Consider the following 72,089-nt stretch of genomic DNA (forward strand, 5'->3'; position numbering starts at 1 on the left):
ACCCCGAATCCCCAAAACGCCGAAATTCCAAATCTCCGAAACTCCAAAACTCCAAAAATTTGAAACTCTGAAAATTCGAAACTCCAAAACTCCAGAACACCAAAACTCCAAAACTGCAAAACTCCAAAACTCCGAAACTCTGAAACTCCAAAACTCAAAAATTCGGACACTCCACAACCCTGAATCTCCAAAACTCTGAAACTCCGAAACTCCGAAACTCCGAAACTCCTAAACTCCAAAACTCCAAAACTACAAAATTCCGAAACTCCAAGATTCCGAATCTCGAAAACGCCAAAAGTCCAATTCTCCAAAACTCCAAAAATCCTAAACTCTGAAAATTCGCAACTCCAAAACTCCAAAACTCCAAAACTGCAATACTCCAAAACTCCGAAACTCCGAAACTCCAAAACTCCAAAACTCCAAAAATCCGAAACTCTGAAAATTCGAAACTCCAAAACTCCAAAACTGCAATTCTCCAAAACTCCGAAACTCCGAAACTCCAATACTCAAAAATGCCGAAACTCCACAACACTGAACCTCCAAAACTCTGAAACTCCAAAACTCCGAAACTCCGAAACTCCAAAACTCCAAAACTCCAAAAGTCCAAAAATCCAAAAACTCAAAAACTCCAAAACTCCAAAGCTCCAAAACTCCAACACTCCAAAACTGTGACACTCCAAAACTACAAAACTACAAAATTCCGAAACTCCAAGATTCCGAATCTCAAAAACGCCAAAACTCCAAATCTCCGAAACTCCAAAACTCCAAAAATCCGAAACTCTGAAAATTCGAAACTCCAAAACTCCAAAATTCCAAAACTGCAATACTCCAAAACTCCGAAACTCCGAAACTCCAAAACTCAAAAATTCCGAAACTCCACAACCCTGAACCTCCAAAACTCTGAAACTCCAAAACTCCGAAACTCCGAAACTCCAAAACTCCAAAACTCCAAAAGTGCAAAAATCCAAAACTCCAAAACTCAAAAACTCCAAAACTCCAAAGCTCCAAAACTCCAACACTCCAAAACTCCGACACTCCAAAACTACAAAACTACAAAATTCCGAAACTCCAAGATTACGAATCTCCAAAACGCCAAAACTCCAAATCTCTGAAACTCCAAAACTCCAAAAATCCCAAACTCTGAAAATTCGAAACTCCAAAACTCCAAAACTCCAAAACTTTGAAACTCCAAAACACAAAAATTCCGAAACTCCACAACCCTGAACCTCGAAAACTCTGAAACTCCAAAACTCCGAAACTCCGAAACTCCAAAACTCCAAAAATCCGAAACTGAAAATTCGAAACTCCAAAAGTTCCAAAACTGCAATTCTCCAAAACTCCGAAACTCCGAAACTCCAATACTCAAAAATTCCGAAATTCCACAACCCTGAACCTCCAAAACTCTGAAACTCCAAAACTCCGAAACTCCGAGACTCCAAAACTCCAAAACTCCAAAACTCCAAAAGTGCAAAAATCCAAAACTCAAAAACTCATATACTCCAAAACTCCAAAGCTCCAACACTCCAAAACTCTGACACTCCAAAACTACAAAACTACAAAATTCCGAAACTCCAAGATTCCGAATCTCCAAAATGCCAAAACTCCAAATCTCTGAAACTCCAAAACTCCAAAACTCCAAAACTGCAATACTCCAAACCTCCGAAACTCCGAAACTCCAAAACTAAAAAATTCCGAAACTCCACAACCCTGAACCTCGAAAACTCTGAAACTCCAAAACTCCGAAACTCCGAAACTCCAAAACCCCAAAAATCCGAAACTCTGAAAATTCGAAACTCCAAAACTGCAATTCTCCAAAACTCCGAAACTCCGAAACTCCGAAACTCCAATACTCAAAAATTCCGAAACTCCACAACCCTGAACCTTCAAAACTCTGAAACTCCAAAACTCCGAAACTCCGAAACTCCAAAACTCCAAAATGCCAAAAGTGCAAAAATCCAAAACTCAAAAACTCAAAAACTCCAAAACTCCAAAGCTCCAAAACTCCAACACTCCAAAACTCTGACACTCCAAAACTACAACAATACAAAATTCCGAAACTCCAAGATTCCGAATCTCCAAAACGCCAAAACTCCAAGTCTCCGAAACTCCAAAACTCCAAAAATCCGAAACTCTGAAAATTCGAAACTCCAAAACTCCAAAATTCCAAAACTGCAATACTCCAAAACTCCGAAACTCCAAAACTCAAAAATTCCGAAACTCCAGAACCCTGAACCTCCAAAACTCTGAAACTCCAAAACTCCGAAACTCCGAAACTCCACAACTCCAAAACTCCAAATGTGCAAAAATCCAAAACTCAAAAACTCATAAACTCCAAAACTCCAAAGCTCCAACACTCCAAAACTCTGACACTCCAAAACTACAAAACTACAAAATTCCGAAACTCCAAGATTCCGAATCTCCACAACGCCAAAACTCCAAAACTCCAAAACTGCAATACTCCAAAAATCCGAAACTCCGAAACTCCAAATCTCAAAAATTCCGAAACTCCACAACCCTGAACCTCCAAAACTCTGAAACTCCAAAACTCCAAAAGTGCAAAAATCCAAAACTCCAAAACTCAAGAACTCCAAAACTCCAAAGCTCCAAAACTCCAACACTCCAAAACTCCGACACTCGAAAACTACAAAACAACAAAATTCCGAAACTCCAAGATTCCGAATCTCCAAAACGCCAAAACTCCAAATCTCCAAAACTCCAAAACTCCAAAACTCCGAAACTCCGAAACTCCAAAACTCAAAAATTCCGAAACTCCACAACCCTGAACCTCGAAAACTCTGAAACTCCAAAACTCCGAAACTCCAAAACTCCAAAAATCCGAAAGTCTGAAAATTCGAAACTCCAAAACTCCAAAACTGCAATTCTCCAAAACTCCGAAACTCCGAAACTCCAATACTCAAAAATTCCGAAACTCCACAACCCTGAACCTCAAAAACTCTGAAACTCCAAAACTCCAAAAGTGCAAAAATCCAAAACTCAAAAACTCAAAAACTCCAAAGCTCCAAAACTCCAACACTCCGAAACTCCAAGACCCCGAATCTCCAAAAGGCCAAAACTCCAAATCTCCGAAACTCCAAAACTCCAAACCTCCGAAACTCCGAAACTCCAAAACTAAAAAATTCCGAAACTCCACAACCCTGAACCTCCAAAACTCTGAAACTCCAAACCTCCAAAAGTGCAAAAATCCAAAACTCAAAAACTCAAAAACACAAAAACTCCAAAAATCCAAAAATCCAAAACTCAAAAATCCAAAACTTAAAAACTCCAAACTCCAACACTCCGAAACTCCGACACTCCAAAACCACAAAACTACAAAATTCCGAAACTCCAAGGCCCCGAATCCCCAAAACGCCGAAATTCCAAATCTCCGAAACTCCAAAACTCCAAAAATTTGAAACTCTGAAAATTCGAAACTCCAAAACTCCAGAACACCAAAACTCCAAAACTGCAAAACTCCAAAACTCCGAAACTCCGAAACTCCAAAACTCAAAAATTCGGACACTCCACAACCCTGAATCTCCAAAACTCTGAAACTCCAAAACTCCGAAACTCCGAAACTCCTAAACTCCAAAACTCCAAAACTACAAAATTCCGAAACTCCAAGATTCCGAATCTCGAAAACGCCAAAAGTCCAATTCTCCAAAACTCCAAAAATCCTAAACTCTGAAAATTCGCAACTCCAAAACTCCAAAACTCCAAAACTGCAATACTCCAAAACTCCGAAACTCCGAAACTCCAAAACTCCAAAACTCCAAAAATCCGAAACTCTGAAAATTCGAAACTCCAAAACTCCAAAACTGCAATTCTCCAAAACTCCGAAACTCCGAAACTCCAATACTCAAAAATGCCGAAACTCCACAACACTGAACCTCCAAAACTCTGAAACTCCAAAACTCCGAAACTCCGAAACTCCAAAACTCCAAAACTCCAAAAGTCCAAAAATCCAAAAACTCAAAAACTCCAAAACTCCAAAGCTCCAAAACTCCAACACTCCAAAACTGTGACACTCCAAAACTACAAAACTACAAAATTCCGAAACTCCAAGATTCCGAATCTCAAAAACGCCAAAACTCCAAATCTCCGAAACTCCAAAACTCCAAAAATCCGAAACTCTGAAAATTCGAAACTCCAAAACTCCAAAATTCCAAAACTGCAATACTCCAAAACTCCGAAACTCCGAAACTCCAAAACTCAAAAATTCCGAAACTCCACAACCCTGAACCTCCAAAACTCTGAAACTCCAAAACTCCGAAACTCCGAAACTCCAAAACTCCAAAACTCCAAAAGTGCAAAAATCCAAAACTCCAAAACTCAAAAACTCCAAAACTCCAAAGCTCCAAAACTCCAACACTCCAAAACTCCGACACTCCAAAACTACAAAACTACAAAATTCCGAAACTCCAAGATTACGAATCTCCAAAACGCCAAAACTCCAAATCTCTGAAACTCCAAAACTCCAAAAATCCCAAACTCTGAAAATTCGAAACTCCAAAACTCCAAAACTCCAAAACTTTGAAACTCCAAAACACAAAAATTCCGAAACTCCACAACCCTGAACCTCGAAAACTCTGAAACTCCAAAACTCCGAAACTCCGAAACTCCAAAACTCCAAAAATCCGAAACTGAAAATTCGAAACTCCAAAAGTTCCAAAACTGCAATTCTCCAAAACTCCGAAACTCCGAAACTCCAATACTCAAAAATTCCGAAATTCCACAACCCTGAACCTCCAAAACTCTGAAACTCCAAAACTCCGAAACTCCGAGACTCCAAAACTCCAAAACTCCAAAACTCCAAAAGTGCAAAAATCCAAAACTCAAAAACTCATAAACTCCAAAACTCCAAAGCTCCAACACTCCAAAACTCTGACACTCCAAAACTACAAAACTACAAAATTCCGAAACTCCAAGATTCCGAATCTCCAAAATGCCAAAACTCCAAATCTCTGAAACTCCAAAACTCCAAAACTCCAAAACTGCAATACTCCAAACCTCCGAAACTCCGAAACTCCAAAACTAAAAAATTCCGAAACTCCACAACCCTGAACCTCCAAAACTCTGAAACTCCAAAACTACAAAACTACAAAATTCCGAAACTCCAAGATTCCGAATCTCCAAAACGCCAAAACTCCGAAACTCCAAAACTCCAAAAATCCGAAACTCTGGAAATTCGAAACTCCAAAACTCCAAAACTCCGAAACTCCGAAACTCCAAAACTCAAAAATTCCGAAACTCCACAACCCTGAACCTCGAAAACTCTGAAACTCCAAAACTCCGAAACTCCGAAACTCCAAAACCCCAAAAATCCGAAACTCTGAAAATTCGAAACTCCAAAACTGCAATTCTCCAAAACTCCGAAACTCCGAAACTCCAATACTCAAAAATTCCGAAACTCCACAACCCTGAACCTTCAAAACTCTGAAACTCCAAAACTCCGAAACTCCGAAACTCCAAAACTCCAAAATGCCAAAAGTGCAAAAATCCAAAACTCAAAAACTCAAAAACTCCAAAACTCCAAAGCTCCAAAACTCCAACACTCCAAAACTCTGACACTCCAAAACTACAACAATACAAAATTCCGAAACTCCAAGATTCCGAATCTCCAAAACGCCAAAACTCCAAGTCTCAGAAACTCCAAAACTCCAAAAATCCGAAACTCTGAAAATTCGAAACTCCAAAACTCCAAAATTCCAAAACTGCAATACTCCAAAACTTCGAAACTCCAAAACTCAAAAATTCCGAAACTCCACAACCCTGAACCTCCAAAACTCTGAAACTCCAAAACTCCGAAACTCCGAAACTCCACAACTCCAAAACTCCAAATGTGCAAAAATCCAAAACTCAAAAACTCATAAACTCCAAAACTCCAAAGCTCCAACACTCCAAAACTCTGACACTCCAAAACTACAAAACTACAAAATTCCGAAACTCCAAGATTCCGAATCTCCAAAACGCCAAAACTCCAAAACTCCAAAACTGCAATACTCCAAAACTCCGAAACTCCGAAACTCCAAATCTCAAAAATTCCGAAACTCCACAACCCTGAACCTCCAAAACTCTGAAACTCCAAAACTCCAAAAGTGCAAAAATCCAAAACTCCAAAACTCAAGAACTCCAAAACTCCAAAGCTCCAAAACTCCAACACTCCAAAACTCCGACACTCGAAAACTACAAAACAACAAAATTCTGAAACTCCAAGATTCCGAATCTCCAAAACGCCAAAACTCCAAATCTCCAAAACTCCAAAACTCCAAAACTCCGAAACTCCGAAACTCCAAAACTCAAAAATTCCGAAACTCCACAACCCTGAACCTCGAAAACTCTGAAACTCCAAAACTCCGAAACTCCAAAACTCCAAAAATCCGAAAGTCTGAAAATTCGAAACTCCAAAACTCCAAAACTGCAATTCTCCAAAACTCCGAAACTCCGAAACTCCGAAACTCCAATACTCAAAAATTCCGAAACTCCACAACCCTGAACCTCCAAAACTCTGAAACTCCAAAACTCCAAAACTCCAAAAGTGCAAAAATCCAAAACTCAAAAACTCAAAAACTCCAAAGCTCCAAAACTCCAACACTCCGAAACTCCAAGACCCCGAATCTCCAAAAGGCCAAAACTCCAAATCTCCGAAACTCCAAAACTCCAAACCTCCGAAACTCCGAAACTCCAAAACTAAAAAATTCCGAAACTCCACAACCCTGAACCTCCAAAACTCTGAAACTCCAAACCTCCAAAAGTGCAAAAATCCAAAACTCAAAAACTCAAAAACACAAAAACTCCAAAAATCCAAAACTCAAAAATCCAAAACTTAAAAACTCCAAACTCCAACACTCCGAAACTCCGACACTCCAAAACCACAAAACTACAAAATTCCGAAACTCCAAGACCCCGAATCCCCAAAACGCCGAAATTCCAAATCTCCGAAACTCCAAAACTCCAAAAATTTGAAACTCTGAAAATTCGAAACTCCAAAACTCCAGAACACCAAAACTCCAAAACTGCAAAACTCCAAAACTCCGAAACTCCGGAACTCCAAAACTCAAAAATTCGGACACTCCACAACCCTGAATCTCCAAAACTCTGAAACTCCGAAACTCCGAAACTCCAAAACTCCAAAAGTGCAAAAATCCAAAACTCAAAAACTCATAAACTCCAAAACTCCAAAGCTCCAACACTCCAAAACTCTGACACTCCAAAACTACAAAACTACAAAATTCCGAAACTCCAAGATTCCGAATCTCGAAAACGCCAAAAGTCCAATTCTCCAAAACTCCAAAACTCCAAAAATCCTAAACTCTGAAAATTCGCAACTCCAAAACTCCAAAACTCCAAAACTGCAATACTCCAAAACTCCGAAACTCCGAAACTCCAAAACTCCAAAACTCCAAAAATCCGAAACTCTGAAAATTCGAAACTCCAAAACTCCAAAACTGCAATTCTCCAAAACTCCGAAACTCCGAAACTCCAATACTCAAAAATGCCGAAACTCCACAACACTGAACCTCCAAAACTCTGAAACTCCAAAACTCCGAAACTCCGAAACTCCAAAACTCCAAAACTCCAAAAGTGCAAAAATCCAAAACTCAAAAACTCATAAACTCCAAAACTCCAAAGCTCCAACACTCCAAAACTCTGACACTCCAAAACTACAAAACTACAAAATTCCGAAACTCCAAGATTCCGAATCTCCAAAATGCCAAAACTCCAAATCTCTGAAACTCCAAAACTCCAAAAATCCCAAACTCTGAAAATTCGAAACTCCAAAACTCCAAAACTCCAAAACTTTGAAACTCCAAAACACAAAAATTCCGAAACTCCACAACCCTGAACCTCGAAAACTCTGAAACTCCAAAACTCCGAAACTCCGAAACTCCAAAACTCCAAAAATCCGAAACTGAAAATTCGAAACTCCAAAAATTCCAAAACTGCAATTCTCCAAAACTCCGAAACTCCGAAACTCCAATACTCAAAAATTCCGAAATTCCACAACCCTGAACCTCCAAAACTCTGAAACTCCAAAACTCCGAAACTCCGAGACTCCAAAACTCCAAAACTCCAAAAGTGCAAAAATCCAAAACTCAAAAACTCATAAACTCCAAAACTCCAAAGCTCCAACACTCCAAAACTCTGACACTCCAAAACTACAAAACTACAAAATTCCGAAACTCCAAGATTCCGAATCTCCAAAATGCCAAAACTCCAAATCTCTGAAACTCCAAAACTCCAAAACTGCAATACTCCAAACTTCCGAAACTCCGAAACTCCAAAACTAAAAAATTCCGAAACTCCACAACCCTGAACCTCCAAGACTCTGAAACTCCAAAACTACAAAACTACAAAATTCCGAAACTCCAAGATTCCGAATCTCGAAAACGCCAAAACTCCAATTCTCTGAAACTCCAAAACTCCAAAAATCCTAAACTCTGAAAATTCGAAACTCCAAAACTCCAAAACTCCAAAACTGCAATACTCCAAAACTTCGAAACTCCGAAACTCCAAAACTCAAAAATTCCGAAACTTCACAACCCTGAACCTCCAAAACTCTGAGACTCCAAAACTCCGAAACTCCGAAACTCCAAAACTCCAAATTTGAAAATACAAAACTCAAAAACTCAAAAACTCAAAAACTCCACAACTCCAAAGCTCCAAAACTCCAACACTCCAAAACTCCGACACTCGAGAACTACAAAACTACAAAATTCCGAAACTCCAAGATTCCGAATCTCAAAAACGCCAAAACTCCAAATCTCCGAAACTCCAAAACTCCGAAACTCTGAAAATTCGAAACTCCAAAACTCCAAAACTCCAAAACTCCGAAACTCCGAAACTGCAAAACTCCAAAACTCCGAAACTCCGAAACTCCGGAACTCCGAAACTCCAAAACTCCAAAACTCAAAAATTCCGAAACTCCACAACCCTGAATCTCCAAAACTCCGAAACTCCAAAACTCCGAAACTCCAAAACTCCAAAAGTGCAAAAATCCAAAACTCCAAAACTCCAAAACTCCACAAACCCGAATCTCCACAACTCCGAAACTCCAAAAATCCATACCTCCAAAAATCAAAAATTCCAAAACACGAAAACTCCAATAATTCGAAACTCCGACACTCCGACACTCCAAAACCACAAAACTACAAAATTCCGAAACTCCAAGACCCCGAATACCAAAAACGCCGAAATTCCAAATCTCCGAAACTCCAAAACTCCAAAACTGCAAAACTCCAAAACTCCGAAACTCCGAAACTCCAAAACTCAAAAATTCCGACACTCCACAACCCTGAATCTCCAAAACTCTGAAACTCCAAAACTCCGAAACTCCGAAACTCCTAAACTCCAAAACTCCAAAACTACAAAATTCCGAAACTCCAAGATTCCGAATCTCGAAAACGCCAAAAGTCCAATTCTCCAAAACTCCAAAACTCCAAAAATCCTAAACTCTGAAAATTCGCAACTCCAAAACTCCAAAACTGCAATACTGCAAAACTCCGAAACTCCGAAACTCCAAAACTCCAAAACTCCAAAAATCCGAAACTCTGAAAATTCGAAACTCCAAAACAACAAAATTCCAAAACTGCAATACTCCAAAACTCCGAAACTCCGAAACTCCAAAACTCAAAAATTCCGAAACTCCACAACCCTGAACCTCCAAAACTCTGAAACTCCAAAACTCCGAAACTCCGAAACTCCGAAACTCCAAAACTCCAAAACTCCAAAAGTGCAAAAATCCAAAACTCCAAAACTCAAAAACTCCAAAACTCCAAAGCTCCAAAACTCCAACACTCCAAAACTCCGACACTCGAAAACTACAAAACTACAAAATTCCGAAACTCCAAGATTCGGAATCTCCAAAACGCCAAAACTCCAAATCTCCGAAACTCCAAAACTCCAAAAATCCGAAACTCTGGAAATTCGAAACTCCAAAACTCCAAAACTCCCAAACTCCGAAACTCCAAAACTCAAAAATTCCGAAACTCCACAACCCTGAACCTCGAAAACTGAAACTCCAAAACTCCGAAACTCCGAAACTCCAAAACCCCAAAAATCCGAAACTCTGAAAATTGGAAACTCCAAAACTGCAATTCTCCAAAACTCCGAAACTCCGAAACTCCAATACTCAAAAATTCCGAAACTCCACAACCCTGAACCTCCAAAACTCTGAAACTCCAAAGCTCTGAAACTCCAAAACTCCGAAACTCCGAAACTCCGAAACTCCAAAACTCCAAAACTCCAAAACTCCAAAAGTGCAAAAATCCAAAACTGAAAAACTCAAAAACTCCAAAACTCCAAAACTCCAAAGCTCCAAAACTTCAACACTCCAAAACTCTGACACTCCAAAACTACAAAACTACAAAATTTCGAAACTCCAAGATTCCAAATCTCCAAAACGCCAAAACTCCCAAGTCTCCAAAACTCCAATACTCCAAAACTCTGAAACTCCAAAACTCAAAAATTCCGAAACTCCACAACCCTGAACCTCCAAAACTCCAAAACTCCGAAACTCCGAAACTCCACAACTCCAACACTCCAAAACTGTGACACTCCAAAACTACAAAACTACAAAATTCCGAAACTCCAAGATTCCGAATCTCAAAAACGCCAAAACTCCAAATCTCCGAAACTCCAAAACTCCAAAAATCCGAAACTCTGAAAATTCGAAACTCCAAAACTCCAAAATTCCAAAACTGCAATACTCCAAAACTCCGAAACTCCGAAACTCCAAAACTCAAAAATTCCGAAACTCCACAACCCTGAACCTCCAAAACTCTGAAACTCCAAAACTCCGAAACTCCGAAACTCCAAAACTCCAAAAGTGCAAAAATCCAAAACTCCAAAACTCAAAAACTCCAAAACTCCAAAGCTCCAAAACTCCAACACTCCAAAACTCCGACACTCCAAAACTACAAAACTACAAAATTCCGAAACTCCAAGATCTCCAAAACGCCAAAACTCCAAATCTCTGAATCTCCAAAACTCCAAAAATCCCAAACTCTGAAAATTCGAAACTCCAAAACTCCAAAACTCCAAAACTTTGAAACTCCAAAACACAAAAATTCCGAAACTCCACAACCCTGAACCTCGAAAACTCTGAAACTCCAAAACTCCGAAACTCCGAAACTCCAAAACTCCAAAAATCCGAAACTGAAAATTCGAAACTCCAAAAGTTCCAAAACTGCAATTCTCCAAAACTCCGAAACTCCGAAACTCCAATACTCAAAAATTCCGAAATTCCACAACCCTGAACCTCCAAAACTCTGAAACTCCAAAACTCCGAAACTCCGAGACTCCAAAACTCCAAAACTCCAAAAGTGCAAAAATCCAAAACTCAAAAACTCATAAACTCCAAAACTCCAAAGCTCCAACACTCCAAAACTCTGACACTCCAAAACTACAAAACTACAAAATTCCGAAACTCCAAGATTCCGAATCTCCAAAATGCCAAAACTCCAAATCTCTGAAACTCCAAAACTCCAAAACTCCAAAACTGCAATACTCCAAACCTCCGAAACTCCGAAACTCCAAAACTAAAAAATTCCGAAACTCCACAACCCTGAACCTCCAAAACTCTGAAACTCCAAAACACCAAAAGTGCAAAAATCCAAAACTCCAAAACTCAAAAACTCCAAAACTCCAAAGCTCCAAAACTCCAACACTCCAAAACTCCGACACTCGAAAACTACAAAACTACAAAATTCCGAAACTCCAAGATTCCGAATCTCCAAAACGCCAAAACTCCGAAACTCCAAAACTCCGAAAATCCGAAACTCCAAAACTCAAAAATTCCGAAACTCCACAACCCTGAACCTCGAAAACTCTGAAACTCCAAAACTCCGAAACTCCGAAACTCCAAAACCCCAAAAATCCGAAACTCTGAAAATTCGAAACTCCAAAACTGCAATTCTCCAAAACTCCGAAACTCCGAAACTCCAATACTCAAAAATTCCGAAACTCCACAACCCTGAACCTTCAAAACTCTGAAACTCCAAAACTCCGAAACTCCGAAACTCCGAAACTCCAAAACTCCAAAACGCCAAAAGTGCAAAAATCCAAAACTCAAAAACTCAAAAACTCAAAAACTCCAAAGCTCCAAAACTCCAACACTCCAAAACTCTGACACTCCAAAACTACAACAATACAAAATTCCGAAACTCCAAGATTCCGAATCTCCAAAACGCCAAAACTCCAAGTCTCCGAAACTCCAAAACTCCAAAAATCCGAAACTCTGAAAATTCGAAACTCCAAAACTCCAAAATTCCAAAACTGCAATACTCCAAAACTCCGAAACTCCAAAACTCAAAAATTCCGAAACTCCACAACCCTGAACCTCGAAAACTCTGAAACTCCAAAACTCCGAAACTCCAAAACTCCAAAAATCCGAAAGTCTGAAAATTCGAAACTCCAAAACTCCAAAACTGCAATTCTCCAAAACTCCGAAACTCCGAAACTCCAATACTCAAAAATTCCGAAACTCCACAACCCTGAACCTCCAAAACTCTGAAACTCCAAAACTCCAAAAGTGCAAAAATCCAAAACTCAAAAACTCAAAAACTCCAAAGCTCCAAAACTCCAACACTCCGAAACTCCAAGACCCCGAATCTCCAAAAGGCCAAAACTCCAAATCTCCGAAACTCCAAAACTCCAAACCTCCGAAACACCGAAACTCCAAAACTAAAAAATTCCGAAACTCCACAACCCTGAACCTCCAAAACTCTGAAACTCCAAACCTCCAAAAGTGCAAAAATCCAAAACTCAAAAACTCAAAAACACAAAAACTCCAAAAATCCAAAAATCCAAAACTCAAAAATCCAAAACTTAAAAACTCCAAACTCCAACACTCCGAAACTCCGACACTCCAAAACCACAAAACTACAAAATTCCGAAACTCCAAGACCCCGAATCCCCAAAACGCCGAAATTCCAAATCTCCGAAACTCCAAAACTCCAAAAATTTGAAACTCTGAAAATTCGAAACTCCAAAACTCCAGAACACCAAAACTCCAAAACTGCAAAACTCCAAAACTCCGAAACTCCGAAACTCAAAAACTCAAAAATTCGGACACTCCACAACCCTGAATCTCCAAAACTCTGAAACTCCAAAACTCCGAAACTCCGAAACTCCGAAACTCCTAAACTCCAAAACTCCAAAACTACAAAATTCCGAAACTCCAAGATTCCGAATCTCGAAAACGCCAAAAGTCCAATTCTCCAAAACTCCAAAACTCCAAAACTCCAAAAATCCTAAACTCTGAAAATTCGCAACTCCAAAACTCCAAAACTCCAAAACTGCAATACTCCAAAACTCCGAAACTCCGAAACTCCAAAACTCCAAAACCCCAAAAATCCGAAACTCTGAAAATTCGAAACTCCAAAACTCCAAAACTGCAATTCTCCAAAACTCCGAAACTCCGAAACTCCAATACTCAAAAATGCCGAAACTCCACAACACTGAACCTCCAAAACTCTGAAACTCCAAAACTCCGAACTCCGAAACTCCAAAACTCCAAAACTCCAAAAGTGCAAAAATCCAAAAACTCAAAAACTCCAAAACTCCAAAGCTCCAAAACTCCAACACTCCAAAACTGTGACACTCCAAAACTACAAAACTACAAAATTCCGAAACTCCAAGATTCCAAATCTCAAAAACGCCAAAACTCCAAATCTCCGAAACTCCAAAACTCCAAAAATCCGAAACTCTGAAAATTCGAAACTCCAAAACTCCAAAATTCCAAAACTGCAATACTCCAAAACTCCGAAACTCCGAAACTCCAAAACTCAAAAATTCCGAAACTCCACAACCCTGAACCTCCAAAACTCTGAAACTCCAAAACTCCGAAACTCCGAAACTCCAAAACTCCAAAACTCCAAAAGTGCAAAAATCCAAAACTCCAAAACTCAAAAACTCCAAAACTCCAAAGCTCCAAAACTCCAACACTCCAAAACTCCGACACTCCAAAACTACAAAACTACAAAATTCCGAAACTCCAAGATTACGAATCTCCAAAACGCCAAAACTCCAAATCTCTGAAACTCCAAAACTCCAAAAACCCCAAACTCTGAAAATTCGAAACTCCAAAACTCCAAAACTCCAAAACTTTGAAACTCCAAAACACAAAAATTCCGAAACTCCACAACCCTGAACCTCGAAAACTCTGAAACTCCAAAACTCCGAAACTCCGAAACTCCAAAACTCCAAAAATCCGAGACTGAAAATTCGAAACTCCAAAAGTTCCAAAACTGCAATTCTCCAAATCTCCGAAACTCCGAAACTCCAATACTCAAAAATTCCGAAATTCCACAACCCTGAACCTCCAAAACTCTGAAACTCCAAAACTCCGAAACTCCGAGAGTCCAAAACTCCAAAACTCCAAAACTCCAAAAGTGCAAAAATCCAAAACTCAAAAACTCATAAACTCCAAAACTCCAAAGCTCCAACACTCCAAAACTCTGACACTCCAAAACTACAAAACTACAAAATTCCGAAACTCCAAGATTCCGAATCTCCAAAATGCCAAAACTCCAAATCTCTGAAACTCCAAAACTCCAAAACTGCAATACTCCAAACCTCCGAAACTCCGAAACTCCAAAACTAAAAAATTCCGAAACTCCACAACCCTGAACCTCCAAAACTCAAAAACTCCAAAACTCCAAAGCTCCAAAACTCCAACACTCCAAAACTCCGACACTCGAAAACTACAAAACTACAAAATTCCGAAACTCCAAGATTCCGAATCTCCAAAACGTCAAAACTCTGAAACTCCAAAACTCCAAAAATCCGAAACTCTGGAAATTCGAAACTCCAAAACTCCAAAACTCCGAAACTCCGAAACTTCAAAACTCAAAAATTCCGAAACTCCACAACCCTGAACCTCGAAAACTCTGAAACTCCAAAACTCCGAAACTCCGAAACTCCAAAACCCCAAAAATCCGAAACTCTGAAAATTCGAAACTCCAAAACTGCAATTCTCCAAAACTCCGAAACTCCGAAACTCCAATACTCAAAAATTCCGAAACTCCACAACCCTGAACCTTCAAAACTCTGAAACTCCAAAACTCCGAAACTCCGAAACTCCGAAACTCCAAAACTCCAAAACGCCAAAAGTGCAAAAATCCAAAACTCAAAAACTCAAAAACTCCAAAACTCCAAAGCTCCAAAACTCCAACGCTCCAAAACTCTGACACTCCAAAACTACAACAATACAAAATTCCGAAACTCCAAGATTCCGAATCTCCAAAACGCCAAAACTCCAAGTCTCCGAAACTCCAAAACTCCAAAAATCCGAAACTCTGAAAATTCGAAACTCCAAAACTCCAAAATTCCAAAACTGCAATACTCCAAAACTCCGAAACTCCAAAACTCAAAAATTCCGAAACTCCACAACCCTGAACCTCCAAAACTGAAACTCCAAAACTCCGAAACTCCGAAACTCCACAACTCCAAAACTCCAAATGTGCAAAAATCCAAAACTCAAAAACTCATAAACTCCAAAACTCCAAAGCTCCAACACTCCAAAACTCACACTCCAAAACTACAAAACTACAAAATTCCGAAACTCCAAGATTCCGAATCTCCAAAACGCCATAACTCCAAATCTCTGAAACTCCAAAACTCCAAAACTGCAATACTCCAAAACTCCGAAACTCCGAAACTCCAAAACTCAAAAATTCCGAAACTCCACAACCCTGAACCTCCAAAACTCTGAAACTCCAAAACTCCAAAAGTGCAAAAATCCAAAACTCCAAAACTCAAGAACTCCAAAACTCCAAAGCTCCAAAACTCCAACACTCCAAAACTCCGACACTCGAAAACTACAAAACAACAAAATTCCGAAACTCCAAGATTCCGAATCTCCAAAACGCCAAAACTCCAAATCTCCAAAACTCCAAAACTCCAAAACTCCGAAACTCCGAAACTCCAAAACTCAAAAATTCCGAAACTCCACAACCCTGAACCTCGAAAACTCTGAAACTCCAAAACTCCGAAACTCCAAAACTCCAAAAATCCGAAAGTCTGAAAATTCGAAACTCCAAAACTCCAAAACTGCAATTCTCCAAAACTCCGAAACTCCGAAACTCCAATACTCAAAAATTCCGAAACTCCACAACCCTGAACCTCCAAAACTCTGAAACTCCAAAACTCCAAAACTCCAAAAGTGCAAAAATCCAAAACTCAAAAACTCAAAAACTCCAAAGCTCCAAAACTCCAACACTCCGAAACTCCAAGACCCCGAATCTCCAAAAGGCCAAAACTCCAAATCTCCGAAACTCCAAAACTCCAAACCTCCGAAACACCGAAACTCCAAAACTAAAAAATTCCGAAACTCCACAACCCTGAACCTCCAAAACTCTGAAACTCCAAACCTCCAAAAGTGCAAAAATCCAAAACTCAAAAACTCAAAAACACAAAAACTCCAAAAATCCAAAAATCCAAAACTCAAAAATCCAAAACTTAAAAACTCCAAACTCCAACACTCCGAAACTCCGACACTCCAAAACCACAAAACTACAAAATTCCGAAACTCCAAGACCCCGAATCCCCAAAACGCCGAAATTCCAAATCTCCGAAACTCCAAAACTCCAAAAATTTGAAACTCTGAAAATTCGAAACTCCAAAACTCAAGAACACCAAAACTCCAAAACTGCAAAACTCCAAAACTCCGAAACTCCGAAACTCAAAAACTCAAAAATTCGGACACTCCACAACCCTGAATCTCCAAAACTCTGAAACTCCAAAACTCCGAAACTCCGAAACTCCGAAACTCCTAAACTCCAAAACTCCAAAACTACAAAATTCCGAAACTCCAAGATTCCGAATCTCGAAAACGCCAAAAGTCCAATTCTCCAAAACTCCAAAACTCCAAAAATCCTAAACTCTGAAAATTCGCAACTCCAAAACTCCAAAACTCCAAAACTGCATTACTCCAAAACTCCGAAACTCCGAAACTCCAAAACTCCAAAACTCCAAAAATCCGAAACTCTGAAAATTCGAAACTCCAAAACTCCAAAACTGCAATTCTCCAAAACTCCGAAACTCCGAAACTCCAATACTCAAAAATGCCGAAACTCCACAACACTGAACCTCCAAAACTGAAACTGCAAAACTCCGAAACTCCGAAACTCCAAAACTCCAAAACTCCAAAAGTCCAAAAATCCAAAAACTCAAAAACTCCAAAACTCCAAAGCTCCAAAACTCCAACACTCCAAAACTGTGACACTCCAAAACTACAAAACTACAAAATTCCGAAACTCCAAGATTCCGAATCTCAAAAACGCCAAAACTCCATATTTCCGAAACTCCAAAACTCCAAAAATCCGAAACTGTGAAAATTCGAAACTCCAAAACTCCAAAATTCCAAAACTGCAATACTCCAAAACTCCGAAACTCCGAAACTCCAAAACTCAAAAATTCCGAAACTCCACAACCCTGAACCTCCAAAACTCTGAAACTCCAAAACTCCGAAACTCCGAAACTCCAAAACTCCAAAACTCCAAAAGTGCAAAAATCCAAAACTCCAAAACTCAAAAACTCCAAAACTCCAAAGCTCCAAAACTCCAACACTCCAAAACTCCGACACTCCAAACTACAAAACTACAAAATTCCGAAACTCCAAGATTACGAATCTCCTAAACGCCAAAACTCCAAATCTCTGAAACTCCAAAACTCCAAAAATCCCAAACTCTGAAAATTCGAAACTCCAAAACTCCAAAACTTTGAAACTCCAAAACACAAAAATTCCGAAACTCCACAACCCTGAACCTCGAAAACTCTGAAACTCCAAAACTCCGAAACTCCGAAACTCCAAAACTCCAAAAATCCGAAACTGAAAATTCGAAACTCCAAAAGTTCCAAAACTGCAATGCTCCAAAACTCCGAAACTCCGAAACTCCAATACTCAAAAATTCCGAAATTCCACAACCCTGAACCTCCAAAACTCTGAAACTCCAAAACTCCGAAACTCCGAGACTCCAAAACTCCAAAACTCCAAAACTCCAAAAGTGCAAAAATCCAAAACTCAAAAACTCATAAACTCCAAAACTCCAAAGCTCCAACACTCCAAAACTCTGACACTCCAAAACTACAAAACTACAAAATTCCGAAACTCCAAGATTCCGAATCTCCAAAATGCCAAAACTCCAAATCTCTGAAACTCCAAAACTCCAAAACTGCAATACTCCAAACCTCCGAAACTCCGAAACTCCAAAACTAAAAAATTCCGAAACTGCATAACCCTGAACCTCCAAAACTCTGAAACTCCAAAACTCCAAAAGTGCAAAAATCCAAAACTCCAAAACTCAAAAACTCCAAAACTCCAAAGCTCCAAAACTCCAACACTCCAAAACTCCGACACTCGAAAACTACAAAACTACAAAATTCCGAAACTCCAAGATTCCGAATCTCCAAAACGCCAAAACTCCAAATCTCCGAAACTCCAAAACTCCAAAAATCCGAAACTCTGGAAATTCGAAACTCCAAAACTCCAAAACTCCGAAACTCCGAAACTCCAATACTCAAAAATTCCGAAACTCCACAACCCTGAACCTTCAAAACTCTGAAACTCCAAAACTCCGAAACTCCGAAACTCAAAAACTCAAAAACTCCAATACTCCAAAGCTCCAAAACTCCAACACTCCAAAACTCTGACACTCCAAAACTACAACAATACAAAATTCCGAAACTCCAAGATTCCGAATCTCCAAAACGCCAAAACTCCAAGTCTCCGAAACTCCAAAACTCCAAAAATCCGAAACTCTGAAAATTCGAAACTCCAAAACTCCAAAATTCCAAAACTGCAATACTCCAAAACTCCGAAACTCCAAAACTCAAAAATTCCAAAACTCGACAACCCTGAACCTCCAAAACTCTGAAACTCCAAAACTCCGAAACTCCGAAACTCCACAACTCTGACACTCCAAAACTACAAAACTACAAAATTCCGAAACTCCAAGATTCCGAATCTCCAAAACGCCAAAACTCCAAATCTCCAAAACTCCAAAACTCCGAAACTCCAAAACTCCAAAAATCCGAAACTCTGAAAATTCGAAACTCCAAAACTCCAAAACTGCAATTCTCCAAAACTCCGAAACTCCGAAACTCCAATACTCAAAAATTCCGAAACTCCACAACCCTGAACCTCCAAAACTCTGAAACTCCAAAACTCCAAAACTCCAAAAGTGCAAAAATCCAAAACTCAAAAACTCAAAAACTCCAAAGCTCCAAAACTCCAACACTCCGAAACTCCAAAACCCCGAATCTCCAAAAGGCCAAAACTCCAAATCTCCGAAACTCCAAAACTCCAAAAATCCGAAACTCTGAAAATTCCAAACTCCAAAACTCCAGAACTCCAAAACTGCAATGCTCCAAAACTCCGAAACTCCGAAACTCCAAAACTCAAAAATTCCGAAACTCCACAACCCTGAACCTCCAAAACTCTGAAACTCCAAAACTCCGAAACTCCGAAACTCCAAAACTCCAAAACTCCAAATTTCAAAAAGTGCAAAAATCCAAAACTCAAAAACTCAAAAACTCCAAAACTCCAAAGCTCCAAAGCTCCAAAACTCCCACACTCCAAAACTCCGACACTCCAAAACTACAAAACTACAAAATTCCGAAACTCCAAGATTCCGAACTCGAAAACGCCAAAACTCCAATTCTCTGAAACTCCAAAACTCAAAAAATCCTAAACTCTGAAAATTCGAAACTCCAAAACTCCAAAACTCCAAAACTGCAATACTCCAAAACTTCGAAACTCCGAAACTCCAAAACTCAAAAATTCCGAAACTTCACAACCCTGAACCTCCAAAACTCTGAGACTCCAAAACTCCGAAACTCCGAAACTCCAAAACTCCAAATTTGAAAATACAAAACTCAAAAACTCAAAAACTCAAAAACTCCACAACTCCAAAGCTCCAAAACTCCAACACTCCAAAACTCCGACACTCGAGAACTACAAAACTACAAAATTCCGAAACTCCAAGATTCCGCATCTCAAAAACGCCAAAACTCCAAATCTCCGAAACTCCAAAACTCCGAAAATCCGAAACTCTGAAAATTCAAAACTCCAAAACTCCAAAACTCCAAAACTCCGAAACTCCGAAACTGCAAAACTCCAAAACTCCGAAACTCCGAAACTCCGGAACTCCGAAACTACAAAACTCCAAAACTCAAAAATTCCGAAACTCCACAACCCTGAATCTCCAAAACTCCGAAACTCCAAAACTCCGAAACTCCAAAACTCCAAAAGTGCAAAAATCCAAAACTCCAAAACTCCAAAACTCCACAAACCCGAATCTCCACAACTCCGAAACTCCAAAAATCCATACCTCCAAAAATCAAAAATTCCAAAACACGAAAACTCCAATAATTCGAAACTCCGACACTCCAAAACTCCAAAACTACAAAATTCTGGAACAAAACCCTGAATATCCAAAAATCCATACCTCCAAAGCTCCAAAAATCCAAAACTCCAAAATCCAAAACTTAAAAACTCCAAACTCCAAAAATCCGAAACTCAAAAATTTCAGAACTCCAAAATTCTAAAACTCTAAAACTCCAAAACTCCAACACTCCGAAACTCCGACACTCCGACACTCCAAAACCACAAAACTACAAAATTCCGAAACTCCAAGACCCCGAATCCCCAAAACGCCGAAATTCCAAATCTCCGAAACTCCAAAACTCCAAAAATTTGAAACTCTGAAAATTCGAAACTCCAAAACTCCAGAACACCAAAACTCCAAAACTGCAAAACTCCAAAACTCCGAAACTCCGAAACTCCAAAACTCAAAAATTCCGACACTCCACAACCCTGAATCTCCAAAACTCTGAAACTCCAAAACTCCGAAACTCCGAAACTCCTAAACTCCAAAACTCCAAAACTACAAATTTCCGAAACTCCAAGATTCCGAATCTCGAAAACGCCAAAAGTCCAATTCTCCAAAACTCCAAAACTCCAAAAATCCTAAACTCTGAAAATTCGCAACTCCAAAACTCCAAAACTCCAAAACTGCAATACTGCAAAACTCCGAAACTCCGAAACTCCAAAACTCCAAAACTCCAAAAATCCGAAACTCTGAAAATTCGAAACTCCAAAACTCCAAAATTCCAAAACTGCAATACTCCAAAACTCCGAAACTCCGAAACTCCAAAACTCAAAAATTCCGAAACTCCACAACCCTGAACCTCCAAAACTCTGAAACTCCAAAACTCCGAAACTCCGAAACTCCGAAACTCCGAAACTCCGAAACTCCAAAACTCCAAAACTCCAAAAGTGCAAAAATCCAAAACTCAAAAACTCCAAAACTCCAAAGCTCCAAAACTCCAACACTCCAAAACTCCGACACTCGAAAACTACAAAACTACAAAATTCCGAAACTCCAAGATTCCGAATCTCCAAAACGCCAAAACTCCAAGTCTCCGAAACTCCAATACTCCAAAACTCCGAAACTCCAAAACTCAAAAATTCCGAAACTCCACAACCCTGAACCTCCAAAACTCCAAAACTCCGAAACTCCGGAACTCCACAACTCCAAAACTCCAAATGTGCAAAAATCCAAAACTCCAAAACTCAAAAACTCCAAAACTCCAAAGCTCCAAAACTCCAACACTCCAAAACTACAAAACTACAAAATTCCGAAACTCCAAGATTCCGAATCTCCAAAACGCCAAAACTCCAAATCTCTGAAACTCCAAAACTCCAAAAATCCCAAACTGTGAAAATTCGAAACTCCAAAACTCCAAAACTCCAAAATTTTGAAACTCCAAAACACAAAAATTCCGAAACTCCACAACCCTGAACCTCGAAAACTCTGAAACTCCAAAACTCCGAAACTCCGAAACTCCGAAACTCCAAAACTCCAAAAATCCGAAACTGAAAATTCGAAACTCCAAAAGTTCCAAAACTGCAATTCTCCAAAACTCCGAAACTCCGAAACTCCCATACTCAAAAATTCCGAAATTCCACAACCCTGAAACTCCAAAACTCTGAAACTCCAAAACTCCGAAACTCCGAGACTCCAAAACTCCAAAACTCCAAAACTCCAAAAGTGCAAAAATCCAAAACTCAAAAACTCATAAACTCCAAAACTCCAAAGCTCCAACACTCCAAAACTCTGACACTCCAAAACTACAAAACTACAAAATTCCGAAACTCCAAGATTCCGAATCTCCCAATCTCCCAAATGCCAAAACTCCAAATCTCTGAAACTCCAAAACTCCAAAACTCCAAAACTGCAATACTCCAAACCTCCGAAACTCCGAAACTCCAAAACTAAAAAATTCCGAAACTCCACAACCCTGAACCTCCAAAACTCTGAAACTCCAAAACTCCAAAAGTGCAAAAATCCAAAACTCCAAAACTCAAAAACTCCAAAACTCCAAAGCTCCAAAACTCCAACACTCCAAAACTCCGACACTCGAAAACTACAAAACTACAAAATTCCGAAACTCCAAGATTCCGAATCTCCAAAACGCCAAAACTCCAAATCTCCGAAACTCCAAAACTCCAAAAATCCGAAACTCTGGAAATTCGAAACTCCAAAACTCCAAAACTCCGAAACTCCGAAACTCCAAAACTCAAAAATTCCGAAACTCCACAACCCTGAACCTCGAAAACTCTGAAACTCCAAAACTCCGAAACTCCGAAACTCCAAAACCCCAAAAATCCGAAACTCTGAAAATTCGAAACACCAAAACTGCAATTCTCCAAAAGTCCGAAACTCCGAAACTCCAATACTCAAAAATTCCGAAACTCCACAACCCTGAACCTTCAAAACTCTGAAACTCCAAAACTCCGAAACTCCGAAACTCCAAAACTCCAAGACACCAAAAGTGCAAAAATCCAAAACTCAAAAACTCCAAAACTCCAAAGCTCCAAAACTCCAACACTCCAAAACTCTGACACTCCAAAACTACAACAATACAAAATTCCGAAACTCCAAGATTCCGAATCTCCAAAACGCCAAAACTCCAAGTCTCCGAAACTCCAAAACTCCAAAAATCCGAAACTCTGAAAATTCGAAACTCCAAAATTCCAAAAGTGCAATACTCCAAAACTCCGAAACTCCAAAACTCAAAAATTCCGAAACTCCACAACCCTGAACCTCCAAAACTCTGAAACTCCAAAACTCCGAAACTCCGAAACTCCACAACTCCAAAACTCCAAATGTGCAAAAATCCAAAACTCAAAAACTCATAAACTCCAAAACTCCAAAACTCCAACACTCCAAAACTCTGACACTCCAAAACTACAAAACTACAAAATTCCGAAACTCCAAGATTCCGAATCTCCAAAACGCCAAAACTCCAAATCTCTGAAACTCCAAAACTCCAAAACTGCAATACTCCAAAACTCCGAAACTCCGAAACTCCAAAACTCAAAAATTCCGAAACTCCACAACCCTGAACCTCCAAAACTCTGAAACTCCAAAAGTGCAAAAGTGCAAAAATCCAAAACTCCAAAACTCAAGAACTCCAAAACTCCAAAGCTCCAAAACTCCAACACTCCAAAACTCCGACACTCGAAAACTACATAACAACAAAATTCCGAAACTCCAAGATTCCGAATCTCCAAAACGCCAAAACTCCAAATCTCCAAAACTCCAAAACTCCAAAACTCCGAAACTCCGAAACTCCAAAACTCAAAAATTCCGAAACTCCAAAACCCTGAACCTCGAAAACTCTGAAACTCCAAAACTCCGAAACTCCAAAGCTCCAAAAATCCGAAAGTCTGAAAATTCGAAACTCCAAAACTCCAAAACTGCAATTCTCCAAAACTCCGAAACTCCGAAACTCCAATACTCAAAAATTCCGAAACTCCACAACCCTGAACCTCCAAAACTCTGAAACTCCAAAACTCCAAAAGTGCAAAAATCCAAAACTCAAAAACTCAAAAACTCCAAAGCTCCAAAACTCCAACACTCCGAAACTCCAAGACCCCGAATCTCCAAAAGGCCAAAACTCCAAATCTCCGAAACTCCAAAACTCCAAAAATCCGAAACTCTGAAAATTCCAAACTCCAAAACTCCAGAACTCCAAAACTGCAATGCTCCAAAACTCCGAAACTCCGAAACTCAAAAATTCCGAAACTCCACAACCCTGAACCTCCAAAACTCTGAAACTCCAAAACTCCGAAACTCCGAAACTCCAAAACTCCAAAACTCCAAATTTCAAAAAGTGCAAAAATCCAAAACTCAAAAACTGAAAAATTCCAAAACTCCAAAGCTCCAAAGCTCCAAAACTCCAACACTCCAAAACTCCGACACTCCAAAACTACAAAACTACAAAATTCCGAAACTCCAAGATTCCGAATCTCGAAAACGCCAAAACTCCAATTCTCTGAAACTCCAAAACTCCAAAAATCCTAAACTCTGAAAATTCGAAACTCCAAAACTCCAAAACTCCAAAACTGCAATACTCCAAAACTTCGAAACTTCGAAACTCCAAAACTCAAAAATTCCGAAACTTCACAACCCTGAACCTCCAAAACTCTGAGACTCCAAAACTCCGAAACTCCAAAACTCCAAATTTGAAAATACAAAACTCAAAAACTCAAAAACTCCACAACTCCAAAGCTCCAAAACTCCAACACTCCAAAACTCCGACACTCGAGAACTACAAAACTACAAAATTCCGAAACTCCAAGATTCCGAATCTCAAAAACGCCAAAACTCCAAATCTCCGAAACTCCAAAACTCCGAAAATCCGAAACTCTGAAAATTCGAAACTCCAAAACTCCAAAACTCCGAAACTCCGAAACTCCGAAACTCCGAAACTCCAAAACTCCAAAAATCCGAAACTGAAAATTAGAAACTCCAAAACTGCAATTCTCCAAAACTCCGAAACTCCGAAACTCCAATACTCAAAAATTCCAAAACTCCACAACCCTGAACCTCCAAAACTCTGAAACTCCAAAACTCCAAAAATCCTAAACTCCGAAACTCCAAAACTCAAAAACTCCAAATTTGCAAAAATCCAAAACTCCAAAACTCAAAAACTCCAAAACTCCAAGGCTCCAAAACTCCAACACTCCAAAACTCCGACACTCGAAAACTACAAAACTACAAAATTCCGAAGCTCTAAGATTCCGAATCTCCAAAACGCACAAAACTCCAAATCTCCGAAACTCCAAAACTCCAAAAATCCGAAACTCTGAAAATTCGAAACTCCAAAACTCCAAAACTGCAATTCTCCAGAACTCCGAAACTCCAAAAATCCCAAACTCTGAAAATTCGAAACTCCAAAACGCCAAAACTCCAAATCTCCGAAACTCCAAAACTCCAAAAATCCGAAACTCTGAAAAATCGAAACTCCAAAACTCCAAATCTCCGAAACTCCAAAACTCCAAAAATCCCAAACTCTGAAAATTCGAAACTCCAAAACGCCAAAACTCCAAATCTCCGAAACTCCAAAACTCCAAAAATCCGAAACTCTGAAAATTCGAAACTCCAAAACTCCAAAATTCCAAAACTGCAATACTCCAAAACTCCGAAACTCCGAAACTCCAAAACTCAAAAATTCCGAAACTACACAACCCTGAACCTCCAGAACTCTGAAACTCTGAAACTCCAAAACTCCGAAACTCCGAAACTCCGAAATTCCAAAACTCCAACACTCCAAAACTCCGACACTCCAAAACTACAAAACTGCAAAATTCCGAAACTCCAAGACCCTGAATCTCCAAAACGCCAAAACTACAAATCTCCGAAACTCCAAAACTCCGAAAATCCGAAACTCTGTAAATTCGAAACTCCAAAACTCCAAAACTCCGAAACTGCAAAACTCCAAAACTCCGAAACTCCGAAACTCCGGAACTCCGAAACTCCAAAACTCCAAAACTCAAAAATTCCGAAACTCCACAACCCTGAATCTCCAAAACTCCGAAACTCCAAAACTCCAAAAGTGCAAAAATCCAAAACTCCAAAACTCCAAAACTCCACAACCCTGAATCTCCAAAACTCTGAAACTCCAAAACTCCGAAACTCCGAAACTCCAAAACTCCAAAACTCCAAAACTCCAAATTTCAAAAAGTGCAAAAATCCATAACTCAAAAACTCAAAAACTCAAAAACTCCAAAGCTCCAAAGCTCCAAAACTCCAACACTCCAAAACTCCGACACTCCAAAACTACAAAACTACAAAATTCCGAAACTCCAAGATTCCGAATCTCGAAAACGCCAAAACTCCAATTCTCTGAAACTCCAAAACTCCAAAAATCCTACACTCTGAAAATTCGAAACTCCAAAACTCCAAAACTCCAAAACTGCAATACTCCAAAACTTCGAAACTCCGAAACTCCAAAACTCAAAAATTCCGAAACTTCACAACCCTGAACCTCCAAAACTCTGAGACTCCAAAACTCCTACACTCCAAAACTCCGACACTCGAGAACTACAAAACTACAAAATTCCGAAACTCCAAGATTCCGAATCTCAAAAACGCCAAAACTCCAAAACTCCGGAACTCCGAAACTCCAAAACTCCAAAAATCCGAAACTGAAAATTAGAAACTCCAAAACTGCAATTCTCCAAAACTGCGAAACTCCGAAACTCCAATACTCAAAAATTCCAAAACTCCACAACCCTGAACCTCCAAAACTCTGAAACTCCAAAACTCCAAAAATCCTAAACTCTGAAAATTCGCAACTCCAAAACTCCAAAACCACAAAACTGCAATACTCCAAAACTCCGAAACTCCGAAACTCCAAAACTCAAAAATTCCGAAACTCCACAACCCTGAACCTCCAAAACTCTGAGACTCCAAAACTCCGAAACTCCGAAACTCCAAAACTCCAAAACTCCAAATTTGCAAAAATCCAAAACTCCAAAACTCAAAAACTCCAAAACTCCAAGGCTCCAAAACTCCAACACTCCAAAACTCCGACACTCGAAAACTACAAAACTACAAAATTCCGAAACTCTAAGATTCCGCATCTCCAAAACGCACAAAACTCCAAATCTCCGAAACTCCAAAACTCCAAAAATCCGAAAATCTGAAAATTCGAAACTCCAAAACTCCAAAACTGCAATTCTCCAGAACTCCGAAACTCCGAAACTCCAATACTCAAAAATTCCGAAACTCCACAACCCTGAACCTCCAAAACTCTGAAACTCCAAAACTCCGAAACTCCGAAACTCCAAAACGCCAAAACTCCAAATCTCCGAAACTCCAAAACTCCAAAAATCCCAACCTCTGAAAATTCGAAACTCCAAAACGCCAAAACTCCAAATCTCCGAAACTCCAAAACTCCAAAAATCCGAAACTCTGAAAATTCGAAACTCCAAAACGCCAAAATTCCAAAACTGCAATACTCCAAAACTCCGAAACTCCGAAACTCCAAAACTCAAAAATTCCGAAACTCCAAAACTCCGAAACTCCGAAACTCCGAAATTCCAAAACTCCAACACTCCAAAACTCCGACACTCCAAAACTACAAAACTGCAAAATTCCGAAACTCCAAGACCCTGAATCTCCAAAACGCCAAAACTACAAATCTCCGAAACTCCAAAACTCCGAAAATCCAAAACTCTGTAAATTCGAAACTCCAAAACTCCAAAACTCCGAAACTGCAAAACTCCAAAACTCCGAAACTCCGAAACTCCGGAACTCCGAAACTCCAAAACTCCAAAACTCAAAAATTCCGAAACTCCACAACCCTGAATCTCCAAAACTCCGAAACTCCAAAACTCCAAAAGTGCAAAAATCCAAAACTCCAAAACTCCACAAACCCGAATCTCCACAACTCCGAAACTCCAAAAGTCCATACCTCCAAAAATCAAAAATTCCAAAACACGAAAACTCCAATAATTCGAAACTCCGACACTCCAAAACTCCAAAACTACAAAATTCTGGAACAAAACCCTGAATATCCAAAAATCCATACCTCCAAAGCTCCAAAAATCCAAAACTCCAAAACTCCAAACCTCCAAAAGTGCAAAAATCCAAAACTCCAAAACTCAAAAACACAAAAACTCCAAAAATCCAAAAATCCAAAACTCAAAAATCCAAAACTTAAAAACTCCAAAACTCCAACACTCCGAAACTCCGACACTCCAAAACCACAAAACTACAAAATTCCGAAACTCCAAGACCCCGAATCCCCAAAACGCCGAAATTCCAAATCTCCGAAACTCCAAAACTCCAAAAATTTGACTCTGAAAATTCGAAACTCCAAAACTCCAGAACACCAAAACTCCAAAACTGCAAAACTTCAAAACACCGAAACTCCGAAACTCCAAAACTCAAAAATTCCGACACTCCACAACCCTGAATCTCCAAAACTCTGAAACTCCAAAACTCCGAAACTCCGAAACTCCTAAACTCCAAAACTCCAAAACTACAAAATTCCGAAACTCCAAGATTCCGAATCTCGAAAACGCCAAAAGTCCAATTCTCCAAAACTCCAAAACTCCAAAAATCCTAAACTCTGAACATTCGCAACTCCAAAACTCCAAAACTCCAAAACTGCAATACTCCAAAACTCCGAAACTCCGAAACTCCAAAACTCCAAAACTCCAAAAATCCGAAACTGAAAATTCGAAACTCCAAAACTTCAAAACTGCAATTCTCCAAAACTCCGAAACTCCGAAACTCCAATACTGAAAAATGCCGAAACTCCACAACACTGAACCTCCAAAACTCTGAAACTCCGAAACTCCGAAACTCCAAAACTCCAAAACTCCAAAAGTGCAAAAATCCAAAACTCAAAAACTCAAAAACTCCAAAACTCCAAAGCTCCAAAACTCCAACACTCCAAAACTGTGACACTCCAAAACTACAAAACTACAAAATTCCGAAACTCCAAGATTCCGAATCTCAAAAACGCCAAAACTCCAAATCTCCGAAACTCCAAAACTTCAAAAATCCGGAACTGAAAATTCGAAACTCCAAAACTCCAAAACTCCGAAACTCCGAAACTCCAAAACTCAAAAATTCCGAAACTCCACAACCCTGAACCTCGAAAACTCTGAAACTCCAAAACTCCGAAACTCCGAAACTCCAAAACTCCAAAAATCCGAAACTCTGAAAATTCGAAACTCCAAAACTCCAAAATTCCAAAACTGCAATACTCCAAAACTCCGAAACTCCAAAACTCAAAAATTCCGAAATTCCACAACCCTGAACCTCCAAAACTCTGAAACTCCAAAACTCCGAAACTCCGAAACTCCGAAACTCCAAAACTCCAGAACTCCAAAACTCCAAAACTCCAACACTCCAAGCCTCCGACACTCCAAAACTGCAAAACTACAAAATTCCGAAACTCCAAGACCCCGAATCTCCAAAAGGCCAAAACTCCAAATCTCCGAAACTCCAAAACTCCAAAAATCCGAAACTCTGAAAATTCCAAACTCCAAAACTCCAGAACTCCGAAACTGCAATGCTCCAAAACTCCGAAACTCCGAAACTCTAAAACTCAAAAATTCCGAAACTCCACAACCCTGAACCTCCAAAACTCTGAAACTCCAAAACTCCGAAACTCCAAAACTCCAAAACTCTAAAACTCCAAATTTCAAAAAGTGCAAAAATCCAAAACTCAAAAACTCAAAAACTCCCAAACTCCAAAGCTCCAAAGCTCCAAAACTCCAACACTCCAAAACTCCGACACTCCAAAACTACAAAACTACAAAATTCCGAAACTCCAAGATTCCGAATCTCGAAAACGTTAAAACTCCAATTCTCTGAAACTCCAAAACTCCAAAAATCCGAAACTCTTAAAATTCGAAACTCCAAAACTCCAAAATTCCAAAACTGCAATACTCCAAAGCTCCGAAACTCCGAAACTCCAAAACTCAAAAATTCCGAAACTCCACAACCCTGAACCTCCAAAACTCTGAGACTCCAAAACTCCAAAACTCCAAATTTGCAAAAATCCAAAACTCCAAAACTCAAAAACTCCAAAACTCCAAGGCTCCAAAACTCCAACACTCCAAAACTCCGACACTCGAAAACTACAAAACTACAAAATTCCGAAACTCTAAGATTCCGAATCTCCAAAACGCACAAAACTCCAAATCTCCGAAACTCCAAAACTCCAAAAATCCGAAACTGAAAATTCGAAACTCCAAAACTCCAAAACTGCAATTCTCCAAAACTCCAAAACTCCGAAACTCCAATACTCAAAAATTCCGAAACTCCACAACCCTGAACCTCCAAAACTCTGAAACTCCAAAACTCCGAAACTCCGAAACTCCAAAACGCCAAAACTCCAAATCTCTGAAACTCCAAAACTCCAAAAATCCCAAACTCTGAAAATTCGAAACTCCAAAACGCCAAAACTCCAAATCTCCGAAACTCCAAAACTCCAAAAATCCGAAACTCTGAAAATTCGAAACTCCAAAACTCCAAAATTCCAAAACTGCAATACTCCAAAACTCCGAAACTCCGAAACTCCAAAACTCAAAAATTCCGAAACTCCACAACCCTGAACCTCCAGAACTCTGAAACTCTGAAACTCCAAAACTCCGAAACTCCGAAATTCCAAAACTCCAACACTCCAAAACTCCGACTCTCCATAACTACAAAACTGCAAAATTCCGAAACTCCAAGACCCTGAATCTCCAAAACGCCAAAACTACAAATCTCCGAAACTCCAAAACTCCGAAAATCCGAAACTCTGTAAATTCGAAACTCCAAAACTCCAAAACTCCGAAACTGCAAAACTCCAAAACTCCGAAACTCCGAAACTCCGGAACTCCGAAACTCCAAAACTCCAAAACTCAAAAATTCCGAAACTCCACAACCCTGAATCTCCAAAACTCCGAAACTCCAAAACTCCAAAAGTGCAAAAATCCAAAACTCCAAAACTCCAAAACTCCACAAACCCGAATCTCCACAACTCCGAAACTCCAAAAATCCATACCTCCAAAAATCAAAAATTCCAAAACACGAAAACTCCAATAATTCGAAACTCCGACACTCCAAAACTCCAAAGCTACAAAATTCTGGAACAAAACCCTGAATATCCAAAAATCCATACCTCCAAAGCTCCAAAAATCCAAAACTCCAAAACTCCAAACCTCCAAAAGTGCAAAAATCCAAAACTCAAAAACTCAAAAACTCCAAAACTCCAAAGCTCCAAAACTCCAACACTCCAAAACTCCGACACTCCAAAACTACAAAACTACAAAATTCCGAAACTCCAAGATTCCGAATCTCAAAAACGCCAAAACTCCAAATCTCCGAAACTCCAAAACTCCAAAAATCCGAAACTCTGAAAATTCGAAACTCCAAAACTCCAAAACTCCAAAACTTTGAAACTCCAAAACACAAAAATTCCGAAACTCCACAACCCTGAACCTCGAAAACTCTGAAACTCCAAAACTCCGAAACTCCGAAACTCCAAAACTCCAAAAATCCGAAACTGAAAATTCGAAACTCGAAAAATTCCAAAACTGCAATTCTCCAAAACTCCGAAACTCCGAAACTCCAATACTCAAAAATTCCGAAATTCCACAACCCTGAACCTCCAAAACTCTGAAACTCCAAAACTCCGAAACTCCGAGACTCCAAAACTCCAAAACTCCAAAACTCCAAAAGTGCAAAAATCCAAAACTCAAAAACTCATAAACTCCAAAACTCCAAAGCTCCAACACTCCAAAACTCTGACACTCCAAAACTACAAAACTACAAAATTCCGAAACTCCAAGATTCCGAATCTCCAAAATGCCAAAACTCCAAATCTCTGAAACTCCAAAACTCCAAAACTCCAAAACTGCAATACTCCAAACCTCCGAAACTCCGAAACTCCAAAACTAAAAAATTCCGACACTCCACAACCCTGAACCTCCAAAACACTGAAACTCCAAAACTCCAAAAGTGCAAAAATCCAAAACTCCAAAACTCAAAAACTCCAAAACTCCAAAGCTCCAAAACTCCAACACTCCAAAACTCCGACACTCGAAAACTACAAAACTACAAAATTCCGAAACTCCAAGATTCCGAATCTCCAAAACGCCAAAACTCCAAATCTCCGAAACTCCAAAACTCCAAAAATCCGAAACTCCGAAACTCCAAAACTCAAAAATTCCGAAACTCCACAACCCTGAACCTCGAAAACTCTGAAACTCCATAACTCCGAAACTCCGAAACTCCAAAACCCCAAAAATCCGAAACTCTGAAAATTCGAAACTCCAAAACTGCAATTCTCCAAAACTCCGAAACTCCGAAACTCCAATACTCAAAAATTCCGAAACTCCACAACCCTGAACCTTCAAAACTCTGAAACTCCAAAACTCCGAAACTCCGAAACTCCAAAACTCCAAAACGCCAAAAGTGCAAAAATCCAAAACTCAAAAACTTAAAAACTCAAAAACTCCAAAGCTCCAAAACTCCAACACTCCAAAACTCTGACACTCCAAAACTACAACAATACAAAATTCCGAAACTCCAAGATTCCGAATCTCCAAAACGCCAAAACTCCAAGTCTCCGAAACTCCAAAACTCCAAAATTCCAAAACTGCAATACTCCAAAACTCCGAAACTCCAAAACTCAAAAATTCCGAAACTCCACAACCCTGAACCTCCAAAACTCTGAAACTCCAAAACTCCGAAACTGCGAAACTCCACAACTCCAAAACTCCAAATGTGCAAAAATCCAAAACTCAAAAACTCATAAACTCCAAAACTCCAAAGCTCCAACACTCCAAAACTCTGACACTCCAAAACTACAAAACTACAAAATTCCGAAACTCCAAGATTCCGAATCTCCAAAACGCCAAAACTCCAAATCTCTGAAACTCCAAAACTCCAAAACTGCAATACTCCAAAACTCCGAAACTCCGAAACTCCAAAACTCAAAAATTCCGAAACTCCACAACCCTGAACCTCCAAAACTCTGAAACTCCAAAACTCCAAAAGTGCAAAAATCCAAAACTCCAAAACTCAAGAACTCCAAAACTCCAAAGCTCCAAAACTCCAACACTCCAAAACTCCGACACTCGAAAACTACAAAACAACAAAATTCCGAAACTCCAAGATTCCGAATCTCCAAAACTCCAAAACTCCAAAACTCCGAAACTCCGAAACTCCAAAACTCAAAAATTCCGAAACTCCACAACCCTGAACCTCGAAAACTCTGAAACTCCAAAACTCCGAAACTCCAAAACTCCAAAAATCCGATACTCTGAAAATTCGAAACTCCAAAACTCCAAAACTGCAATTCTCCAAAACTCCGAAACTCCGAAACTCCAATACTCAAAAATTCCGAAACTCCACAACCCTGAACCTCCAAAACTCTGAAACTCCAAAACTCCAAAACTCCAAAAGTGCAAAAATCCAAAACTCAAAAACTCAAAAACTCCAAAGCTCCAAAACTCCAACACTCCGAAACTCCAAGACCCCGAATCTCCAAAAGGCCAAACTCCAAATCTCCGAAACTCCAAAACTCCAAAAATCCGAAACTCTGAAAATTCGCAACTCCAAAACTCCAAAACCACAAAACTGCAATACTCCAAAACTCCGAAACTCCGAAACTCCAAAACTCAAAAATTCCGAAACTCCACAACCCTGAACCTCCAAAACTCTGAGACTCCAAAACTCCGAAACTCCGAAACTCCAAAACTCCAAAACTCCAAATTTGCAAAAATCCAAAACTCCAAAACTCAAAAACTCCAAAACTCCAAGGCTCCAAAACTCCAACACTCCAAAACTCCGACACTCGAAAACTACAAAACTACAAAATTCCGAAACTCTAAGATTCCGAATCTCCAAAACGCACAAAACTCCAAATCTCCGAAACTCCAAAACTCCAAAAATCCGAAACTCTGAAAATTCGAAACTCCAAAACTGCAATTCTCCAGAACTCCGAAACTCCGAAACTCCAATACTCAAAAATTCCGAAACTCCACAACCCTGAACCTCCAAAACTCTGAAACTCCAAAACTCCGAAACTCCGAAACTCCAAAACGCCAAAACTCCAAATCTCCGAAACTCCAAAACTCCAAAAATCCCAAACTCTGAAAATTCGAAACTCCAAAACGCCAAAACTCCAAATCTCCGAAACTCCAAAACTCCAAAAATCCGAAACTCTGAAAATTCGAAACTCCAAAACGCCAAAATTCCAAAACTGCAATACTCCAAAACTCCGAAACTCCGAAACTCCAAAACTCAAAAATTCCGAAACTCCACAACCCTGAACCTCCAGAACTCTGAAACTCTGAAACTCCGAAATTCCAAAACTCCAACACTCCAAAACTCCGACACTCCAAAACTACAAAACTGCAAAATTCCGAAACTCCAAGACCCTGAATCTCCAAAACGCCAAAACTACAAATCTCCGAAACTCCAAAACTCCGAAAATCCGAAACTCTGTAAATTCGAAACTCCAAAACTCCAAAACTCCGAAACGCCGAAACTCCGGAACTCCGAAACTCCAAAACTCCAAAACTCAAAAATTCCGAAACTCCACAACCCTGAATCTCCAAAACTCCGAAACTCCAAAACTCCAAAAGTGCAAAAATCCAAAACTCCAAAACTCCAAAACTCCACAAACCCGAATCTCCACAACTCCGAAACTCCAAAAATCCATACCTCCAAAAATCAAAAATGACAAAACACGAAAACTCCAATAATTCGAAACTCCGACACTCCAAAACTCCAAAACTACAAAATTCTGGAACAAAACCCTGAATATTGCCACGTATCATTGTAGTGTTTGTTCGTTCACGCTCAAGGCTGCAGGAAAGAGTTGTTATCACTTTTGTTCGTGGCGCGAGAAGCGACCAGACTAATCTCGATTGATCGCAGCCATGAAGGGCTGCATCTAGGTTTTTCTAGATTACTGTAGATGATCTTGTCCTGTTATCTGGAAGTTTCCTTGCCGCCTTTAAATTGAGCGATGCCGCGAGCAGCAGACATTCGTAGTTAGACGACCGCCGAGCACGCCTGTTGCTTACGCCGCCGCCGAGTGATTCAGTTCCTTTGAGGGCGCAAGTCAGCCCAAATAAAGAGCTTCGTTTGCAAGTATTTCTGGTGTCTTCCTGACCGCTGGACTGCCGTCACTACAACGTGACATCTGGTGGAGGTGCGGGGTAGCCTTTCATGTTCCGGACACCCCCAACAAATCGTGACGCCAGCCCTCTGAGTCATCTACCGCAGGACCTGAGTCCAGTCCACCGCGCAAGCCGACGCCTGCAAGGGGACGCACCTGAGTTCGGGACCCTGCCGGACCCTACCCGGAAGCGAAAGCAAGTACCAACGTCCATCATGACCTTGCCCCAGACGACCACTCCAATCATTCTGCAGCAGCCCCGGGTGCCACCAACCTTCGACGCTTCGCCTGGCGCCGACCCCGAGGAATGGCTGGAGCAGTTCGACCGAGTGGCTGTCTTTAACAACTGGGACGATGCCATGAAATTTAGGTACGTCTTCTTTGCCCTGGAGGGACCAGCAAGAGTCTGGTTTGAGAATGAGGAAGCCAGCCTCGCGAATTGGGCAACCTTCAAAGAGCAGCTTCTCAAGACTTTCACAAACGTCGTGAGAAAGGAGAGAGCCCAGCAGCTGCTACAGTCTCGCATACAACACCCAAACGAGACCGTTGCAGTGTACATTGAGGAGATGAAGCGTCTCTTCCGGCGTGCCGACTTGAACATGAAGGAAGAAGAAAAGGTCAAGCTGCTTATGCGAGGAGTTAAAGAACAACTCTTTGCCGGCCTCGTACAGAACCCACCGAAAACCGTGGCGGAATTCATAGAAGAGGCCTCCACGATGGAAAAAACACTTGACGCCCGAGCCCGCCAATATGAGCGCCAGCAGCGCGTTTTTTCAGCAAACTGCCTGGACACCGCTAACAGCAATGACCTGCGGGAGGTTATACGCCAAGTAGTACGAGAAGAGCTCCGACGATTGCTGCCAAATGGAACGCAGCCGCAGGTTTCACCACTTACTGAAGTAATCCGGGACGAAGTTCAACAGGCCTTGGGTGTGACGCCGACACCCACGCAGCCACTGCAGCCCCCAGCCATGACTTACGCCGCCGCTGTGCGCCGCCCTGCCCCTCGACGCCAGGACCCAAGCCCCTATCGCCCTCAGCCAGCTGCGTTGGACCGCCGCCCACTCGCCCCAACCCGCCCGTGCTACGAGCGACGCGCGCAGCCGAGGAAATGCGACGAGTGGAGAACTCCCGACCAGCGCCGCCCACTATGCTTCCACTGTGGCCAAGCCGGTCACGTCCTCCGGCACTGCCCATACAGAAGACTGGGCATCCGAGGGTTCTCTTACGACGCTCCACGACCCCGACCCGGCCAGCGACCAGCTGAAATCGAGGAGTTCTTGCGTCGGGAAGAATACTCATCGCCGAGCCGCCTATCGCGTTCCCCGTCGCCATCGTCCCCGCGCTTTGTTTCTCCTAGCCGAGGTTACGCCGTGCGTGGACGCTCCCCCAGCCCACGAAGGTTAAACTAAATAAAGCAGCCTCTGGAGGTGAGGTTGGTTCTAAGCGCAATGACAAAGATCCTCCATCGACGAGTACTCAAGACCATGCCTCAACTACGACGACAACACCGACGACGACAACACCGACGACGACAACACCGACGACGACAACACCGACGACGACAACGCCGACGACGACGACACCGACGACGACGCGGCCAGACTTGAAGCTTTTACCGCTGCCCAGTGAAGTAACGTCGCAGTACGCCCACCGCAGCCTCACTACTCGACGAAGCCGAGATCGGACACCGAAGACAACGTACAATACCAGAACGCGAACAAGTGACCTTGAAGTTACGGTCGACGGTCACGCGGTTACTGCCTTGGTGGACACGGGAGCTGACTACTCTGTCATGAGTGGCCCACTCGCTGTCCGACTCAGGAAGGTGACAACAACCTGGGATGGCCCGCTGATCCGCACCGCAGGTGGCAACCTGATTACGCCGTCAGGACGCTGCACCGCGAGAGTTACTGTAAAAGGGAGAACCTATGCGACAACCTTCCTGATCCTACAGCAATGCTCGAGAGACGTGATTTTGGGAATGGACTTCCTGAACGAACATCGGGCGATCATCGACCTTCGATCTAAGTCGATCAAGCTTTCCACGGAAAAAGCCATACCTGTTGCGACGAGCGCGACTCATCACGTTGCCTTAAACGTCCTCGATGAAGCATTGAGCGTGCCGCCCCGATCAAGTGTTCTCGTCGGCATAGGTACTGGAGACATCGAAAATGCCGAAGGTGTTATCGAGGGGAACACCCAGTTACTCCTGGATCGAGGATTGGGCGTCGCGAGGGGAGTCGCCGAAATCCGAAATGGCCGAGCCCAGGTGTTGCTAACCAACTTCACCGAAGAATACCGGCATCTAAACAAAGGTACGACGATCGCTTTCCTCGACGAGCTGGCAGACATCAGAGACGTATTTGCCCTACCCGACCAACCTGCAGAACTATCTGAACAAGGCCATCAACCCACGTTCGACATCAACCCAGCATTACCCCGGAGCAGACAAGACCAAATACGCAGTCTTCTTCAAAGGTACACCGATTGCTTCTCATCAGCATCGAATGTGCGACGAACCCGGCTTGCCAAGCACCGCATTGTCACAGACGAACACGCACGACCACTGCGACAGAGCCCCTACCGCGTATCGCCGTTAGAACGCCAAGCTATCCGCAAGCAAGTTGAGGAAATGCTTCGTGACGACGTCATCCAGCCATCGAGGAGCCCCTGGGCAGCACCGGTCGTCCTAGTGAAAAAGAAAGACGGCACCCTTCGCTTTTGCGTCGATTACCGCCGCCTGAACAACATTACGAAGAAGGATGTCTACCCCCTCCCCCGCATCGACGATACACTGGACCGGCTGTGCAACGCTAAGTACTTCTCATCGATGGACCTGAAGAGCGGCTACTGGCAAATTGAAGTCGACGAAAGAGATCGCGAGAAGACTGCGTTCATCACGCCAGACGGACTCTTCGAGTTCAAGGTGATGCCATTCGGCCTCTGCTCTGCCCCAGCGACGTTCCAGCGAGTAATGGATACGGTGCTCGCAGGCTTGAAATGGCAGATTTGCCTAGTCTACTTAGATGACGTTGTTGTCTTCTCCTCAAGCTTTGAAGACCACCTCAGAAGGCTTCGGATAGTGCTGGAAACGATCAAGTCTTCAGGCCTGACACTGAAACGAGAGAAGTGCCACTTCGCTTACGAGGAGCTGCTGTTCCTTGGTCACGTCGTAAGCAAGGATGGAGTTCGCCCAGACCCCAAGAAGACGGCTGCGATCGCAGAGTTTCCACAGCCTAATGACAAGAAGGCTATACGCAGATTCCTTGGATTATGCGCTTATTACCGGCGATTCGTCAAGAACTTTTCGCGCATCGCTGAACCTTTGACCCAACTTACCAAGGCTGACGTGCCTTTTAAATGGGAAAGGCCGCAAGAGGAAGCTTTCAACGAACTGAAGCGCCGCTTACAGTCCCCTCCTGTGCTCGGGCACTTTGATGAAAACGCCGAAACCGAAGTTCATACCGATGCAAGCAGTGTGGGCTTAGGAGCGGTCCTCGTTCAGAAAAATGGCAGACAAGAGAAGGTTATCGCGTACGCTAGCCGTTCACTGTCGAAAGCCGAGGCCAACTACTCGACCACCGAGAAAGAATGTCTCGCCATTATTTGGGCCACGTCGAAATTTCGCCCCTACCTGTACGGACGACCATTCAAGGTTGTGAGCGATCACCATGCTCTGTGCTGGCTAGCCAATTTGAAAGATCCCTCCGGCCGCCTTGCTCGTTGGAGCCTGCGCCTTCAAGAATTCGACATAACTGTAGTCTACAAATCTGGCCGCAAGCATTCCGACGCAGACTGCTTGTCGCGAGCCCCCGTCGACGCAGCACCGGAAGAGGAAGACGACGACGCTTTCTTAGGACCGGTAAGCGCGAGCAGTTTCGCGCAGCAGCAGCGCTCGGATCCTGAGTTGCAAAGCCTGGTTGATTATCTGCAAGGCAAGACCGCATCGCCTCCCCGAGGGTTCAAGCGCCAACTGTCGTCCTTCGTCCTTCGCAATAATGTCCTTCTGAAGAAGAACTTCGCGCCCAACAGGACAGTGCATCTTCTTGTCGTGCCCAAAAATCTCAGGCAAGAAATTATGCAGGCATGTCATGATGAGCCGACTGCAGGGCATCTCGGGATTGCTCGCACGTTGCACCGCATCCAGGAGAAGTACTATTGGCCGCGGCTAGCTACCGCCGTTTCGCATTACGTGAAAACGTGCCGTGAGTGTCAACGACGCAAAACGCCTCCGACTAGACCAGCCGGACTCCTGAACCCCATACCACCGCCAACTAAACCCTTTCAGCAAATCGGGATGGACCTACTCGGCCCCTTTCCTACTTCATCATCAGGTAACAAGTGGATCATCGTGGCCACCGACTACATGACCCGCTACGCCGAAGCAAAAGCGTTGCCTAGTGGTACCGCAACAGAAGTTGCAAAATTTTTTGTCGAACAAATTCTCCTCCGACACGGCGCACCCGAAGTACTAATCACAGACAGAGGAACAGCATTTACAGCGGAACTGACGCAAGCCATTTTAAAGTACAGCCAGACAAGTCATCGGAGGACAACTGCCTATCATCCGCAAACCAACGGACTCACAGAGCGTCTGAACAAGACCATCGCAGACATGCTCTCCATGTTCATCGACGCCGAACACAAGACGTGGGACTCTATTCTGCCCTACGTGATCTTCGCCTATAATACTGCCACCCAGGAGACAACCAGGTTTACTCCATTCCAGCTGGTATACGGCAGGAAGCCCACAACAACACTCGACGCAATGCTCCCGCACGTTTCCGACGAAGACAACCTCGACGTCGCCGCCTACCTTCATCGCGCCGAGGAAGCCCGAAGACTTGCACGGCTTCGCATTCAAGACCAGCAGCACACCGACGCCCGACGCTACAATCTGCGCCGACGAGACACGCATTACAAGCCAGGTGATCGGGTTTGGATATGGACGCCAGTTCGCCGCCGCGGATTGAGCGAAAAGTTGCTGCGACGCTACTTTGGCCCGTACAGGGTTCTCCGTCGCATCGGTGACCTCGACTATGAAGTCATCCCCGACGGCACGACAGCATCTCAGCGACGCCGCCCACGCCCGGAAGTCGTACATGTCGTACGCCTGAAGCCATATTATGAACGCTGAAGGACTCGAAGTTTCATTCTCCGTGTTTATTTTCATTTTAAAGCATCGAGACGATGCTTCTTTGGAAGGGGGGTAATGCCACGTATCATTGTAGTGTTTGTTCGTTCACGCTCAAGGCTGCAGGAAAGAGTTGTTATCACTTTTGTTCGTGGCGCGAGAAGCGACCAGACTAATCTCGATTGATCGCAGCCATGAAGGGCTGCATCTAGGTTTTTCTAGATTACTGTAGATGATCTTGTCCTGTTATCTGGAAGTTTCCTTGCCGCCTTTAAATTGAGCGATGCCGCGAGCAGCAGACATTCGTAGTTAGACGACCGCCGAGCACGCCTGTTGCTTACGCCGCCGCCGAGTGATTCAGTTCCTTTGAGGGCGCAAGTCAGCCCAAATAAAGAGCTTCGTTTGCAAGTATTTCTGGTGTCTTCCTGACCGCTGGACTGCCGTCACTACAACGTGACAATATCCAAAAATCCATACCTCCAAAGCTCCAAAAATCCAAAACTCCAAAACTCCAAACCTCCAAAAGTGCAACAATCCAAAACTCCAAAACTCAAAAACACAAAAACTCCAAAAATCCAAAAATCCAAAACTCAAAAATCCAAAACTTAAAAACTCCGAACTCCAAAAATTCGAAACTCAAAAATTTCAAAACTCCAAAACTCTAAAACTCTAAGACTCCAAAACTCCAACACTCCGAAACTCCGACACTCCAAAACCACAAAACTACAAAATTCCGAAACTCCAAGACCCCGAATCCCCAAAACGCCGAAATTCCAAATCTCCGAAACTCCAAAACTCCAAAAATTTGAAACTCTGAAAATTCGAAACTCCAAAACTCCAGAACACCAAAACTCCAAAACTGCAAAACTCCAAAACTCCGAAACTCCAAAACTCCAAAACTACAAAATTCCGAAACTCCAAGATTCCGAATCTCGAAAACGCCAAAAGTCCAATTCTCCAAAACTCCAAAACTCCAAAAATCCTAAACTCTGAACATTCGCAACTCCAAAACTCCAAAACTCCAAAACTGCAATACTCCAAAACTCCGAAACTCCGAAACTCCAAAACTCCAAAAATCCGAAACTCTGAAAATTCGAAACTCCAAAACTCCAAAACTGCAATTCTCCAAAACTCCGAAACTCCGAAACTCCAATACTCAAAAATGCCGAAACTCCACAACACTGAACCTCCAAAACTCTGAAACTCCAAAACTCCGAAACTCCTAAACTCCAAAACTCCAAAACTCCAAAAGTGCAAAAATCCAAAACTCAAAAACTCAAAAACTCAAAAACTCCAAAGCTCCAAAACTCCAACACTCCAAAACTGTGACACTCCAAAACTACAAAACTACAAAATTCCGAACCTCCAAGATTCCGAATCTCAAAAACGCCAAAACTCCAAATCTCCGAAACTCCAAAACTCCAAAAATCCGAAACTCTGAAAATTCGAAACTCCAAAACTCCAAAATTCCAAAACTGCAATACTCCAAAACTCCGAAACTCCACAACTCAAAAATTCCGAAATTCCACAACCCTGAACCTCCAAAACTCTGAAACTCCAAAACTCCGAAACTCCGAAACTCCGAAACTCCAAAACTCCAGAACTCCAAAACTCCAAAACTCCAACACTCCAAGCCTCCGACACTCCAAAACTGCAAAACTACAAAATTCCGAAACTCCAAGACCCCGAATCTCCAAAAGGCCAAAACTCCAAATCTCCGAAACTCCAAAACTCCAAAAATCCGAAACTCTGAAAATTCCAAACTCCAAAACTCCAGAACTCCAAAACTGCAATGCTCCAAAACTCCGAAACTCCGAAACTCTAAAACTCAAAAATTCCGAAACTCCACAACCCTGAACCTCCAAAACTCTGAAACTCCAAAACTCCGAAACTCCAAAACTCCAAAACTCTAAAACTCCAAATTTCAAAAAGTGCAAAAATCCAAAACTCAAAAACTCAAAAACTCCCAAACTCCAAAGCTCCAAAGCTCCAAAACTCCAACACTCCAAAACTCCGACACTCCAAAACTACAAAACTACAAAATTCCGAAACTCCAAGATTCCGAATCTCGAAAACGTTAAAACTCCAATTCTCTGAAACTCCAAAACTCCAAAAATCCGAAACTCTTAAAATTCGAAACTCCAAAACTCCAAAATTCCAAAACTGCAATACTCCAAAGCTCCGAAACTCCGAAACTCCAAAACTCAAAAATTCCGAAACTCCACAACCCTGAACCTCCAAAACTCTGAGACTCCAAAACTCCAAAACTCCAAATTTGCAAAAATCCAAAACTCCAAAACTCAAAAACTCCAAAACTCCAAGGCTCCAAAACTCCAACACTCCAAAACTCCGACACTCGTAAACTACAAAACTACAAAATTCCGAAACTCTAAGATTCCGAATCTCCAAAACGCACAAAACTCCAAATCTCCGAAACTCCAAAACTCCAAAAATCCGAAACTCTGAAAATTCGAAACTCCAAAACTCCAAAACTGCAATTCTCCAAAACTCCAAAACTCCGAAACTCCAATACTCAAAAATTCCGAAACTCCACAACCCTGAACCTCCAAAACTCTGAAACTCCAAAACTCCGAAACTCCGAAACTCCAAAACGCCAAAACTCCAAATCTCTGAAACTCCAAAACTCCAAAAATCCCAAACTCTGAAAATTCGAAACTCCAAAACGCCAAAACTCCAAATCTCCGAAACTCCAAAACTCCAAAATTCCAAAACTGCAATACTCCAAAACTCCGAAACTCCGAAACTCCAAAACTCAAAAATTCCGAAACTCCACAACCCTGAACCTCCAGAACTCTGAAACTCTGAAACTCCAAAACTCCGAAACTCCGAAATTCCAAAACTCCAACACTCCAAAACTCCGACACTCCATAACTACAAAACTGCAAAATTCCGAAACTCCAAGACCCTGAATCTCCAAAACGCCAAAACTACAAATCTCCGAAACTCCAAAACTCCGAAAATCCGAAACTCTGTAAATTCGAAACTCCAAAACTCCGAAACTGCAAAACTCCAAAACTCCGAAACTCCGAAACTCCGGAACTCCGAAACTCCAAAACTCCAAAACTCAAAAATTCCGAAACTCCACAACCCTGAATCTCCAAAACTCCGAAACTCCAAAACTCCAAAAGTGCAAAAATCCAAAACTCCAAAACTCCAAAACTCCACAAACCCGAATCTCCACAACTCCGAAACTCCAAAAATCCATACCTCCAAAAATCAAAAATTCCAAAACACGAAAACTCCAATAATTCGAAACTCCGACACTCCAAAACTCCAAAACTACAAAATTCTGGAACAAAACCCTGAATATCCAAAAATCCATACCTCCAAAGCTCCAAAAATCCAAAACTCCAAAACTCCAAACCTCCAAAAGTGCAAAAATCCAAAACTCAAAAACTCAAAAACTCCAAAACTCCGACACTCCAAAACTACAAAACTACAAAATTCCGAAACTCCAAGATTCCGAATCTCCAAAACGCCAAAACTCCAAATCTCTGAAACTCCAAAAATCCCAAACTCTGAAAATTCGAAACTCCAAAACTCCAAAACTCCAAAACTTTGAAACTCCAAAACACAAAAATTCCGAAACTCCACAACCCTGAACCTCGAAAACTCTGAAACTCCAAAACTCCGAAACTCCGAAACTCCAAAACTCCAAAAATCCGAAACTGAAAATTCGAAACTCGAAAAATTCCAAAACTGCAATTCTCCAAAACTCCGAAACTCCGAAACTCCAATACTCAAAAATTCCGAAATTCCACAACCCTGAACCTCCAAAACTCTGAAACTCCAAAACTCCGAAACTCCGAGACTCCAAAACTCCAAAACTCCAAAACTCCAAAAGTGCAAAAATCCAAAACTCAAAAACTCATAAACTCCAAAACTCCAAAGCTCCAACACTCCAAAACTCTGACACTCCAAAACTACAAAACTACAAAATTCCGAAACTCCAAGATTCCGAATCTCCAAAATGCCAAAACTCCAAATCTCTGAAACTCCAAAACTTCAAAACTCCAAAACTGCAATACTCCAAACCTCCGAAACTCCGAAACTCCAAAACTAAAAAATTCCGAAACTCCACAACCCTGAACCTCCAAAACTCTGAAACTCCAAAACTCCAAAAGTGCAAAAATCCAAAACTCCAAAACTCAAAAACTCCAAAACTCCAAAGCTCCAAAACTCCAACACTCCAAAACTCCGACACTCGAAACTACAAAACTACAAAATTCCGAAACTCCAAGATTCCGAATCTCCAAAACGCCAAAACTCCAAATCTCCGAAACTCCAAAACTCCAAAAATCCGAAACTCTGGAAATTCGAAACTCCAAAACTCCGAAACTCCGAAACTCCAAAACTCAAAAATTCCGAAACTCCACAACCCTGAACCTCGAAAACTCTGAAACTCCATAACTCCGAAACTCCGAAACTCCAAAACCCCAAAAATCCGAAACTCTGAAAATTCGAAACTCCAAAACTGCAATTCTCCAAAACTCCGAAACTCCGAAACTCCAATACTCAAAAATTCCGAAACTCCACAACCCTGAACCTTCAAAACTCTGAAACTCCAAAACTCCGAAACTCCGAAACTCCAAAACTCCAAAACGCCAAAAGTGCAAAAATCCAAAACTCAAAAACTTAAAAACTCAAAAACTCCAAAGCTCCAAAACTCCAACACTCCAAAACTCTGACACTCCAAAACTACAACAATACAAAATTCCGAAACTCCAAGATTCCGAATCTCCAAAACGCCAAAACTCCAAGTCTCCGAAACTCCAAAACTCCAAAATTCCAAAACTGCAATACTCCAAAACTCCGAAACTCCAAAACTCAAAAATTCCGAAACTCCACAACCCTGAACCTCCAAAACTCTGAAACTCCAAAACTCCGAAACTCCGAAACTCCACAACTCCAAAACTCCAAATGTGCAAAAATCCAAAACTCAAAAACTCATAAACTCCAAAACTCCAAAGCTCCAACACTCCAAAACTCTGACACTCCAAAACTACAAAACTACAAAATTCCGAAACTCCAAGATTCCGAAACTCCAAAACGCCAAAACTCCAAATCTCTGAAACTCCAAAACTCCAAAACTGCAATACTCCAAAACTCCGAAACTCCGAAACTCCAAAACTCAAAAATTCCGAAACTCCACAACCCTGAACCTCCAAAACTCTGAAACTCCAAAACTCCAAAAGTGCAAAAATCCAAAACTCCAAAACTCAAGAACTCCAAAACTCCAAAGCTCCAAAACTCCAACACTCCAAAACTCCGACACTCGAAAACTACAAAACAACAAAATTCCGAAACTCCAAGATTCCGAATCTCCAAAACGCCAAAACTCCAAATCTCCAAAACTCCAAAACTCCAAAACTCCGAAACTCCGAAACTCCAAAACTCAAAAATTCCGAAACTCCACAACCCTGAACCTCGAAAACTCTGAAACTTCAAAACTCCAAAAATCCGATACTCTTAAAATTCGAAACTCCAAAACTCCAAAACTGCAATTCTCCAAAACTCCGAAACTCCGAAACTCCAATACTCAAAAATTCCGAAACTCCACAACCCTGAACCTCCAAAACTCTGAAACTCCAAAACTCCAAAACTCCGAAACTCCGAAACTCCAAAACTCAAAAATTCCGAAACTCCACAACCCTGAACCTCGAAAACTCTGAAACTCCGAAACTCCGAAACTCCAAAACTCCAAAACTCCAAAACTCCAAAACTCCGAAACTCCAAAACTCAAAAATTCCGAAACTCCACAACCCTGAACCTCCTAAACTCTGAAACTCCAAATCTCCGGAACTCCAAAACTCCAAGAATCCGAAACTCTGAAAATTCGAAACTCCAAAACACCAAAACTCCAAAACTCCGAAACTCCAAAACTCAAAAATTCCGAAACTCCACAACCCTGAACCTCGAAAACTCTGAAACTCCAAAACTCCGAAACTCCAACACTCCAAAACTCCGACACTCGAAAACTACAAAACTACAAAATTCCGAAACTCTAAGATTCCGAATCTCCAAAACGCACAAAACTCCAAATCTCCGAAACTCCAAAACTCCAAAAATCCGAAACTCTGAAAATTCGAAACTCCAAAACTGCAATTCTCCAGAACTCCGAAACTCCGAAACTCCAATACTCAAATATTCCGAAACTCCACAACCCTGAACCTCCAAAACTCTGAAACTCCAAAACTCCGAAACTCCGAAACTCCAAAACGCCAAAACTCCAAATCTCCGAAACTCCAAAACTCCAAAAATCCCAAACTCTGAAAATTCGAAACTCCAAAACGCCAAAACTCCAAATCTCCGAAACTCCAAAACTCCAAAAATCCGAAACTCTGAAAATTCGAAACTCCAAAACGCCAAAATTCCAAAACTGCAATACTCCAAAACTCCGAAACTCCGAAACTCCAAAACTCAAAAATTCCGAAACTCCACAACCCTGAACCTCCAGAACTCTGAAACTCTGAAACTCCGAAATTCCAAAACTCCAACACTCCAAAACTCCGACACTCCAAAACTACAAAACTGCAAAATTCCGAAACTCCAAGACCCTGAATCTCCAAAACGCCAAAACTACAAATCTCCGAAACTCCAAAACTCCGAAAATCCGAAACTCTGTAAATTCGAAACTCCAAAACTCCAAAACTCCGAAACGCCGAAACTCCGGAACTCCGAAACTCCAAAACTCCAAAACTCAAAAATTCCGAAACTCCACAACCCTGAATCTCCAAAACTCCGAAACTCCAAAACTCCAAAAGTGCAAAAATCCAAAACTCCAAAACTCCAAAACTCCACAAACCCGAATCTCCACAACTCCGAAACTCCAAAAATCCATACCTCCAAAAATCAAAAATTACAAAACACGAAAACTCCAATAATTCGAAACTCCGACACTCCAAAACTCCAAAACTACAAAATTCTGGAACAAAACCCTGAATATCCAAAAATCCATACCTCCAAAGCTCCAAAAATCCAAAACTCCAAAACTCCAAACCTCCAAAAGTGCAACAAAACAAAACTCCAAAACTCAAAAACACAAAAACTCCAAAAATCCAAAAATCCAAAACTCAAAAATCCAAAACTTAAAAACTCCGAACTCCAAAAATTCGAAACTCAAAAATTTCAAAACTCCAAAACTCTAAAACTCTAAAACTCCAAAACTCCAACACTCCGAAACTCCGACACTCCAAAACCACAAAACTACAAAATTCCGAAACTCCAAGACCCCGAATCCCCAAAACGCCGAAATTCCAAATCTCCGAAACTCCAAAACTCCAAAAATTTGAAACTCTGAAAATTCGAAACTCCAAAACTCCAGAACACCAAAACTCCAAACCTGCAAAACTCCAAAACTCCGAAACTCCAAAACTCCAAAACTACAAAATTCCGAAACTCCAAGATTCCGAATCTCGAAAACGCCAAAAGTCCAATTCTCCAAAACTCCAAAACTCCAAAAATCCTAAACTCTGAACATTTGCAACTCCAAAACTCCAAAACTCCAAAACTGCAATACTCCAAAACTCCGAAACTCCGAAACTCCAAAACTCCAAAAATCCGAAACTCTGAAAATTCGAAACTCCAAAACTCCAAAACTGCAATTCTCCAAAACTCCGAAACTCCGAAACTCCAATACTCAAAAATGCCGAAACTCCACCACACTGAACCTCCAAAACTCTGAAACTCCAAAACTCCGAAACTCCGAAACTCCAAAACTCCAAAACTCCAAAAGTGCAAAAATCCAAAACTCAAAAACTCAAAAACTCAAAAACTCAAAAACTCCAAAGCTCCAAAACTCCAACACTCCAAAACTGTGACACTCCAAAACTACAAAACTACAAAATTCCGAACCTCCAAGATTCCGAATCTCAAAAACGCCAAAACTCCAAATCTCCGAAACTCCAAAACTCCAAAAATCCGAAACTCTGAAAATTCGAAACTCCAAAACTCCAAAATTCCAAAACTGCAATACTCCAAAACTCCGAAACTCCACAACTCAAAAATTCCGAAATTCCACAACCCTGAACCTCCAAAACTCTGAAACTCCAAAACTCCGAAACTCCGAAACTCCGAAACTCCAAACCTCCAGAACTCCAAAACTCCAAAACTCCAACACTCCAAGCCTCCGACACTCCAAAACTGCAAAACTACAAAATTCCGAAACTCCAAGACCCCGAATCTCCAAAAGGCCAAAACTCCAAATCTCCGAAACTCCAAAACTCCAAAAATCCGAAACTCTGAAAATTCCAAACTCCAAAACTCCAGAACTCCAAAACTGCAATGCTCCAAAACTCCGAAACTCCGAAACTCTAAAACTCAAAAATTCCGAAACTCCACAACCCTGAACCTCCAAAACTCTGAAACTCCAAAACTCCGAAACTCCAAAACTCCAAAACTCTAAAACTCCAAATTTCAAAAAGTGCAAAAATCCAAAACTCAAAAACTCAAAAACTCCCAAACTCCAAAGCTCCAAAGCTCCAAAACTCCAACACTCCAAAACTCCGACACTCCAAAACTACAAAACTACAAAATTCCGAAACTCCAAGATTCCGAATCTCGAAAACGTTAAAACTCCAATTCTCTGAAACTCCAAAACTCCAAAAATCCGAAACTCTTAAAATTCGAAACTCCAAAACTCCAAAATTCCAAAACTGCAATACTCCAAAGCTCCGAAACTCCGAAACTCCAAAACTCAAAAATTCCGAAACTCCACAACCCTGAACCTCCAAAACTCTGAGACTCCAAAACTCCAAAACTCCAAATTTGCAAAAATCCAAAACTCCAAAACTCAAAAACTCCAAAACTCCAAGGCTCCAAAACTCCAACACTCCAAAACTCCGACACTCGTAAACTACAAAACTACAAAATTCCGAAACTCTAAGATTCCGAATCTCCAAAACGCACAAAACTCCAAATCTCCGAAACTCCAAAACTCCAAAAATCCGAAACTCTGAAAATTCGAAACTCCAAAACTCCAAAACTGCAATTCTCCAAAACTCCAAAACTCCGAAACTCCAATACTCAAAAATTCCGAAACTCCACAACCCTGAACCTCCAAAACTCTGAAACTCCAAAACTCCGAAACTCCGAAACTCCAAAACGCCAAAACTCCAAATCTCTGATACTCCAAAACTCCAAAAATCCCAAACTCTGAAAATTCGAAACTCCAAAACGCCAAAACTCCAAATCTCCGAAACTCCAAAACTCCAAAAATCCGAAACTCTGAAAATTCGAAACTCCAAAACTCCAAAATTCCAAAACTGCAATACTCCAAAACTCCGAAACTCCGAAACTCCAAAACTCAAAAATTCCGAAACTCCACAACCCTGAACCTCCAGAACTCTGAAACTCTGAAACTCCAAAACTCCGAAACTCCGAAATTCCAAAACTCCAACACTCCAAAACTCCGACACTCCATAACTACAAAACTGCAAAATTCCGAAACTCCAAGACCCTGAATCTCCAAAACGCCAAAACTACAAATCTCCGAAACTCCAAAACTCCGAAAATCCGAAACTCTGTAAATTCGAAACTCCAAAACTCCAAAACTCCGAAACTGCAAAACTCCAAAACTCCGAAACTCCGAAACTCCGGAACTCCGAAACTCCAAAACTCCAAAACTCAAAAATTCCGAAACTCCACAACCCTGAATCTCCAAAACTCCGAAACTCCAAAACTCCAAAAGTGCAAAAATCCAAAACTCCAAAACTCCAAAACTCCACAAACCCGAATCTCCACAACTCCGAAACTCCAAAAATCCATACCTCCAAAAATCAAAAATTCCAAAACACGAAAACTCCAATAATTCGAAACTCCGACACTCCAAAACTCCAAAACTACAAAATTCTGGAACAAAACCCTGAATATCCAAAAATCCATACCTCCAAAGCTCCAAAAATCCAAAACTCCAAAACTCCAAACCTCCAAAAGTGCAAAAATCCAAAACTCAAAAACTCAAAAACTCCAAAACTCCGACACTCCAAAACTACAAAACTACAAAATTCCGAAACTCCAAGATTCCGAATCTCCAAAACGCCAAAACTCCAAATCTCTGAAACTCCAAAAATCCCAAACTCTGAAAATTCGAAACTCCAAAACTCCAAAACTCCAAAACTTTGAAACTCCAAAACACAAAAATTCCGAAACTCCACAACCCTGAACCTCGAAAACTCTGAAACTCCAAAACTCCGAAACTCCGAAACTCCAAAACTCCAAAAATCCGAAACTGAAAATTCGAAACTCGAAAAATTCCAAAACTGCAATTCTCCAAAACTCCGAAACTCCGAAACTCCAATACTCAAAAATTCCGAAATTCCACAACCCTGAACCTCCAAAACTCTGAAACTCCAAAACTCCGAAACTCCGAGACTCCAAAACTCCAAAACTCCAAAACTCCAAAAGTGCAAAAATCCAAAACTCAAAAACTCATAAACTCCAAAACTCCAAAGCTCCAACACTCCAAAACTCTGACACTCCAAAACTACAAAACTACAAAATTCCGAAACTCCAAGATTCCGAATCTCCAAAATGCCAAAACTCCAAATCTCTGAAACTCCAAAACTTCAAAACTCCAAAACTGCAATACTCCAAACCTCCGAAACTCCGAAACTCCAAAACTAAAAAATTCCGAAACTCCACAACCCTGAACCTCCAAAACTCTGAAACTCCAAAACTCCAAAAGTGCAAAAATCCAAAACTCCAAAACTCAAAAACTCCAAAACTCCAAAGCTCCAAAACTCCAACACTCCAAAACTCCGACACTCGAAAACTACAAAACTACAAAATTCCGAAACTCCAAGATTCCGAATCTCCAAAACGCCAAAACTCCAAATCTCCGAAACTCCAAAACTCCAAAAATCCGAAACTCTGGAAATTCGAAACTCCAAAACTCCGAAACTCCGAAACTCCAAAACTCAAAAATTCCGAAACTCCACAACCCTGAACCTCGAAAACTCTGAAACTCCATAACTCCGAAACTCCGAAACTCCAAAACCCCAAAAATCCGAAACTCTGAAAATTCGAAACTCCAAAACTGCAATTCTCCAAAACTCCGAAACTCCGAAACTCCAATACTCAAAAATTCCGAAACTCCACAACCCTGAACCTTCAAAACTCTGAAACTCCAAAACTCCGAAACTCCGAAACTCCAAAACTCCAAAACGCCAAAAGTGCAAAAATCCAAAACTCAAAAACTTAAAAACTCAAAAACTCCAAAGCTCCAAAACTCCAACACTCCAAAACTCTGACACTCCAAAACTACAACAATACAAAATTCCGAAACTCCAAGATTCCGAATCTCCAAAACGCCAAAACTCCAAGTCTCCGAAACTCCAAAACTCCAAAATTCCAAAACTGCAATACTCCAAAACTCCGAAACTCCAAAACTCAAAAATTCCGAAACTCCACAACCCTGAACCTCCAAAACTCTGAAACTCCAAAACTCCGAAACTCCGAAACTCCACAACTCCAAAACTCCAAATGTGCAAAAATCCAAAACTCAAAAACTCATAAACTCCAAAACTCCAAAGCTCCAACACTCCAAAACTCTGACACTCCAAAACTACAAAACTACAAAATTCCGAAACTCCAAGATTCCGAATCTCCAAAACGCCAAAACTCCAAATCTCTGAAACTCCAAAACTCCAAAACTGCAATACTCCAAAACTCCGAAACTCCGAAACTCCAAAACTCAAAAATTCCGAAACTCCACAACCCTGAACCTCCAAAACTCTGAAACTCCAAAACTCCAAAAGTGCAAAAATCCAAAACTCCAAAACTCAAGAACTCCAAAACTCCAAAGCTCCAAAACTCCAACACTCCAAAACTCCGACACTCGAAAACTACAAAACAACAAAATTCCGAAACTCCAAGATTCCGAATCTCCAAAACGCCAAAACTCCAAATCTCCAAAACTCCAAAACTCCAAAACTCCGAAACTCCGAAACTCCAAAACTCAAAAATTCCGAAACTCCACAACCCTGAACCTCGAAAACTCTGAAACTCCAAAACTCCAAAAATCCGATACTCTTAAAATTCGAAACTCCAAAACTCCAAAACTGCAATTCTCCAAAACTCCGAAACTCCGAAACTCCAATACTCAAAAATTCCGAAACTCCACAACCCTGAACCTCCAAAACTCTGAAACTCCAAAACTCCAAAACTCCGAAACTCCGAAACTCCAAAACTCAAAAATTCCGAAACTCCACAACCCTGAACCTCGAAAACTCTGAAACTCCAAAACTCCGAAACTCCAAAACTCCAAAACTCCGAAACTGCAAAACTCCAAAACTCCGAAACTCCGAAACTCCAAAACTCCAAAAATCCGAAACTCTGAAAATTCGAAACTACAAAAATTCCAAAACTGCAATTCTCCAAAACTCCGAAACTCCGGAACTCCAATACTCAAAAATTCCGAAACTCCACAACCCTGAACCTCCAAAACTCTGAAACTCCAAAACTCCGAAACTCCGAAACTCCGAAACTCCGAAACTCCAAAACTCCAAAAGTGTCAAAATCCAAAACTCAAAAACTCCAAAACTCCAAAACTCCAAAGCTCCAAAACTCCAACACTCCAAAACTCTGACACTCCAAAACTACAAAACTACAAAATTCCGAAACTCCAAGATTCCGAATCTCGAAAACGCTAAAACTCCAAATCTCCGAAACTCCAAAACTCCAAAAATCCCAAACTCTGAAAATTCGAAACTCCAAAACTCCAAAACTCCAAAACTCAAAAATTCCGAAACTCCACAACCCTGAACCTCGAAAACTCTGAAACTCCAAAACTCCGAAACTCCGAAACTCCAAAACTCCAAAACTCCGAAACTCCAAAACTCAAAAATTCCGAAACTCCACAACCCTGAACCTCCAAAACTCTGAAACTCCAAAACTCCGGAACTCCGGAACTCCGAAACTCCAAAACTCAAAAATTCCGAAATTCCACAACCCTGAACCTCGAAAAGTCTGAAACTCCAAAACACCGAAACTCCGAAACTCCAAAACTCCAAAAATCCGAAACTCTGAAAATTCGAAACTACAAAAATTCCAAAACTGCAATTCTCCAAAACTCCGAAACTCCGGAACTCCAATACTCAAAAATTCCGAAACTCCACAACCCTGAACCTCCAAAACTCTGAAACTCCAAAACTCCGAAACTCCGAAACTCCAGAACTCCAAAACTCCAAAACTCCAAAAGTGCAAAAATCCAAAACTTAGAAACTCATAAACACCAAAACTCAAAGCTCCAACACTCCAGAACTCTGACACTCCAAAACTACAAAACTACAAAATTCCGAAACTCCAAGATTCCGAATCTCCAAAACGCCAAAACTCCAAATCTCCGAAACTCCAAAACTCCAAAAATCCGAAACTGAAAATTCGAAACTCCAAAACTCCAAAACTCCAAAACTCCGAAACTCCGAAACTCCAAAACTCAAAAATTCCGAAACTCCACAACCCTGAACCTCCAAAACTCTGAAACTCCAAAACTCCGAAACTCCGAAACTCCGAAACTCCAAAACTCCAAAACTCCAAAAGTGCAAAAATCCAAAACTCCAAAACTCAAAAACTCCAAAACTCCAAAACTCAAAGCTCCAACACTCCAGAACTCTGACACTCCAAAACTACAAAACTACAAAATTCCGAAACTCCAAGATTCCGAATCTCCAAAACGCCAAAACTCCAAATCTCCGAAACTCCAAAACTCCAAAAATCCGAAACTGAAAATTCGAAACTCCAAAACTCCAAAACTCCGAAACTCCGAAACTCCAAAACTCAAAAATTCCGAAACTCCACAACCCTGAACCTCCAAAACTCTGAAACTCCAAAACTCCGAAACTCCGAAACTCCGAAACTCCAAAACTCCAAAACTCCAAAAGTGCAAAAATCCAAAACTCCAAAACTCAAAAACTCCAAAACTCCAAAGCTCCATAACTCCAACACTCCAAAACTCTGACACTCCAAAACTACAAAACTCCAAATCTCCGAAACTCCAAAACTTCAAAAATCCGGAACTGAAAATTCGAAACTCCAAAACTCCAAAACTCCGAAACTCCGAAACTCCAAAACTCAAAAATTCCGAAACTCCACAACCCTGAACCTCGAAAACTCTGAAACTTCAAAACTCCGAAACTCCGAAACTCCAAAACTCCAAAAATCCGAAACTGAAAATTCGAAACTCCAAAACCCCAAAACTCCAAAACTGCAATTCTCCAAAACTCCGAAACTCCAAAACTCAAAAATTGCGAAACTCCACAACCCTGAACCTCCAAAACTCTGAAACTCCAAAACTCCAAAAGTGCAAAAATCCAAAACTCCAAAACTCAAAAACTCCAAAACTCCAAAGCTCCAGAACTCCAAAACTGCAAAACTCCAACACTCCAAACCTCCGACATTCCAAAACTGCAAAACTACAAAATTCCGAAACTCCAAGACCCCGAATCTCCAAAAGGCCAAAACTCCAAATCTCCGAAACTCCAAAACTCCAAAAATCCGAAACTCTGAAAATTCCAAACTCCAAAACTGCAGAACTCCAAAACTGCAATGCTCCAAAACTCCGAAACTCCGAAACTCCAAAACTCAAAAATTCCGAAACTCCACAACCCTGAACCTCCAAAACTCTGAAACTCCAAAACTCCGAAACTCCGAAACTCCAAAACTCCAAAACTCCAAATTTCAAAAAGTGCAAAAATCCAAAACTCAAAAACTCAAAAACTCCCAAACTCCAAAGCTCCAAAGCTCCAAAACTCCAACACTCCAAAACTCCGACACTCCAAAACTACAAAACTACAAAATTCCGAAACTCCAAGATTCCGAATCTCGAAAACGTTAAAACTCCAATTCTCTGAAACTCCAAAACTCCAAAAATCCGAAACTCTGAAAATTCGAAACTCCAAAACTCCAAAATTCCAAAACTGCAATACTCCAAAGCTCCGAAACTCCGAAACTCCAAAACACAAAAATTCCGAAACTCCACAACCCTGAACCTCCAAAACTCTGAAACTCCAAAACTCCAAAACTCCGAAACTCCGAAACTCCAAAACTCCAAAACTCCGAAACTCCAAAACTCAAAAATTCCGAAACTCCACAACCTTGAACCTCCAAAACTCTGAAACTCCAAATCTCCGGAACTCCAAAACTCCAAAAATCCGAAACTCTGAAAATTCGAAACTCCAAAACACCAAAACTCCAAAACTCCGAAACTCCAAAACTCCAAAACTCCGAAACTGCAAAACTCCAAAACTCCGAAACTCCGGAACTCCGAAACTCCAAAACTCAAAAATTCCGAAATTCCACAACCCTGAACCTCGAAAAGTCTGAAACTCCAAAACTCCGAAACTCCAAAACTCCAAAAATCCGAAACTCTGAAAATTCGAAACTACAAAAATTCCAAAACTGCAATTCTCCAAAACTCCGAAACTCCGGAACTCCAATACTCAAAAATTCCGAAACTCCACATCCCTGAACCTCCAAAACTCTGAAACTCCAAAACTCCGAAACTCCGTGTCGTGTCCGGTCTCTGTGTTGAATGCAGCGAAAGACGCACACGGTACTTTAAGACTTCGTTTATTTAAAGCCGATGAGGGTGCGACCAGCGTCGACCGAGGCAGGAGCCGAACTGGCCGCCCGAAGAAAGGAGGGAGCGGAGAAGCGTCCACGGGAGGGAGTGGCTTCCCAGAACAGGAGGAGGGTGCGGGGGCGCACCGTGGGGGGGCATCTGGCGACAGCGTGCGACGAGGGGCAAGCGGTCGTTAGGAGGGGAATGCGAGTGGTCGTTAGGAGGAGGATGCGAGTGGTCGTTAGGAGGAGGACGCGGGGGCGCACACACACAAAAGCAATAAGGGGACACAACACTTCCTTCCCCCTTAGAAAGTTGCCTGGTATCGTGCAGGGGGTCGGCGCTCACGCGTGGAGGCGCGCTGGCTTTGTGCGCTCGGGGGAGAAACACTTGTAGGCTGGCTGTTGTTCGCTGCGTCTCCCAGGTCTGTCCTGGGCGAAGTCTCTTCTTCCGGGAAGGGGTGCCAGGCTATGTGGGAAGATGGTGCACGTGCTCTCTCCGCTGGCGGACAGCTCTCAGACGGCGTCGTAAATCTACGCAGCTGGTTGAGATGTCGGCGTGCTACTGTGCCATGTATGTTGACGAGCCAAGAGCGCAGGCCTATGCGTCTGACAATTGTAGCTTCCTCCCAGCGTGGCTTTTTCAGAAACTGTCGGGCGAGGACGCGCTGCCCCTCATTAAGCGTGCCGCAGCGCGGAATTGCTTTTTCTTCCCGGAACGTCTCTGCCTTTGGCTCGGGGAGGATGGCTGTGAGCTGGGTTCGCATTTCACGCTCGAACATCATTTTCGAGGGGGTCTCGCCTGTTGTGCTCTGAACCGTCGTGTGCTGCTTGAAGAGAAAGCGCGCAAGGCGGCGCTGCAGCGAGCCTGTCTGATCTCTTTCAAGGGCGCGTTTTAGCTCGGCTACGTAGCGCTCGGCTTGTCCGTTTGTCGCTGGGTGGTAGGGGGCCGATGTAACTGATGAGATCCCGTTGTCGCGATAAAACTTGAGGATCTCCGCAGACACAAACGGTGTTCCGTTGTCCGACACTACCTTGCGCGGCAGGCCGAACGTTGCAAATAGTGATCGGAGGTTGTCAATGACTGCTGCCGAAGTCGTCTGTCCCATTTGCCTTATCTCAAGCCACTTTGTGTAGGCATCTACGACCACAAGGAAAGTGCAGCCCTCAATTGGTCCTGCAAAATCAATGTTGTGTCCCCTTATTGCTTTTGTGTGTGTGCGCCCCCGCGTCCTCCTCCTAACGACCACTCGCATCCTCCTCCTAACGACCACTCAATCCTCCTCCTAACGACCGCTTGCCCCTCGTCGCACGCTGTCGCCGGATGCCCCCCCACGGTGCGCCCCCGCACCCTCCTCCTGTTCTGGGAAGCCACTCCCTCCCGTGGACGCTTCTCCGCTCCCCCCTTTCTTCGGGCGGCCAGTTCGGCTCCTACCTCGGTCGACGCTGGTCGCACCCTCTTCAGCTTTAAATAAACGAAGTCTGAAAGTACCGTGTGCGTCTTCGCTGCATTCAACACAGCGACCGGACACGACAGTGGCGACGAGAAAGTGGATTCGACCCGCGCTACGCAACGCTATTGACAAGCCATGGCTACGCGAGGGTTTCCCAATCAGATACCAGAGTTCAACGGCTCATCGTGGTCATCGTGGGTTGGACGCCTTCAGTTCTACTTTGAAGCTAACAACATCACAGACCCAGCCTTGAAGAGGGCCAACCTGCTGACGCTGTGCGGGGAGCAGACCTACGATACTTTCTGCGCCCTTATTCAGCCAAGCACACCAGCGGCAGTGTCTTACGACGACATCGTAAAAGCGCTGCAAAAGCACTACGACCCAAGGCCATCCGAGGTCTACAGCCGGGCTCGCTTCCAACGACGAGATCAACTGGGAGGAGAAACTGTGAGCGCCTACGTAGCCGCGCTCAAGAAGCTCGCTGCCGACTGCAATTTTGGAACGCTGTCGACAACAGCTACCGGGCAGGAGGGAGACGCAGCTTCTTCTGCTAACACCACCATGCTTCCCTTGGACGTGATGTTACGCGACAGATTTGTGTGCGGACTGAGTGACGAGTCACTGCAGCAGCGCCTGTTCGCTGAGAAGGACCTCACATTCAGCAAAGCTTACGACATCGCCGTTCGAGCGGAGAGCGCCGGTCACCAGCAGAGAGGGATTCGCCGGAACACCGAGCCGGTACACCAGACAAGCAACCAGGTGCGCAAGCCTTCTGTTGTTGTAAAATCGGTCAAAAAGGCACAACGCTGCTGGCGGTGTGACGACCAACACAACCCCCAGGGATGTCGATTCCAGTCAGCCACGTGTAATTTTTGCCACAAGCGAGGGCATATCGAAAGAGCATGCATTACGAAACGGAGACTTGCCAAGATAAAGTCACCTTCCCAGCCTAATCACAGCGTCAACGCCTCAGAGTATACGCCGCTATCTGATCTCCATGGAACAACATCAGCAACACCATCTGTGTTGTACGACCTGAACACCATGAATCTCGGCACGCGACCGAAGATTTTTACAGAAGTAAGCGTACATCACCAGCTGATTAAGTTCGAGGTGGACTCCGGCGCAGCCTGTACTCTGATCAGTGAGGACACGTTCCGAACTTCATGGCCATCTGACGCACCCGCCCTGCAACAAGACGACACGCACCTGCGAACGTGGTCAGGACAGAATCTGCCACTATTGGGCTCTGCCAACGTGCAGGTTAACTACAACGGCCAGACCCATACGCTACCTCTGCTTGTTGTGAAGGGCACAGGATCAAGCCTTCTAGGGAGAAACTGGTTTTCTCCACTAGGCGTAATGATATGCGGCAAACATCAAAACGCCGATGCGCTAAGCCGTCTGCCTCTAGACGCAACTGTTGACGAACCATTTCCACCAGGAGACGTTCTGATATTCGAAGCACTGCCAGAACCTCCGCTTACAGCAGGCACAGTTGCAGCATCTACGCAGAAGTGCGCAGCTCTCCGGCTAGTTTACACAGCTGTTCAACAAGGCAACGTGCATAAAATCAAAGGGGACAACTTCGACGCTTACCGCAGGCGAGCTACAGAGTTGAGCACCCATCGCGGCTGCATCATATTTGGGTCCCGAGTTGTGATGCCGAGAGAACTACGCGCACAAGCTATGTCTCTCATCCACGCCGGACATCGGGGCATCGTTGCAATGAAAAAGTGTGCCAGAAGCTACATGTGGTGGCCTGGCATTGACAACGACATCGAAACAGTGGTGCGAGAATGCAAGCCTTGCCAGAGCAGCCGGAGCGCCCCGCCGAAAGCTCCTGTCCCAGAATGGGAAAAGCCAGACACACCATGGCACACACTGCACATGGATTTTGCAGGACCAATTGAGGGCTGCACTTTCCTTGTGGTCGTAGATGCCTACACAAAGTGGCTTGAGATAAGGCAAATGGGACAGACGACTTCGGCAGCAGTCATTGACAACCTCCGATCACTATTTGCAACGTTCGGCCTGCCGCGCAAGGTAGTGTCGGACAACGGAACACCGTTTGTGTCTGCGGAGATCCTCAAGTTTTATCGCGACAACGGGATCTCATCAGTTACATCGGCCCCCTACCACCCAGCGACAAACGGACAAGCCGAGCGCTACGTAGCCGAGCTAAAACGCGCCCTTGAAAGAGATCAGACAGGCTCGCTGCAGCGCCGCCTTGCGCGCTTTCTCTTCAAGCAGCACACGACGGTTCAGAGCACAACAGGCGAGACCCCCTCGAAAATGATGTTCGAGCGTGAAATGCGAACCCAGCTCACAGCCATCCTCCCCGAGCCAAAGGCAGAGACGTTCCGGGAAGAAAAAGCAATTCCGCGCTGCGGCACGCTTAATGAGGGGCAGCGCGTCCTCGCCCGACAGTTTCTGAAAAAGCCACGCTGGGAGGAAGCTACAATTGTCAGACGCATAGGCCTGCGCTCTTGGCTCGTCAACATACATGGCACAGTAGCACGCCGACATCTCAACCAGCTGCGTAGATTTACGACGCCGTCTGAGAGCTGTCCGCCAGCGGAGAGAACACGTGCACCATTTTCCCACATAGCCTGGCACCTCTTCCCGGAAGAAGAGACTTCGCCCAGGACAGACCCAGGAGACACAGCGAACAACAGCCAGCCTACAAGTGTTTCTCCCCCGAGCGCACAAAGCCAGCGCGCCTCCACGCGTGAGCGCCGACCCCCTGCACGATACCAGGCAACTTTCTAAGGGGGAAGGAAGTGTTGTGTCCCCTTATTGCTTTTGTGTGTGTGCGCCCCCGCGTCCTCCTCCTAACGACCACTCGCATCCTCCTCCTAACGACCACTCAATCCTCCTCCTAACGACCGCTTGCCCCTCGTCGCACGCTGTCGCCGGATGCCCCCCCACGGTGCGCCCCCGCACCCTCCTCCTGTTCTGGGAAGCCACTCCCTCCCGTGGACGCTTCTCCGCTCCCCCCTTTCTTCGGGCGGCCAGTTCGGCTGCTGCCTCGGTCGACGCTGGTCGCACCCTCTTCAGCTTTAAATAAACGAAGTCTAAAAGTACCGTGTGCGTCTTCGCTGCATTCAACACAGCGACCGGACACGACAATCAATGTGCAGTGTGTGCCATGGTGTGTCTGGCTTTTCCCATTCTGGGACAGGAGCTTTCGGCGGGGCGCTCCGGCTGCTCTGGCAAGGCTTGCATTCTCGCACCACTGTTTCGATGTCGTTGTCAATGCCAGGCCACCACATGTAGCTTCTGGCACACTTTTTCATTGCAACGATGCCCCGATGTCCGGCGTGGATGAGAGACATAGCTTGTGCGCGTAGTTCTCTCGGCATCACAACTCGGGACCCAAATATGATGCAGCCGCGATGGGTGCTCAACTCTGTAGCTCGCCTGCGGTAAGCGTCGAAGTTGTCCCCTTTGAGTTTATGCACCTTGCCTTGTTGAACAGCTGTGTAAACTAGCCGGAGGGCTGCGCACTTCTGCGTAGATGCTGCAACTGTGCCTGCTGTAAGCGGAGGTTCTGGCAGTGCTTCGAACATCAGAACGTCTCCTGGTGGAAATGGTTCGTCAACAGTTGCGTCTAGTGGCAGACGGCTTAGCGCATCGGCGTTTTGATGTTTACTCCCATTGCGGTAGACCAGAGCGTAGTCGTACGCTGAGAGTTTGATGGAATGCTGCGTGGGCTCGATGACACCTTGCTGCTCCAGTTTGTCCAACTCTTTTTCAACTGAATCTCGGAGAGCAAACGGCACCGGCCTGGCCTTCAGAAATTTGGGTTGCGCGTTGTCCAACAACTCCAGTGTGACCGGGGGCCCTTCGTTTCCTGGAATCTCTTCCGAGAATACTCTTTCGTATATCTCTTGCAGTTGCTCAACCATGTTCTGGCTCGGCGTCTGGTGTATGCCGCATATCATCACGCCTAGTGGAGAAAACCAGTTTCTCCCTAGAAGGCTTGATCCTGTGCCCTTCACAACAAGCAGAGGTAGCGTATGGGTCTGGCCGTTGTAGTTAACCTGCACGTTGGCAGAGCCCAATAGTGGCAGATTCTGTCCAGACCACGTTCGCAGGTGCGTGTCGTCTTGTTGCAGGGCGGGTGCGTCAGATGGCCATGAAGTTCGGAACGTGTCCTCACTGATCAGAGTACAGGCTGCGCCGGAGTCCACCTCGAACTTAATCAGCTGGTGATGTACGCTTACTTCTGTAAAAATCTTCGGTCGCGTGCCGAGATTCATGGTGTTCAGGTCGTACAACACAGATGGTGTTGCTGATGTTGTTCCATGGAGATCAGATAGCGGCGTATTCTCTGAGGCGTTGACGCTGTGATTAGGCTGGGAAGGTGACTTTATCTTGGCAAGTCTTCGTTTCGTAATGCATGCTCTTTCGATATGCCCTCGCTTGTGGCAAAAATTACACGTGGCTGACTGGAATCGACATCCCTGGGGGTTGTGTTGGTCGTCACACCGCCAGCAGCGTTGTGCCTTTTTGACCGATTTTACAACAACAGAAGGCTTGCGCACCTGGTTGCTTGTCTGGTGTACCGGCTCGGTGTTCCGGCGAATCCCTCTCTGCTGGTGACCGGCGCTCTCCGCTCGAACGGCGATGTCGTAAGCTTTGCTGAATGTGAGGTCCTTCTCAGCGAACAGGCGCTGCTGCAGTGACTCGTCACTCAGTCCGCACACAAATCTGTCGCGTAACATCACGTCCAAGGGAAGCATGGTGGTGTTAGCAGAAGAAGCTGCGTCTCCCTCCTGCCCGGTAGCTGTTGTCGACAGCGTTCCAAAATTGCAGTCGGCAGCGAGCTTCTTGAGCGCGGCTACGTAGGCGCTCACAGTTTCTCCTCCCAGTTGATCTCGTCGTTGGAAGCGAGCCCGGCTGCAGACCTCGGATGGCCTTGGGTCGTAGTGCTTTTGCAGCGCTTTTACGATGTCGTCGTAAGACACTGCCGCTGGTGTGCTTGGCTGAATAAGGGCGCAGACAGTATCGTAGGTCTGCTCCCCGCACAGCGTCAGCAGGTTGGCCCTCTTCAAGGCTGGGTCTGTGATGTTGTTAGCTTCAAAGTAGAACTGAAGGCGTCCAACCCACGATGACCACGATGAGCCGTTGAACTCTGGTATCTGATTGGGAAACCCTCGCGTAGCCATGGCTTGTCAATAGCGTTGCGTAGCGCGGGTCGAATCCACTTTCTCGTCGCCACTGTCGTGTCCGGTCGCTGTGTTGAATGCAGCGAAAGACGCACACGGTACTTTAAGACTTCGTTTATTTAAAGCCGATGAGGGTGCGACCAGCGTCGACCGAGGCAGGAGCCGAACTGGCCGCCCGAAGAAAGGAGGGAGCGGAGAAGCGTCCACGGGAGGGAGTGGCTTCCCAGAACAGGAGGAGGGTGCGGGGGCGCACCGTGGGGGGGCATCTGGCGACAGCGTGCGACGAGGGGCAAGCGGTCGTTAGGAGGGGAATGCGAGTGGTCGTTAGGAGGAGGATGCGAGTGGTCGTTAGGAGGAGGACGCGGGGGCGCACACACACAAAAGCAATAAGGGGACACAACACTCCGAAACTCCAGAACTCCAAAACTCCAAAACTCCAAAAGTGCAAAAATCCAAAACTTAGAAACTCATAAACTCCAAAACTCAAAGCTCCAACACTCCAGAACTCTGACACTCCAAAACTACAAAACTACAAAATTCCGAAACTCCAAGATTCCGAATCTCCAAAACGCCAAAACTCCAAATCTCCGAAACTCCAAAACTCCAAAAATCCGAAACTGAAAATTCGAAACTCCAAAACTCCAAAACTCCAAAAATCCGAAACTCCGAAACTCCGAAACTCCAAAACTCAAAAATTCCGAAACTCCACAACCCTGAACCTCCAAAACTCTGAAACTCCAAAACTCCGAAACTCCGAAACTCCGAAACTCCAAAACTCCAAAACTCCAAAAGTGCAAAAATCCAAAACTCCAAAACTCAAAAACTCCAAAACTCAAAGCTCCAACACTCCAGAACTCTGACACTCCAAAACTACAAAACTACAAAATTCCGAAACTCCAAGATTCCGAATCTCCAAAACGCCAAAACTCCAAATCTCCGAAACTCCAAAACTCCAAAAATCCGAAACTGAAAATTCGAAACTCCAAAACTCCAAAACTCCGAAACTCCGAAACTCCAAAACTCAAAAATTCCGAAACTCCACAACCCTGAACCTCCAAAACTCTGAAACTCCAAAACTCCGAAACTCCGAAACTCCGAAACTCCAAAACTCCAAAACTCCAAAAGTGCAAAAATCCAAAACTCCAAAACTCAAAAACTCCAAAACTCCAAAGCTCCATAACTCCAACACTCCAAAACTCTGACACTCCAAAACTACAAAACTACAAAATTCCGAAACTCCAAGATTCCGAATCTCCAAAACGCCAAAACTCCAAATCTCCGAAACTCCAAAACTTCAAAAATCCGGAACTGAAAATTCGAAACTCCAAAACTCCAAAACTCCGAAACTCCGAAACTCCAAAACTCAAAAATTCCGAAACTCCACAACCCTGAACCTCGAAAACTCTGAAACTCCAAAACTCCGAAACTCCGAAACTCCAAAACTCCAAAAATCCGAAACTCTGAAAATTCGAAACTCCAAAACTCCAAAATTCCAAAACTGCAATACTCCAAAGCTCCGAAACTCCGAAACTCCAAAACACAAAAATTCCGAAACTCCACAACCCTGAACCTCCAAAACTCTGAAACTCCAAAACTCCAAAACTCCGAAACTCCGAAACTCCAAAACTCAAAAATTCCGAAACTCCACAACCCTGAACCTCGAAAACTCTGAAACTCCGAAACTCCGAAACTCCAAAACTCCAAAACTCCGAAACTCCAAAACTCCAAAATTCCGAAACTCCACAACCCTGAACCTCCAAAACTCTGAAACTCCAAATCTCCGGAACTCCAAAACTCCAAAAATCCGAAACTCTGAAAATTCGAAACTCCAAAACACCAAAACTCCAAAACTCCGAAACTCCAAAACTCAAAAATTCCGAAACTCCACAACCCTGAACCTCGAAAACTCTGAAACTCCAAAACTCCGAAACTCCAAAACTCCAAAACTCCGAAACTGCAAAACTCCAAAACTCCGAAACTCCGGAACTCCGAAACTCCAAAACTCAAAAATTCCGAAATTCCACAACCCTGAACCTCGAAAAGTCTGAAACTCCAAAACTCCGAAACTCCGAAACTCCAAAACTCCAAAAATCCGAAACTCTGAAAATTCGAAACTACAAAAATTCCAAAACTGCAATTCTCCAAAACTCCGAAACTCCGGAACTCCAATACTCAAAAATTCCGAAACTCCACAACCCTGAACCTCCAAAACTCTGAAACTCCAAAACTCCGAAACTCCAAAACTCCAAAACTCCAAAACTCCGAAACTCCAAAACTCAAAAATTCCGAAACTCCACAACCCTGAACCTCCAAAACTCTGAAACTCCAAAACTCCGAAACTCCGAAGCTCCGAAACTCCGAAACTCCGAAACTCCAAAACTCCAAAACTCCAAAAGTGTCAAAATCCAAAACTCAAACTCAAAAACTCCAAAACTCCAAAGCTCCAAAACTCCAACACTCCAAAACTCTGACACTCCAAAACTACAAAACTACAAAATTCCGAAACTCCAAGATTCCGAATCTCGAAAACGCCAAAACTCCAAATCTCCGAAACTCCAAAACTCCAAAAATCCGAAACTGAAAATTCGAAACTCCAAAACTCCAAAACTCCGAAACTCCGAAACTCCAAAACTCAAAAATTCCGAAACTCCACAACCCTGAACCTCCAAAACTCTGAAACTCCAAAACTCCGAAACTCCGAAACTCCGAAACTCCAAAACTCCAAAACTCCAAAAGTGCAAAAATCCAAAACTCCAAAACTCAAAAACTCCAAAACTCCAAAACTCAAAGCTCCAACACTCCAGAACTCTGACACTCCAAAACTACAAAACTACAAAATTCCGAAACTCCAAGATTCCGAATCTCCAAAACGCCAAAACTCCAAATCTCCGAAACTCCAAAACTCCAAAAATCCGAAACTGAAAATTCGAAACTCCAAAACTCCAAAACTCCGAAACTCCGAAACTCCAAAACTCAAAAATTCCGAAACTCCACAACCCTGAACCTCCAAAACTCTGAAACTCCAAAACTCCGAAACTCCGAAACTCCAAAACTCCAAAAATCCGAAACTCTGAAAATTCGAAACTCCAAAACCCCAAAACTCCAAAACTGCAATTCTCCAAAACTCCGAAACTCCAAAACTCAAAAATTCCGAAACTCCACAACCCTGAACCTCCAAAACTCTGAAACTCCAAAACTCCAAAAGTGCAAAAATCCAAAACTCCAAAACTCAAAAACTCCAAAACTCCAAAACTCCAAAACTCCAGAACTCCAAAACTGCAATGCTCCAAAACTCCGAAACTCCGAAACTCCAAAACTCAAAAATTCCGAAACTCCACAACCCTGAACCTCCAAAACTCTGAAACTCCAAAACTCCGAAACTCCGAAACTCCAAAACTCCAAAACTCAAAAATTCCGAAACTCCACAACCCTGAACCTCGAAAACTCTGAAACTCCGAAACTCCGAAACTCCAAAACTCCAAAACTCCGAAACTCCAAAACTCAAAAATTCCGAAACTCCACAACCCTGAACCTCCAAAACTCTGAAACTCCAAATCTCCGGAACTCCAAAACCACAAAAATCCGAAACTCTGAAAATTCGAAACTCCAAAACACCAAAACTCCAAAACTCCGAAACTCCAAAACTCAAAAATTCCGAAACTCCACAACCCTGAACCTCGAAAACTCTGAAACTCCAAAACTCCGAAACTCCAAAACTCCAAAACTCCGAAACTGCAAAACTCCAAAACTCCGAAACTCCGGAACTCCGAAACTCCAAAACTCAAAAATTCCGAAATTCCACAACCCTGAACCTCGAAAAGTCTGAAACTCCAAAACTCCGAAACTCCGAAACTCCAAAACTCCAAAAATCCGAAACTCTGAAAATTCGAAACTACAAAAATTCCAAAACTGCAATTCTCCAAAACTCCGAAACTCCGGAACTCCAATACTCAAAAATTCCGAAACTCCACAACCCTGAACCTCCAAAACTCTGAAACTCCAAAACTCCGAAACTCCAAAACTCCAAAACTCCGAAACTCCAAAACTCAAAAATTCCGAAACTCCACAACCCTGAACCTCCAAAACTCTGAAACTCCAAAACTCCGAAACTCCGAAGCTCCGAAACTCCGAAACTCCGAAACTCCAAAACTCCAAAACTCCAAAAGTGTCAAAATCCAAAACTCAAACTCAAAAACTCCAAAACTCCAAAGCTCCAAAACTCCAACACTCCAAAACTCTGACACTCCAAAACTACAAAACTACAAAATTCCGAAACTCCAAGATTCCGAATCTCGAAAACGCCAAAACTCCAAATCTCCGAAACTCCAAAACTCCAAAAATCCGAAACTGAAAATTCGAAACTCCAAAACTCCAAAACTCCGAAACTCCGAAACTCCAAAACTCAAAAATTCCGAAACTCCACAACCCTGAACCTCCAAAACTCTGAAACTCCAAAACTCCGAAACTCCGAAACTCCGAAACTCCAAAACTCCAAAACTCCAAAAGTGCAAAAATCCAAAACTCCAAAACTCAAAAACTCCAAAGCTCCATAACTCCAACACTCCAAAACTCTGACACTCCAAAACTACAAAACTACAAAATTCCGAAACTACAAGATTCCGAATCTCCAAAACGCCAAAACTCCAAATCTCCGAAACTCCAAAACTTCAAAAATCCGGAACTGAAAATTCGAAACTCCAAAACTCCAAAACTCCGAAACTCCGAAACTCCGAAACTCCAAAACTCAAAAATTCCGAAACTCCACAACCCTGAACGTCGAAAACTCTGAAACTCCAAAACTCCGAAACTCCGAAACTCCAAAAATCCGAAACTGAAAATTCGAAACTCCAAAACCCCAAAACTCCAAAACTGCAATTCTCCAAAACTCCGAAACTCCAAAACTCAAAAATTCCGAAACTCCGCAACCCTGAACCTCCAAAACTCTGAAACTCCAAAACTCCAAAACTCCGAAACTCCAAAACTCCAAAACTCCAAAAGTGCAAAAATCCAAAACTCAAAAACTCAAAAACTCAAAAACTCCAAAGCTCCAAAACTCCAACACTCCAAAACTCTGACACTCCAAAACTACAAAACTACAAAATTCCGAAACTCCAAGATTCCGAACCTCCAAAACTCTGAAACTCCAAATCTCCGGAACTCCAAAACTCCAAAAATCCGAAACTCTGAAAATTCGAAACTCCAAAACACCAAAACTCCAAAACTCCGAAACTCCAAAACTCAAAAATTCCGAAACTCCACAACCCTGAACCTCGAAAACTCTGAAACTCCAAAACTCCGGAACTCCGGAACTCCGAAACTCCAAAACTCAAAAATTCCGAAATTCCACAACCCTGAACCTCGAAAAGTCTGAAACTCCAAAACACCGAAACTCCGAAACTCCAAAACTCCAAAAATCCGAAACTGAAAATTCGAAACTACAAAACTTCCAAAACTGCAATTCTCCAAAACTCCGAAACTCCGGAACTCCAATACTCAAAAATTCCGAAACTCCACAACCCTGAACCTCCAAAACTCTGAAACTCCAAAACTCCGAAACTCCGAAACTCCAAAACTCCAAAAGTGCAAAAATCCAAAACTCAGAAACTCATAAACTCCAAAACTCAAAGCTCCAACACTCCATAACTCTGACACTCCAAAACTACAAAACTACAAAATTCCGAAACTCCAAGATTCCGAATCTCCAAAACGCCAAAACTCCAAATCTCCGAAACTCCAAAACTCCAAAAATCCGAAACTTAAAATTCGAAACTCCAAAACTCCAAAACTCCGAAACTCCGAAACTCCAAAACTCAAAAATTCCGAAACTCCACAACCCTGAACCTCGAAAACTCTGAAACTCCAAAACTCCGAAACTCCGAAACTCCAAAACTCCAAAGCAAAAATCCAAAACTAAAAAACTCAAAAACTCCAAAACTCCAAAGCTCCAAAACTCCAACACTCCAAAACTCCAACACTCCAAAACTACAAAACTACAAAATTCCGAAACTCCACAACCCTGAACCTCCAAAACTCTGAAACTCCAAATCTCCGGAACTCCAAAACTCCAAAAATCCGAAACTCTGAAAATTCGAAACTCCAAAACACCAAAACTCCAAAACTCCGAAACTCCAAAACTCAAAAATTCCGAAACTCCACAACCCTGAACCTCGAAAACTCTGAAACTCCAAAACTCTGAAACTCCAAAACTCCAAAACTCCGAAACTGCAAAACTCCAAAACTCCGAAACTCCGGAACTCCGAAACTCCAAAACTCAAAAATTCCCAAATTCCACAACCCTGAACCTCGAAAAGTCTGAAACTCCAAAACTCCGAAACTCTGAAACTCCAAAACTCCAAAAATCCGAAACTCTGAAAATTCGAAACTACAAAAATTCCAAAACTGCAATTCTCCAAAACTCCGAAACTCCGGAACTCCAATACTCAAAAATTCCGAAACTCCACAACCCCGAACCTCCAAAACTCTGAAACTCCAAAACTCCGAAACTCCAAAACTCCTATACTCCAAAACTCCGAAACTCCAAAAGTGTCAAAATCCAAAACTCAAAAACTCAAAAACTCCAAAACTCCAAAGCTCCAAAACTCCAACACTCCAAAACTCTGACACTCCAAAACTACAAAACTACAAAATTCCGAAACTCCAAGATTCCGAATCTCGAAAACGCCAAAACTCCAAATCTCCGAAACTCCAAAACTCCAAAAATCCGAAACTCTGAAAATTCGAAACTCCAAAACTCCAAAATTCCAAAACTGCAATACTCCAAAACTCCGAAACTCCGAAACTCCAAAACTCAAAAATTCCGAAACTCCACAACCCTGAACCTCCAAAACTCTGAAACTCCAAAACTCAGAAACTCCGAAACTCTGAAACTCCAAAACTCCAAAACTCCAAAAGTGCAAAAATCCAAAACTCCAAAACTCCAAAACTCAAAAACTCCAAAACTCCAAAGCTCCAAAACTCCAACACTCCAAAACTCCGACACTCCAAAACTACAAAACTACAAAATTCCGAAACTCCAAGATTCCGAATCTCCAAAATGCCAAAACTCCAAATCTCCGAAACTCCAAAACTCCAAAAATCCCAAACTCTGAAAATTCGAAACTCGAAAACTCCAAAACTCAAAAATTCCGAAACTCCACAACCCTGAACCTCGAAAACTCTGAAACTCCAGAACTCCGAAACTCCAAAACTCCAAAACTCCGAAACTCCAAAACTCAAAAATTCCGAAACTCCACAACCCTGAACCTCCAAAACTCTGAAACTCCAAATCTCCGGAACTCCAAAACTCCGAAAATCCGAAACTCTGAAAATTCGAAACTCCAAAACACCAAAACTCCAAAACTCCGAAACTCCAAAACTCAAAAATTCCGAAACTCCACAACCCTGAACCTCGAAAACTCTGAAACTCCAAAACTCCGGAACTCCGGAACTCCGGAACTCCGAAACTCCAAAACTCAAAAATTCCGAAATTCCACAACCCTGAACCTCGAAAAGTCTGAAACTCCAAAACACCGAAACTCCGAAACTCCAAAACTCCAAAAATCCGAAACTGAAAATTCGAAACTACAAAAATTCCAAAACTGCAATTCTCCAAAACTCCGAAACTCCGGAACTCCAATACTCAAAAATTCCGAAACTCCACAACCCTGAACCTCCAAAACTCTGAAACTCCAAAACTCCGAAACTCCGAAAATCCAAAACTCCAAAAGTGCAAAAATCCAAAACTCAGAAACTCATAAACTCCAAAACTCAAAGCTCCAACACTCCAGAACTCTGACACTCCAAAACTACAAAACTACAAAATTCCGAAACTCCAAGATTCCGAATCTCCAAAACGCCAAAACTCCAAATCTCCGAAACTCCAAAACTCCAAAAATCCGAAACTGAAAATTCGAAACTCCAAAACTCCAAAACTCCGAAACTCCGAAACTCCAAAACTCAAAAATTCCGAAACTCCACAACTCTGAACCTCGAAAACTCTGAAACTCCAAAACTCCGAAACTCCGAAACTCCAAAACTCCAAAAATCCGAAACTCTGAAAATTCGAAACTCCAAAACCCCAAAACTCCAAAACTGCAATTCTCCAAAACGCCGAAACTCCAAATCTCGAAAACTCCAAAACTCCAAAAATCCGAAACTGAAATTTCGAAACTCCAAAACCGCAAAACTCCAAAACTCCGAAACTCCAAAACTCAAAAATTCCGACACTCCACAACCCTGAACCTCCAGAACTCTGAAACTCCAAAACTCCGAAACTCCGAAACTCCGAAACTCCAAAACTCCAACACTCCAAAACTCCGACACTCCAAAACTACAAAACTGCAAAATTCCGAAACTCCAAGACCCCGAATCTCCAAAACGCCAAAACTCCAAATCTCTGAAACTCCAAAACTCCGAAAATCCGAAACTCTGTAAATTCGAAACTCCAAAACTCCGAAACTCCGAAACTCCAAAATTCAAAAATTCAGAAACTCCACAACCCTGAACCTCGAAAACTCTGAAACTCCAAAACTCCGAAACTCCGAAACTCCAAAACTCCAAAACTCCAAAACTCCGAAACTGCTAAACTCCAAAACTCCGAAACTCCGGAACTCCGAAACTCCAAAACTCCAAAACTCAAAAATTCCGAAACTCCACAACCCTGAATCTCCAAAACTCCGAATCTCCACAACTCCGAAACTCCAAAAATCCATACCTCCAAAAATCAAAAATTCCAAAACTCGAAAACTCCAATAATTCGAAACTCCGACACTCCAAAACTCCAAAACTACAAAATTCTGGAGCAAAACCCTGAATATCGAATATCCAAAAATCCATACCTCCAAAGCTCCAAAAATCCAAAACTCCAAAACTCCAAACCTCCAAAAGTTCAAAAATCCAAAACTCCAAAACTCAAAAACACAAAAACTACAAAAATCCAAAAATCTAAAACTCAAAAATCCAAAACTTAAAAACTCCAAACTCCAAAAATCCGAAACTCAAAAATTTCAAAACTCCAAAACTCTAAAACTCTAAAACTCCAAAACTCCAACACTCCGAAACTCCGACACTCCAAAACTCCAAAACTCCAAAAATCCGAAACTCTGAAAATTCGAAACTCCAAAACTCCAAAACTGCAATTCTCCAAAACTCCGAAACTCCGAAACTCCAATACTCAAAAATGGCGAAACTCCACAACACTGAACCTCCAAAACTCTGAAACTCCAAAACTCCGAAACTACGAAACTCCAAAGCTCCAAAACTCCAACACTCCAAAACTGTGACACTCCAAAACTACAAAACTACAAAATTCCGAAACTCCAAGATTCCGAATCTCAAAAACGCCAAAACTCCAAACCTCCGAAACTCCAAAACTCCAAAAATCCGAAACTCTGAAAATTCGAAACTCCAAAACTCCAAAATTCCAAAACTGCAATACTCCAAAACTCCGAAACTCCGAAACTCCAAAACTCAAAAATTCCGAAACTCCACAACCCTGAACCTCCAAAACTCTGAAACTCCAAAACTCCGAAACTCCGAAACTCCGGAACTCCAAAACTCCAAAACTCCAAAAGTGCAAAAATCCAAAACTCCAAAACTCAAAAACTCCAAAACTCCAAAGCTCCAAAACTCCAACACTCCAAAACTCTGACACTCCAAAACTACAAAACTACAAAATTCCGAAACTCCAAGATTCCGAATCTCCAAAACGCCAAAACTCCAAATCTCTGAAACTCCAAAACTCCAAAAATCCCAAAC

This window comes from Amblyomma mixtum, chromosome 1 (genome assembly GCF_055824585.1).
Source record: "Amblyomma mixtum isolate Tamu chromosome 1, ASM5582458v1, whole genome shotgun sequence".
Taxonomy (NCBI): Eukaryota; Metazoa; Arthropoda; class Arachnida; order Ixodida; family Ixodidae; genus Amblyomma; species Amblyomma mixtum.